Here is a 60,948-nt window from a genome sequence, read left to right as displayed (position 1 = left end):
AACACTTTTTTTTTCCAATAAAAACACTTTTTCGGAGATGTATTTCCGAAACAGGGAGTATTTTGGTAAATTCACCAGAGATGACCAAGAAGGTGATGAGATGGGTAAAGAAATTCTCAAGCTAAATACTCCAACCCATGACATATGATTTTCAAATTCACATTTCTTATTGAAAATAAAGTAGATGTGTATGATAATAAACAATTTAACTTAATATGGCAGCCTTGCATAATTCATCATATAGAATTTAAATTTTTATTATCGATTAAGGAAAATTTCACGAGTATGAGAGTTGAGACAACTAATTTGATTCACGCAAAAATTGTAATCATAAATATTACTTTCAATGATGAAAATCAATATGATTGAAAAATCATTCAATTTTATTGTCAAAATAATTTGCTCATATTTTTGTATTTGTTGTCAGTCATTTGGCTGGTGGATAATTTTCACTGTAAATTTTCTTGTATGATTTGATATTTGAAAATATTTTAATGGAATGTCTGTCGAATAAGGAAATTTTATTTACTTCTTTACACTTTAAACTCAACTTTGATGAAAATAAAAGATGTACATACAGGTATGTGAGAGATGGGACCCATGGAAAGGCAATAAGGAAGTGGCACGTATGGAGTAATGAGAAACACACGAATTGAAGTTGAACAAAACCTCATCTCTTGTCATCTCCACTCGTCCTTTCAAACTTGAAACCCAGTTTTCTTTTCTCTCTTTTCTTCAGCGATGTCTTATACTAAATCTTGTATTTCTTATTCTGCTTTACCCTTCTTCCAACGGAGGGGTCTACCACCTTCTTCTAATCACACAGGTCCGTTCATTTTATTTCCTCATTCTTCACTGCTAGTATTATCTTCTTATTCTAATTCATTTCAGGAACAGGAACATTCATCCCCCAATGTTCAAATGGAAACACCAGTTTTACTTTTACAAGAAAAAGATTAAGTTCCAAGTTTTCAAAGAATCACAGTTTCTCTATTCCTAGGAGTACCACTTCTTCTTCAAACTCTACTGATGATGACACTTCTAATCAGACTAAGGCATGTAGTTTTATACCTTATTATGTTTTATCTTCATATGTATGTTGTATTACTTACTGCCCAATGTCTTTCTTGCTGCTACAGAAAACACCATTTGGATATTCAAGGAAAGATGTTATATTAATTGGACTTGCTGTTACTTTTCTTGGCATTGGCTTAAAAGCCGGATTAGAGGTACATTTTTGGCCCAACTGCGAAAACAAATAAATATCGTGTCTAATGTTTTCGATTTTCTCTTTTTATATTTGTTGTTGTTCTAGGATGGAATGGATAGGCACATGTGTTATATGTAATGTAATACAAGTGAGATTAACCGTGCAACTATTGTTGGATATAATGTGCAGTATGTTGGAGTTGATCCACTACAAGCTGGAAATGTGGTTCAACTTGTCTTGGTTTTGGGCCTCACAATTGGATGGATCTCAACATATATCTTCAGAGTTTCTAACAAGGAAATGACATATGCGCAGCAGCTTCGCGACTACGAAAGCAAAGTCATGGAGGTAAAATTCTTGCCTTTCTCTTGTTTTAAGCATAAGAATGGCAACTACATGTATGAGTTGTTGTTATTGGTCAAATTTGGTCTTATTTTTCCCTCTTGAAATTGGGCGGTAAAAACAAACACGAGAATGAACTAAGTGTAACAAAAATGAGGATGTTGCTTTGTATTTGCGGCAAGATTAGAAACGACAATATTAGAGACTCATATCCGTAACTAATTAAAAATGGTTCAAACTGGAAGCATCTAAGACTATCTTAAAAGAAATGCTTTAGACAGACATATTTGAAGCTTGAAACTTGGGTCTGCAGCATGATGTGTGTCTAAAATTGTTTACAGTAACATGTTTTGGCGCCGTAACTCAGATATTAAAAAATCAAAATCAATTGCTCTGTGCCTTGTCATTTCTCACAGAGCATTTTATGAAGAATGTTGCCTTTTATTTTATTGGTACTAGTTGCATTTTGATATGAACTCTTGATACTACTAAAACTTTCCAGTTTTTATCATTCGTTTGAAGCTTGAAACTTGGGTCTGCAGCATAATGTGTGTTTCTCAATATATAATTTTGCGCGTGCAGAAACGGTTAGAGTCCCTGACAGAAGCAGAGCTAGAAGTACTGCTTCAAGAAGTTGAGGAAGAGAAGAGTCGTTAGCTATAGCTAGTGATTGATGAAGAGGTGAATTGAAGTGGTTTGTTTGTATATAAACAATGAAGTTTTACAGCAGTAATTAAACAGAAATGATAATCTCTATAAGGACTAGTTTAGAAAGGTTTCTGCTATGTTTGCTACAGTTCACTCTCTCAGACAAAATATAGAGAATTCCAAAACTTAGCAAAATGTAATATGCAAGATTATTTACAAAACACAAACACATGTTAATTCCATGGAATTCATAAATGAGGAAATTTTCTTTTGAAATGAATGCTATTGATTTATAATTAACATCATTGTACACCAAAGTGACACATCTAATGTGTGTGTGAAGATGTAAATCATATAATTAGGTGTTTCTTAATCATTACACTATGAGAAGATGAAGTTTGCCATAATTATTGGTTATATACCACAACCATTCACATGCAGATGCGTCTCTATATCATATGACAGAACCATTTCACGTGCATGTGCTGGTTTTAAGGGGCATTAGGCTTGATCCTGAAAAAAAAAGAAAAAAAAGGGGACCTTCCAGGTCATTGTTGTTTGCTTCATATGGAAAGGCATACAAAATTAACACTTAGCCTTGTTTGTTTGCTTCTAAAATTTCCAAAATTTTCTGAAACATTTTAGTTGATGGATGAAGCATCATCTTTTTATATGCGCACAAACTTTGTCTTGCAAGTTTGGAAGAAATAGTAACTTTTTGAAGGAGTAAACGGAAAATAATTTGTGCTAATACATTAAGACTAGTTCGTGTTGCTCAACACAACTACAGGGGGTTGATTTTAAGTGTTGTGTGTGAAACTTGCGACTTTTAAATTATAGAATAAATTCATTTTGTTTTAAGTCTGTGGTAGAGATTATAGAAATTCAATTATTAGGTAGAAATTTCTTTCAATTATATCTGATATAAATTCTTTTAAATTTTATATGTTGAGTAAATAATTTCTTATTCTAATTTATCGATTGTTCTCAACTCTTACTTCTAAACACATATAATTTTATTATAATTAGTTTAACTAAGTCAAACCTAACAATTTAACTGTTATATATTATTTTTATCTCATTGCACCTTACTAATATTAAACATGCACTATGCGGTGGACGAAATCTATATTATACGATATAATTTTTTACGTGTGCTAAAATTTGAAAAAGAGTTACCTTTGTCATTTTTCTCTGCGAGCTTTCTCTTTCCAGCATTTGAACGAGTTCATACGATGTGTTTGATGGTAATTGTTGTGCATGCTTGATTGATCCATCTTTTAAGGTAAATTTAACTTTTCTCGTATGCTTATGTTCTCTTTTCTAAGGTTTTCGGAACTGTCAATCACTTAATCTCTTTGTTTTCCCCCTGAGAGATTTTCTTATGTTGTTGGCATTTTCTATTATAAGTGCTAGTTTCAAAACCTACTTGCTTGGTACATCTTGTTTGTGTTTGACTTTTCGTTGTAGCATTATTAATCATGGAGATTGCATCAAATTTAAATAGGAAGGCAAGTAAGGACATTTCGGGCGACCGGGTGGACCCATACATATTGGATATTGTTTTTGCTTTCGTTCGCAAGAGAATTTTTTGCACAAGCTTCGATTGACGTGAGTCTTTCATCTGACTGGGAGTGTTTCCCCAAGATGAAGATAAGAGGATATGCAACCAATATGATGAGTGTGCCATCCCCTTTCATGAGTGTTTATTCTCTATCATAAGTTATCGTCTTATTTTAAATGAGTTTGAAGTTGGTGTTTTGAACCACTTGCTGATTGTCCCTTCGTAGTTGCATTCAGTGAGTTGGGCTTTTGTTAAGGTTTTTTTTAGCATTGGTGCGAGTACATAGGGAGTAAGCCGACCCTAAAGTTGTTCTTCCAGCTCTTCAAAACTTAAAACAGTCCAAACTAAGCACTCAATTTATGCTTGCTTTCTTTGAGGCAGAACACTAGATTCTTCGAAACTTACTGTGACATTGTGAAGAATTTCAAAGATCGCTTCTTCCTAGTTACCCCTCTTATTCCGTAAGTATTGGAGTCAGAGTAATTTCTTGAAGGGGCAGAATCCTATATTTATAGGGAGAAAGACTTGTGTCAGAAAGATTTATCCTAGTATTGCTTATGGTCCCGAGTTCATTTCTCTAGGACATAACTTTCCCCCTGAGGTCGTGCTTGAAGTTTATTAGACATCTCTAGGACTGTGTCTAGCTAAGGGTTAATACCCCTTCCATTCCCCTAAATGAAGACTTGGTTCGAGGTTGATGTATGGCAGACTCACCACAATCTTTGGAGTAGCTAACTACCATGAGAGGGGTGAGTCAATATTTGTCAATTTGTGGGTTGCTTTCTTTGTGTTTGTGCATTGGCATTGTGGTGGGATTTTGATTTCTTTACTCATACGTTTGTGACGTTTGTGAGAGCACCCCGAGTCCTTGTGATGAAGCTTTAATATCTTTGGTCATACCCCATACTCATCTTTACGTTTCATAATCACATGGAACAGAGATAATTTAGTAGAAAATTATTCTTCTTTAATTGAAAAAAATAGTACATTATACTAATGCGTCATTGATTTTACAAAATAACTTAATTAAGATAACTAGATGACATAGTCACTACGTATTTGCCACAAGTAACATGAACGTTGCTTTAATCGGACCAACCACTTGTACTCGTATGATTGAGATGATTTGTCTTACCCGTAGGAGGCCGGATAGCCATGTCTCACAATTTCCTAACTAGAGAGGCTACATTGATCTTCATAGTTTTGTCTTCACCTTTCTTTTGGTCTTTCTGCAAAGCCTTATAGATGTTATTCTCCCCAGAAAGGTGGTGCTTATGTTACCAACTCGTCGTAGATGTTGTGGTACTTTAGCTTAAGGAGAACTAGATATGCCATTCTGTCCAAGTTTGTTGAGAATGACCTCTCTGGGATGCAATTGTAGTCTCTCTTGCAAAGTACTTCCAGAAATTGAGTATTGATTATTCTTATGTCCCGTCCTTATCCCAAAATGACCATTAACTCAATGCATATCCAAGGTTGGGTTACTGTACTATTAAAAGCCTTTAGGTTGAACCCTTCATATGGCTATAACTTCTCATTTTCCAGCTTCATATTCTCAAAAAGATTTGAGTACATGATGTCCTAGAAGCTTTCGCGATCAACAGGCACCTAGGAGACAACAATGTTAGCGATTGTAACCATTATCACTAAACAAAAGATCTCGTTCGAGATCTCCCCAATTTTTTTACTATCACAAAATCAAAAGATTGATCTCTCTAGTTCCTTAGTCAAAGTGTTTCCATCTTTCTTGCTAATTTCCATTAACACAACTATCTTCCTTTTCATTGTCCCTTAGGGCCCCACCAACGATGGAAGTGATATGCAAGTGCTTCCCCTTGTGTCATTCTTCTTCTCTACTAATGGTATTATTTTTTCTTGGCCTCGACAATTTTCTTGGGAGATTGCCCCTCTGATGGGATCACTTTTATTTGGCGAGTATTTTTGGATTCACGTGTCGTCCCTAGTGTACTTGGCCAATGGTCATTTCTAAATCACTCTTTCAATTACGTCCTTTAGTTGGATGCCATCGTTTGTGTTGTGGCAACAATTTTTGTGGAATAAAAAATACTTGGATTTATCTGTCCAGGAAGACTCTCTGACTAGCTAGATATGGGTTTCTAATCCCAACTTCTTTGAATCTGTGTTCGTACATTCTTTTCAAATTTTCTCCCTTCAAGTGTTCAGGGGATTATAAACATCATATATGAAGCGGGGTCCATGCTCACTTTCTTATTTATGATGGTCGGCTGGATCTAGTGTTCTCTAGTCCTCGATTGGTCTTCATGGCCTAAATTTTTTCTTTGTAGTTAACATAGGGTTGCACTCTATTGAACAAGTCTTTCAGGTTATGGGTCTCTTTGCACCCTAGTTTCTCTCATGATATTTAACCCTACCTCAAGCCCATTTAAAAAATCCACCACTTCACACTTTTTTGGAGCCCCCATGGCCACCACCACTTTGGTAAAGCTGTCAATGCATATGCGTAGGATTTATTTTTTACTTTATGTGATCACATTTAGCAAGATCATGGTTATCGCCTATCTATTTTGGACGTTGAAGCGGGCTGTGAAAGCTTCACATAGATTGGTCCAGGAATCTATGCTCCCATTATAAAGGGACTTGAACCAAGCTATCATTAATCCAATCAAAATTAATGCAAAGAGCTTGCACTTTACATCATGTGGGCATGGTAGTAGTCTAGATGATCATCTTCATGCTCGTCTATATCCCTGATCCTGTCATTACTTTGGAGCTTCGACGAATTGTCTAGTGAATTTGGAATCCTACTATCCATGATGTGAATAGGTAGGGGAGTTCTCTTTCACTTTTGGATTATAACGTCTTCTTGACATCTTTTTCTCCTCCAAAGAGGACATACTTTTGGAGGAGTATGACTACCTCTCCCCCCTTCAAGATCAGAAGAAGGGGTTTTATGCTTATGGTGCCATCATCAACTCAATGACTTATGGATCTCTTCTTGGTGTGTTTCCGTCAGATTGGTACCAGTTCAAGGATGTCGACTTAGTTCTTTCGTGAGGCCGCCTCTTGCACGATTTTGTTCATCGTATTGGCGTGTTGCAAGCTCTCTTTAATCATGAATATTCTTTCTGCTAAAGTGTGAGAGTTTTGCTGATACACTAGGTCATAAATATTGTTCAAAAGATCATTGGCTCCATATACGCCAAGATTATCCTGCAGCAGTTGAAGGTCAATATGCATTTCTTGTCCAAGCACTGCAGGTAGTAACAAAGGTCTAAATGAAAGCTCGCTATGGTGAAATTGTGGTGCGGATCCGAGGAACGAAAAAGGCTGGAATGCTCCATAACTTACCTTAGGTTGGACATGATCTTTTTGTGAAGGAACACATGGAGACATTACCAGAACTCGATCATCTGCTCTTTAAGGAATAAGTGGTGGATCTTTGGTCGCCTCAGCAGCAACAACACCAACTTGTCGTTAAACGATGGAGCGAGTAGCTTTAAAAGTCACTTATGTTAATGAATTAGAAGGAGATCTATATGAGAGGACGTTGAATTTGGAGAAAGCGAATCAGAAACAAAGATTTATACTTCTAACAAAGGAGATCTAAACTTCTTATGGAAGAGATATAAACTTTTAATACAGGAGATCTGATATGGAAATTCATGGATATTAGAAGTCAATTCGTACAGACGACTTCAATGTTCTGTAGTAGAACTAAGGTTGATCGACAAACAATAAAACAAAGCTTACTACGATGACCTTGAATGTCAAATTATAGTCAACCGTCAAATTGATCGAAAAAAAAAAAAGACTTTTGTTCTATACGCAAAAAAAAAAAAAAAAGAAGGCAAAAATGGTCTATTTGTTTGAAGTTTGACTGTTTTATATATAGCCCATAACACAATTCCTCCCATCACCATTGTATATAAGATATTATCAATTATTAAATAAATTTAAATTTCTTTTTTCCTTTTGCTAATATAGCTTATCACTTTGAAATTCCTGTAATATTTTCAATACTATCCTAGGTATTCTGATAGTGGCAGATTTTTTGTCTTTGTTTTTAGAGGAGATTTAATATTAGTTTTGTCTTGCAAATAAGAGAGAATAATCAGAGTTTATAATACCGCTTGTTGGTGCATGGAATGGAATATTGGAAATTTCTTTTTTTTTTGACAAATGAAATATTGGAACTTAAACTTTTCTTAATTTGAACTAATTTGAAGAGACAAAAAAGTGACAGGTTAGTGAAGCGAACAAAATGCAAAGGCACGTGTCTTTTTCATCCTATTATATTCAAACACCAACACCAATCATTCATCACAATTAACTTAACAACTTCTTTTTCCTTTCACACTAATCACCTCTTTAATCAACTAATTAACAAATTAACAATAATTAAAACAAAAAATATAAAAACAATTCACACTCTCTTTCTTCTCTCTGAAAGGCGAAAGCTTCATCCGTACCCATGGCCGTTTCTCTTTCCGTCATCCCCCCCAATTCCAAACCACCTTTCTCCATTTCTTCTCTCTGAATTTCCATTTCCAATTTTCTCTCTCCGCTAAACCATACACGTGTCCTTTTTGCAACTGTTCACACACGCTTTTTTGTTTACATGGACTCGGTCATTATCGCCGGCATCTCTCAAAACCCTAATTCCGCCGTGAAACGCCTTATTCTAATAGATTAATTATGGCGATTGTCACCGGAGATCGCTATCTGGAGAAGCTGGTCAAATTCGTCGAGGAAGAGGCCGGTCCTCTCATCGAAGGAGCCTTGGTCTTGAAGCTAAATCCAGCCGGTCTTCACTATGTTCAATCCAGGCTCGAGGCGCTGCATGAGGTTGAGAGTCTCCTCCTCGGAGCTCCTGTCGACTACCTCCGAGCCTACGTCTCCGACCTCGGCGATCATCGCGCTCTTGAGCAACTCCGGAGGATCCTTCGCCTCCTCACCTCGCTCAAGGTGGTTTCCGTGTTGCCACCTCCTGTTAGGGATCCCACGCCCCTGTCGTTCTTGCCGTTTGGGAGATTGAAGGTTCTCGAGCTCAGAGGTTGTGACTTGTCAACTTCCGCCGCCAAAGGCTTGCTCGAGCTCAGGCATACTCTCGAGAAGATTATTTGTCATAATTCTACTGTTAGTTCAATTTCTTCTCACTTTGAAATCGTTTATTTTCTTTGACTATCTATATTTGGTGATGATTGACCTGATTTTATGTATTGTATAGGATGCTCTGCGCCATGTGTTTGCTAGTAGGATAACAGAGATAAAGGATTCTCCTCAATGGAACCGCTTATCCTTTGTATCTTGTGCATGCAATGGTTTGGTTCTCATGGACGAGTCTTTGCAGCTTCTTCCTGCAGTGGAAACACTTGATCTTAGCAGGAACAAGTTTGCAAAGGTTGATAATTTGCATCACTGTGCCAAATTGAAGCATTTGGACCTTGGTTTTAATCACCTCAGAACATTTGCTCCCTTCTCACAGGTTGGTATACGGTTTAAATATTGCATTGCATACATGTTAGAATATTGCATACAATCACCTTGGCGTGTTTAGGATGACAAAATATTTTGCATCTTGCATTACATGTTAGAAAATTCAAGATGTTGACATAGTTGACTGTATCGGTATCAGTGGCGAACTGGAGTGAGATTATTTTTTTGTGCTTTTCTCCCTTCTAAACATGAAGTAAACTTTTAAACACTGGGCCACAAAATTGTAAAAGTTTTGGATTAGAGGGATTTATTTGTTAATGATATGGCTGATCTAATTGTTGAGAACAAAGCCAACTGCAGTAAAGCCTCACCCAGGTTATTCTAATACTAGTAACTTGAATTTAACACAGTATGACAGTGAGATGTTAGAGACTGCAAATACATCCTTGTATTCTCCCTCTCTGTATTTAGATTTTTCCTATGGCCACCTTGGTTGAGTAATATGTATTTTAGTTACCCTTGAAATTGAAAGGTGTTAAGGACTCCTCATAGCATAAACTATTAGCTAGGTGCAGCTGCAGCATAAGAAATTAAGAATGTTTGGTCTCAAACAGAAAACAAGCTATATTAAACCAATGGGACCCAAGACAGGGCTGGTTTGGTTTAATTTTATAAATTCAAGATGAGCTCTTCATGTAATTAATTTGAGATTGAAAATGTAGTTTTATGCTCCTGCCAATCTCATGATAGGCGATTCATAACTTTTAAAGTAGAAACTATTACAGACTGGGGTCATCTAAGATGTGAAAATCTTTTTAGCCGTCTTTAGATACAAGAGGAGTGCTAGCAACACTCTCTTTTCAACACTCTCTCAAACACCCACTTTCTTATTGGTTGAAACATGTGTGGGTCCCTCACTTTGAAAGTAGGTCCCACATAAAGTGGTAGAACCCACACATGTTTCAACCAATAAGAGAGTGAATGTTTGAGAGAGTGTTGAAAAGAGAGTGTTCTTAGCATTTCTCTTAGATACAATAATAATGAATCTAATGGACTTTTTGATGAATTTATATTCAGAACAGTTTTATGGTTAGTCTGAATGCTCACGGTATGAATGTATGAATTCTTGACTCAGTAGAAGTTGTAAATATATGTCTTGCATGAGTTTCTAATTGCCAATTATTGTGGGAAAAAGAAAATGTCTGACTTTTTATGTGTGTTGTGTTTGTGATTTTCATGTTGATCAAATCATGTACCACTATATAAGGAGTAGATGCAGATTTGCCACACATTCATTCACCTGGATAGATCCCTAGAAATCATTATGTCCCCAACTTCCTGTAATGGACTGTCAATCTATATTTAGTTCATTTTTCATTAATTTCACCAGTCACATAAAGAGCAGCAAGGCCCTCTTAAGTTAATCTGCTTGCAGTCTCGACTTCTGTGATTCATGAAATATGAATTGGCTATTTGGAATTGTTAGTGTGATGATTTTTGCTTGTCACTTCAAATTTATTGTTTGTAGAACTCGATCGGCTATCTAGTTGAAGAGTCTTCTATTTATGCTAGCTACTAGCTAGTTACTTAGAGTATGTAAATGTGGGAAAGAAAATTATTTGAAGGAAAGTTCTTAATACATTTTTTATTTATTATATATCTTTCAGTTAGTCATTTGCTTTGGACCCACTTACCAATTTTGTTCGATCATGCAGGTCTCCTGTCATATTGTTAAACTTGTTTTAAGGAACAATGCTCTAACTACTTTGCGAGGGATTGAGAATTTGAAGTCACTCGAAGGACTCGATGTTTCCTACAATATTATTTCCAATTTTTCAGAGCTTGAGTTCCTTGTGGGCCTTTTGTATCTAAAAAGCTTGTGGTTGGAAGGAAATCCTTTATGTTGTGCCCGATGGTATAGGGCACATGTATTCAGTTTCTTCGCCTACCCAGAAAGGGTAAGTTTATATATTTTGCTCACACTGTAACACACCACACACACATGCAGTCTAAAAATATGTCTCCATCTCTGTCTATCTGTTTGTTTGTTTGTGACCTCAATATGTTTTTGCTTTTCAGCAGTGTGTTTCACTGTAATGGTATTTCGTACTAATTTTTTGTACACATAGATATCATTTTTCTGAAGTTCACATCTTTGTGAATCTTCACCTTTTTTTGTCTTTTTATTTTATTTCATTTTTCCTTTCAAACTTACAGCAGTTCTCCTTTATGTTGTTTAGTTAAAGTTAGATGAGAAGGAAATTAATGCTACAGATTTTTGGACGAGACAAATAATTATTGCCAGTATGCATAAGCAACCTGCCAGCTTTGGGATTTATGTACCTGCCAAGGATGAGGCTATAGTGGAAGGTGGAAATAATAGAAGGGTATGTATTATTGAAATTGTACATGTAGATGTAAAAGTGAAAAGTGATAAATGATTTCTTTTGCGCCTCGATTTTGTTCTAAGTGATCTCATTTCTTAAAATTGAACTTAAGAGGCCAATTTCATCTACATATTTACCTAGCGCATTGTAAAAAACCTAATAGTTTTGTTGGATCTACATAGAGATAAGCATCACATTATTCTTGTTTTCTCAAAGCAGAGAAAGGTCTGTCGTGTTGCCAGCATTGAGAGTGAAGGAGAGATCACTAGTATATGTTCTGATCCAGAGTCTCAGTCATGCGTGAATGAAACTCAAAATGACGAGGATCCTAATTTATTTGACGATGAAGCTGAAATAGCAGATTTGATGAATAAAATTGAACACATGAAGAAAGAGCGTTCTATTCTTTGGTTAAGGGAATTTAGAGACTGGATGAATATTTCTTCTGACAAATCAGCAGAAATTGGGAAAAAGGGAAGAGGTAAATCACACCATCAGAAAGATAATTTCTTCAGAAACAGTGCAAATCAGGAGCAACATGGTGAAGTCTCAAGATATGCATCAGACTCTATTCTAGCTTCAGGTGATGAAAGTAGCTTGAATACTTTAGAATATGATAGTTCTTTTGCAGATATGTCTGCTTGGTTTCATAGACAGCAATACTTTGACTACAGAGGATCTCTTGGTAATACTAGTGTGGCCTCTCCTTCTGACTTAGGGGGAGTGGATTTGGAACGTTTCAAAGCTTTTTTTTCACTTGAGGGAATTAGTACACCCCTCTCACAATCTAAAAATTCTCATTCTGACACCATTGTCACCCAAGGAGCACATTTAAAGACTGAAAATGCCATCTTATCTCCATTGACCACTATTGATGATGTAAATGGGTCTCGGTCGTCATCTATATGTCCCACATCTCCTCCTCACTTTCAAGAAGACCTTCTTCATCGCCGCCATAACTTGGTGGAGGAAATTTTGCAACTGTCGGCTGATTCCTTTTCAGTGGCGTCTTCTGATAGTAACACAAGCTGTAGTGTGGTTGATTGCACCGAATTTGAACCACTAGTTCCTCTAGTTGATAGTCCTCCATGCAAAAATAATGTGAATGGGAGTGTTGATGGACTTATATCTCCAAATCAACACGAGGAATATTTTTGCAGCCCAAGACAAGGAATTATTCACATAGGGAAAAATGACATTTGGTCAGTTGGTTCATCTAGTGACCAAACTTCTAAGCAGTGTTCAATTGATTATGCTGCTGGCGATGGCGATGGCGATGGCGATGGCGATGGCGATGGTGAGAGTGCACTTTCTACTAGCCAACAAACTGATTTGTTTGAGAAAAGGAAAATCAGAAAAAAAGCCAAGAGAATTATTTCAATATTAGAAGATACTGTAGACATCACTGCCTGTGGTCACGAACAAGAGCAGATGCACCAAGGACAGGTTTCTGGAAATTTAAGGCAAGAATCAGGTGTTGATGATTTCACTGAATTTAGTTGGCGTACTTGCTCTACCATAGAGAATGATGATTTTATCATGGCATATTTCAATACAAATATTGCTGATTCTGAAGCCAATGAAGTCTGTAGTCATTGCATCCGTTGTAATTGCATCCTTCAAATAGAGACAAACTATAAAGAAAGGTAATTTTCAGTTGATCCAATTCACGAGCATTTGAGTGGAAAAATCAGATGGACATATCTTCACTTTATTCAGTTCTGTTGATTGGGCATCTTGTTATTCATGTGGAAATATATTTTAGGGATATAAGTCATTTATTATTCATAATCATGATTTACATTTTAACCTTTTGGTGTTCTTTTCCCGTGTTGAGCTTCTCTTCAAAATTAAATTGGGGTATGCTCAAATGGCCATTTCACTGGATTATGAGAATATCAAGTTGGCTATTCCCAGAGTGTTTAACCTTACACAAAATCACGAATGATGTTAACCCATGATAAGTATTTCTCTTCTAATTGATTAGTCTTTACTATAGTTAACTGTCGATTACATTCAGCTCTGCAAGGAGTTGTAAATTATCTGGATGTATCTAGTGGTTTTCCTTCAACCGTTAAGCTAGAAACTTATTTCTCTAATCTACCCCAATAATTGCATATAAGGTGGAAAAAGAGGCAAGTGGCCAAAAGTATAAAAAGTTCAAACCTGTTTTTTTTCTTTCCAAAGTCCATGGTTAGTTAGCTATATAGTTTTTATAGCAAGAATGATAAACTAGCCCAAGATGACTTAAAAACTATATTAAATCTCCCGAACTTAACCCTTTGGTATACCCAAAAACGATACTTGTTTTATAGTTCTTTTTACTTTATTTTAAAAGAAAAGTGATTGATAATGGAAAGTAAGTGTCATGTCTTTAACAATCATGTGAAACTAATAATTTAGAAATGTATAAATAATACTGTTTCTTTTCAGATATTTTTGTTAGATATTTGTATTAGTTTTGTTTTCTTTTATCACCAAACCAGATCATTTAGATAAAAGATATTATGAAAATTTCTGGATCACATTTCATAATTACATATCCTATATTATTGAAGAGTGTTAAGATAACAAAAAGAGTATTATCAATTTCCACTTCACAACATTTTTTCCTGCACCCAAAAGTTTGGCTCAGAACCATTACTGGTATAGGCAATAGAGATGATGTGATACTTCCAAAATAAACACTTGAAATGATTATATCCACATTATTCAGCACTTGTTATATCTTAAAAAAAATTGCACATTTCTGTATGGCATGTATAATTTCTTTATTTATCCATGTAGGGAAGTTGCAGTATTGCTGAGCAACCATAAGAAGCTCTATGTGCTGCTAATCAATGTTGCTTCTGATGGATCAGGTTTGGCCCGTAGCTTTTCTTTTTCGTTGGCACAAGGAGCTTACATTTTTTTTAGTGCATTCATTCATTTGGCTCTATTGTCCCCGCTTACCATATTAATTTTTGTAAGAAATATGAAACCTACTTTTGTGCTTTGGAGGTTAACATGATTCAGTGCCCTTCCATAATATTACTGATAGTACTAGAATATGTGTGTAAGAGATAAATAGTATATACTGAACAGAATAAGTATAAGTGTTAAAATCAACAACACTAAGAGTAACTTATGCAGAGTTGCCAATAAGAACACAGAGAAATACAAACTGCTCTAATTCAAATAAAATAACTACTACTAGTAACTAACTCAACCTCTAGGAATTAGACAGCCAACCTATTGAAAAATAACCCTATCCCTCCTTTGTCCTTAACTCTTTTTTTTTGTTGGCCTTCCTTAACTCATATTTATAATTGCATAAAATTTCATAACTGCTAACTAACTGCTCTCCCATTCAATAATTGCTATATAACCACTGTCTCGCGCCTTCTTGGAGTAATGGTCATTTTCCAAGTATTAGTTCTCACGATGAGAGACCTTCCTTTTTCAAACATTCATCTATGATGGGTAAACTATTTACCAAGTTGCTTGAGGAAGTCCTCGACACAGCCATTCATATATATCTACAAGATTTACATATTAATCGAGGAATGTATATCATAAAAATGGAATCTAAGAATATGAGGAAACTAACATAATTACTCTCCCCAAATAGACGATACTTTCTTCCAACAACGTTCTTCTTGTTTGGCTACTTTATTACTGTAAACAGACTTGCTAGTTAATACTGCATGGGTAAAATAATTTGTGGCTGGCGACTCCAGGAGCTTTGACTTTTCACTGTTCAAACATGATGTGATGATTGACCGCAATAGCCTCATTTATTCATTTCTATATCATATTGCATTATTTCGGTTACTTTCTCTCTTATATGACTTTATCTCAGCCCCAACAAAAAGTTCCCCTATATTAGAGTAATTGTAGTGATTGTAGTTAGCATAGAGCTAATCTTGTAAAACTGCCAGCTGTAGCTTATCTGTTAGTAACTGCCAGCTGTAGGTTATCTGTAAAGTGACCTGCTACTGCAGGTCACACAAGGTGCTACTATAAATGCATCTTGTAAAGCTTTGTAGTAACTAACTTTTCACACAATGAAAAACAGTTACACTGTTATGAAGAGTTCAGTTTCTAGTTTCAGTATGGTATCAGATTAGCTTCGTTCGTTCCATGGCATCTTCGTCTTCATCGGGATCGCCTAACTCTTCCGCTAACGTCGTTTCTCCGTCGTCTTCTCCGGCGGCCATGTCTGCTTCCGACGATCTTCGTCGTTTTCAATTTTCGATCAAAATCGCACACAAATTGGATGAAAAGAACTTTCATCTGTGGCGACAACAGGTAGAACCTTATATCAACGCGCACAACCTCACGGATCTGGTGGTTTGCACACGGATTCCACCGCAATTTCTCACCGACGACGATCGTCGCACCGGTAAGATTAACGCTGCATACTCCTTTTGGCTTCAGAAAGACCAGCTTCTACTTTCCTGGCTTCAATCGACTCTCTCGAGCGAGATCCTCTCTCGTGTCCTTGGATGCACTCACTCGCATCAGCTTTGGGATCGTCTCTTCAATTATTTTCAGCGTCAAACGCGCGCTCGTGCTCGTCAACTTCGTGTTGAATTACGTGCCCTAACGCTTGATAATCAATCTATCTCTGATTATCTTCTTCGTATTCGTACGATTGTGGATGCTTTGGCTTCTATTGGAGATCCTGTGCCAAGCACTCACCACATTGATGTGATTCTTGAAGGTCTTCCCAGTGATTATGCTTCTGTTGTGTCTGTGGTTGAAAGCAAGTTTGGAGACATGGATCTTGATGAAGTTGAGATTCTCCTGCTCGCACATGAACTCCGGCTCAACAAGTTTAAGAAGCAATCACCTCCTGATTTAGTTTCTCTCAATCTGACTCATGCTCCGCAACAGCCTCCTCCTACTGAAGCTGCCACTAGTGATAGCACTGAGTCTTCTCCTGCTACGCATGCTCCTCGGAACACTGAGCCTGATTACTCTACTTTTCGAGGTGGCAGATCCAATAGAGGTCGTGGTGGCAGAGGCAGAGGTGGCAGACACTCTAATTTGCAGTGTCAAGTGTGCTCTAAGGTTGGCCACTCTGCTCTAAATTGCTGGCACAGGTACAATCAACAGTTTCAGCCTTCTGCCTACAGTGGGGCTCCCTATACAGCTACACCTTGGCATCAGCCTCAAGTTGTTTTTCCTCAAGTCCCTGCTCATGTCTGGACTAGGCCTGCTGCTCCACAGTCTAAACCTGCAGTAGCCTATACTCCTCCAGGTGCCTATGTCACCACTGCTCCTCCAAGTGCCTTTGTGACTGTTGCTCCTCAACCTGCCTCTGCATCTTGGTATCCTGACTCAGGAGCTTCCTATCATGTCACTAGTGATGCCACAAATCTTCAGCAAGCTGTTCCTCTTGAAGGTCATGAGCAGATCTATATTGGAAATGGCAAAGGTCTCACTATTAATTCTACTAGTTCTAGTCAGTTTTTATCACAGAAACACACACCTCTTGTGCTCAAAAATCTTTTACATGTGCCTTCCATTACTAAAAACCTCATTAGTGTCAGTCAATTCTGTCGTGATAACAATGTTTATTTTCTATTCACAGCTGATACTTGTTATGTCAAATGTCAGGTGTCTAATGCTGTTCTGCTGGTTGGCAAAGTTGGGTCAGATGGTCTTTATGAGTTTCCTCTGCTTGGTGTCTCCAAAGCTGCTAAGTTTCCTGTTTCTGTGAATAAATCTGTACCTACTGTTAACAATGTCAGTAGTAGTTTTAGTTTACCTACTGTTAACAATGTCACTAGTAGCTCTAGTTTGCCTAATGTTTGGCACCTAAGACTTGGTCATCCCAATATCAATACATTGAAATTGGTTCTTCAAAGTTGTAATGTTCCCTTTAGTAATAAAACTCATGACATTTTTTGCTCAGCTTGCTGTCTTGGTAAATCTCACAGATTACATTCACCTATGTCACATACCACTTATAACACTCCTCTTGAACTTATATTTTGTGATTTGTGGGGTCCTTCACCACATCCCTCCACTCAGGGATTCACCTACTATATATCTTTTGTGGATGCATTCTCTAGGTTCATTTGGTTATACTTGTTGAAGTCCAAGTCTGAGGCTATCCATGTATTCAAACAATTCAAAGCACTTGTTGAACTCCAGTTAGGACAGTCTATCAAAGCTGTTCAGACAAATTGGGGAGGTGAATTCAGGCCATTCAGCAAGTACCTTGCTGAGTTGGGGATTGTCCATAGAATTATTTGCCCTCATACACACCATCAAAATGGAGTTGTTGAGAGGAAACATAGGCATATTGTGGATCTTGGCCTCACTCTTCTGAGCCAAGCCTCTACTCACCTATTGGGACTATGCTTTTTCCACTGCAGTTTACTTGATTAATAGACTTCCCTCCTCTTCTATTAACTTTCAAGTGCCCTATTTTCTGCTTTTTCATCTCATGCCTGATTACAAATTTTTAAAAGTCTTTGGATGTGCTTGTTTTCCTCTATTGAGGCCCTATAATGCTCACAAGCTAGAGCTTAGATCCAGAGAGTGCCTATTTTTGGGATATTCTACATCTCACAAAGGTTATAGATGTCTATCCCCTTGTGGAAGACTCTATATCTAAAAAAGTCCTTTTTCATGAGGCAAGATTCCCTTACATGGAGCTTTTCTCTTCTGCCTCTAAATCTTCTAGTTCTTCAGTTCCTAAGTCTCCTTCCATTACTTCCCTTTCCTCTATTCTACCTCCTCTGCCTACTCCTATTCCTCTCACTGCTGTCCCCTTTTCTCCTGCTGCTACTTCTCCTTCAAGCAGTTCAGTTCCCTTCAATCAATCTAATTCTTCCCCATCTATTTCTCCTGTTTCAGCAGTCTCTGCTGAGTCCTCTCCATCTATTTCCAGTAGTTCTACACAGTCTATCCCTCCTAATGCTGTACCTGTGGTCTCTAAGCCTATTAATGATCATCCTATGACAACCAGGGCCAAGACTGGTTTTGTGCAGCCCAGGTTACAGCCTACTCTCTTGCTCACTCACACTGAACCAAAGTCAGTCAAGCAGGCTCTGACTGACTCTAACTGGAAGCAAGCTATGCAGTCAGAATTTGATGCTCTATGCAAAAATAACACTTGGTCCCTTGTTTCCTTGCCCCCAAACAGGAAATCCATAGGATGTAAGTGGGTTTTTCGTGTGAAAGAAAACCCTGATGGTTCAGTTAACAAATATAAAGCTCGCCTTGTGGCAAAAGGCTTTCATCAGCAACAAGGGCATGATTTCAATGAGACTTTCTCTCCAGTTGTGAAGCCCATCACCATTAGGCTTATTCTGACAGTAGCTCTCACTCACAACTGGTCAATACAGCAGCTTGATGTCAACAATGCCTTTCTAAATGGCTTGCTTCATGAAGAGGTTTATATGGACCAGCCTCAAGGTTTCACTGCCTCTGACCCCTCTCTGGTGTGTAAACTTCACAAGGCTCTTTATGGCCTAAAACCGGCTCCCAGGCAATGGTTTGAGAGGCTTCAGGCAGCCTTGCTTCAACTCAAATTCATTCCAAGCAAGTGTGATCCATCCTTGTTCATTTTCTCTTCTAAGGGTCACACTGTGTATTTGTTGGTGTATGTAGATGACATAATCATCACTGGCAATGATGCATCTCTTCTTAAAATCCTTATTGACAAACTAAATTCTGCTTTCTCTCTTAAGCACCTTGGTGCACTTGATTATTTTCTAGGTATTGAAGTCAAAAGAACTTCTCAAGGATCTATGCTTCTCACTCAAACCAAGTACATTAAAGATCTCCTTCATAGAACTCATATGGCTGACTCCAGTGCAGTAAACTCCCCTATGCAGGCTTCATGCAAACTCACTAAACTTGGTTCTCCTGCTCTACCTAATCCTTTTATGTATAGGTCAGTGGTTGGTGCTCTCCAATATGTCACCATTACTAGGCCTGAAATTGCCTATGCTGTCAATAAGGTCTGCCAGTTTATGTCACATCCCTTGGAGACTCACTGGGTTGCAGTTAAACGGATACTCAGGTACCTCAAAGGCACCCTTCATTTTGGGCTTCATTTATCTCCTTACTCTCCTCAGAAACTTCCTGCACTCCAAGTCTATTGTGATGCTGACTGGGCCTCTGATCCTGATGATAGAAGGAGCACATCAGGGGCTGCAGTCTACTTTGGTGGCAACTTGGTGTCCTGGTGGTCAAAGAAACAGCCTGTAGTTGCCAGATCCAGCACTGAGGCAGAATATAGAAGCTTAGCTCAGGCCACTGCTGATTTACTTTGGCTCCAAACTCTACTGCTTGAGCTCTGCATTCCTACTCAGAAGCCTGTTGTTCTATGTGATAACCAGTCTGCAGTTCTTCTTGCTCACAATCCTATCATGCACTCCAGGACTAAACATATGGAGATTGATCTGTTTTTTGTCAGGGAGAAGGTTTTGGCCAAACAGATTCTGGTTGTGCACATTCCTGGAGTGGCTCAGATTGCAGATGTGCTTACAAAACCTCTGTCCTCTGCAAAGTTTCTTGAGCTGCGACACAAACTCAGGGTTGTTACCTCCCCATGAGTTTGTGGGGGGGGGGGGGGGGGGGAGGGGGGGGGGGTATTAGAGTAATTGTAGTGATTGTAGTTAGCATAGAGCTAATCTTGTAAAACTGCCAGCTGTAGCTTATCTGTTAGTAACTGCCAGCTGTAGCTTATCTGTAAAGTGACCCGCTACTGCAGGTCACACAAGGTGCTACTATAAATGCATCTTGTAAAGCTTTGTAGTAACTAACTTTTCACACAATGAAAAACAGTTACACTGTTATGAAGAGTTCAGTTTCTAGTTTCAGTACCCTAAGCTAATTTTTAAAGTATCATTCTGAAAAACACATTATTTTAAATCCTTTAAGTATTAATTTTTTAAAATCAATTTTACAAATATATCAATTGGTGCTTAAAATGCTCAATTTTTACTTCCTTTAACTTTGAATAAGGATTGTAATGCATGCCAAACTGCCAATACTTTATCCGTTTTACAGCTTGAAAAAGGAACACCACTTTTTAAGTACCTCCTATTAGTATAACAACATAGAGAAAGCCATGCTAATTTTAAAAAAATAGATTAGAAAGTTTTGTTGGCACTCGGTTGCTTTTATTGCTTTTTAAACCCTCTTAAATATGCCATCCAGGGGCACTATTGAGAGTCTTGAGTTGCCACAAAATGGAAGAGGTTCGGGAGGTGCTTGTTGGAATGGGCCTTCAGGTGTTAAGGTTAGTGGACTTGTAAATTTATATTAACTAAAGTTGTAACTTTTAACTGTGATTCTTTTGGTTCATCAGGGTAAATTTTGAGGGTGGAAAAACATATCTTTTTGTAACAAGAAGCATTGAAATGTCAAGAGAGTTACTATCGACCATACACGTGTTTGATTCATATGATGGAAATGCTAAATGCTCATTAAGAAGGTAGTTTCCTTTGCTTTGTAAATTATTAATTTGGGTGGAAATGCCTGTCTATATTTTTATTTTTGAAAAGTTCGATGGAGTTGATATCAGAAATTCCTTTATAGTTATGATTTATGATCAGCTCCTTTCTATTTTCAATTTTTCCTTCTGTAATAGACTCTGGTTTTGGAAATTTAAATGGCAGTTTGGAGCAGGTCCAGGTTGAGTTGTTTAGCCACCAAATATGTGGTGGTTCAAATTTCAGCATATATCAGTATGCAATGGTGCTCATCTGTTGTAAGAATGGCAATGGTAAGCTTCTCTCTAGTAATTTAATGTTACATTTTTTCCTTTATATTCTGTTCTACTAAAAATAACACGTGTCATTTCTTGTTTTGGTCATAAAGTCTTCAAGATTAAATTACTGATCTGAATTCTAAAACATTAAATTTTATTAAATACTTCTCAGAAGTATGGTGTGAATGCTATTTTTTTCTTCATGAGGTTGTTTTCTTAGATGGTTGAAACAATGCACAGCTCGTTTGGTTGAGAACCTTGAGAAGGTTTAAGAATAGGGATGGCAATGGGCAGGGTACTATACCCGCAGTTTAAAAAAATCCCCGTACTCGAGCCCAAACCCGCGTGGGTATCAATATTCATGCCCGTACCCGTACCCTGTGGGTAACTCAATGCCCATATCCGTACCCGTTTACCCGCATTTATAGTAAAATTAAATCGTTTAATTACAAAATATCATATAATTTAAGTCTTTTTAACAATATTAAAAAAATTATGTATGTTATTGTTGAGTTAAGAAACAAGTAAACACTTTTATTAAAATGTATAATGATTTAATAGCGATATGTTTTAAAAAAAAATTAGAATCATGCATTTTTATATAATAATATAAATGACATTATAGAAATATGTAGTGTGGGTATGGGGCGGGTTGGGTAGTAAAGTACCCGTGCCCGCACCCATACCCGCATATTTTAATGGGTAATTACCCGTGCCCGTGCCCATACCCATTTTTATGGGTATTTACCCTACCCGATATGGGGTTTTTTGTGGGTACCCACTGGGGATGGGCCAAATTGCCATCCCTATTTAAGAAACTACACGGCTCTATTAATTTAATTGTACTGGATATGGAAGTCTTTAATTGAAATTTGCAAGGGTATTTATATTCTTTTTTAGTTATCACTTAACAGAGATAAAGCTGTCCTCTGTCTTTTACACTTACAGAAGAATCATGGCTGTCAAGATCGCTGTTTGTGATAGGAGGTTATGTACTTCTATGCATTGAAGATATCAAGCAACTGTATTCATTTTCATCAGATGCCGCGGTGTCTCCATATTACAGAATCGATTCATGTTGCTCCATTGCTGACATTACTGAGATGGTGAGTATTTTCTGAGGCTATGTGATGCAGAAAATACCTGACATTAGAAACAATAAAAAAAGGTCTGAAATGTTACTTTGCAGGTGATTGGGGTTGGTGATAGCTTCTGTGTTACTTTAGATCTGAAATGTTCTTCGACAGACTTTTATCCCTCTACCCGAATGAATCTTGTAACAGTCAGTCATGGAGACACGGCCCCGGGTTCTCTGAAATTAAAGCTTCAGTGGTTCTCGAAAGATAGCCTTTTGCAGTTTGTGTCTTTGATGAAGGCATTCCATGCGGAAAAAACAGGGTCGCCTTTGGTAGTAAGCTGTACATCGTAAATCTGTTTTGCTGTTGGTTCATATTCATTTCATTCATTTGATTTTAATTTTTGTATTCTTTTTTAGTGTGTTGAGTTTATGATAGCTTTCTCTTTTTAATTCTTTGAATTAAATCCACGTAGTGGCTGTTCTTTTCAATGTAAATAGAATTGTACAGTGTTGGTGAGCTTTTGTTTGATAATATAACTTTATTTTGATAATATAACTTTACTATAGTTAAATCGTTGTTACCTAACTAATTGTTGGGTTGATTTTGGCGGTAGTTTGCTCAGTTCACTATAAGTAGCTGTTTTGTAATTGATTAGTTCCACTAATTTATTATTTTTTTGAAATAAAAGACATGATTTTATTGAATTTCCAAAAAACAATGATTACAAACCGATTCAAAGGGATCTCGGTATCTTAGTGAAACATAAATCAAACTAAAATTTTCTATGTAAGCCAGCCACATTTTCTATTATTCTATATTTCAGTGGGGGTCCAACATGTTTTGGGAAAACAACGTGTTATTTCTCCCCTTCCCCTTCCACACTTTTTAAATCGCCGTTATAGTCATTTTTAAAACTTTCCTTTTCCATTCTTTTCCATTTTTATTTCTTTGTTTCAATGATGAGCCAAATGCTTTCTTCCTTCCATCTCATTGGATTCCTACTTATATTAAGCTAAGTCAACACATCCTTTCAAATTTTTTTTGTTGCATTACACACACCTATTATCAATTTTTTTTTGTTGCATTACACACACCTATTATCAGTAATGATACCAAATGTACATAACCTATCTTTTGTAGGCAACCTACCTTTTAGAGTCATCCAAAACGCGAAGGTAGTTTAGTAATGATACCAAATCTACATAACCTATTCTTTAGACAACCTACCTCTTAGAATCATCCAAAGCGCGAAGGTAGTTTTTGGCCTTGCAGAGTTATTAACAATCAGCTTCTTACACTCTACCCGAGTAAAGTCTTCCAACAATGCATTACCATTCAGCTCCACTTGTCCCCAGTATCTATGCTATTATCTCACTTTTACATTATCTACTTTCCTATCTTTTATCTTAATTTATATGCTATTATCTCACTTTTACATTATCTACTTTCCTATCTTTTATCTTAATTTATATGGTTTAAAGATAACATAAATAATTTCACAAAAAATTTTCCATGTTCATTAGTATATGTCTTCTGTGTCATTAAAATTCTTTGCCAAGTACCATTCATACTTTTATTTACATTATTATTTTCATAAAAACAAAACATAAAAAAAAAAAAAAAAAAAATCAAAATCGAGAAATTTTTCCAAATGCAAGTGTCTCATCATACAAGCCATCAATAACAGAACTTCACATTATTAGTTACAAAATTATTTTTAGAACAATACAGAACATCATGCCACCAGAGAAAAAATGGCAGTCACAATTTGATTTGCAATTATTCGTGATTATTTATAAATTTCAATTTATGTCAAAGCAAAATATTTATTCAGCTAATAAAATTGCACTGGCAACACCGAAAACATTAATAACAAATGCATAATTAACTTTCAGATACCAGCAGCTTCAACTTCAATACCCTTCAGTCTTCCTTTTCCACCACTCCAGAAACTTAGCCTCAGAAGCCAATGTGTCCATACTATAAAGTTGAAGGGAAGGATTTACAATTTCGTGCCCAAATGTCCATCCAAATACACCTCCAGCTAATAAGGACAGACCAGCACCTGTTCAATAGTTAAGCTTAAGCATAATATTTGGTAAAACATTATGGCAAAAGTTGATCCATGTAATCAATGATAATCACGTTTAGGCATAGTAAAAGGTTTCAATAGAATAAAAGCAATCTTACGAGGTTTCAAATTGGTTTCTGGTTTACGAATTAATCTCAATAAAAGTCAAATTTTTGGCATAAACCTGAAAGCTAAATTGATTTAAATGTGTCCAACATAATTGACTTAGTACCTGAATTTGAGAGTGAAGACATCCATGTAGAGGCTACAACAGTGTAACTAAAATGACGAAGAGAAGCTCCCACTGTTGCATATTGCTGCCATGGAATCCTGTGGCAGCTTCTTAAGTATTTGCTGCCATGGAATCCATGTTCAATTCTACACTATTATAAGATCTTCTGTCACAAAACACCAATTTATACTAACTTACAAGTATTTCATCCTTAGCTTTAGAGTCTAAAACTATCCCGTAGAACTTGTAAATAGGATCCTCAAATGAATCATCTTCACCTGCTTGTTTTTCGGGATCATAAAATATTCTAAATAGTAACTGCACCATCAATTATATAGACCGAAACAATAGAACCGTAGTATCTATTTTCATCTTTACTAAGTAGCAATATTCTCCAGCAGTTTTATATTTTACCTTCATTAGAGGTATCAAGCTTTGATACGGTGGTGGATTTACAAATAGGCTCATCACAAGACAAAGGCCAACACCAATGAATGCATATGGTAGAGATATGGTCTTTTGCCATGATCAAGACATTATCAATGCAGTAACTTGACACAGTCATCAAATTAAATGTCAAAAGAGATATCATAACACCATAGTCGTAATTCTTGCTTATAAAAGGAATGAATCTCCTACAAAACCAACAGTGAAACAATGAATCTCCAGCCAATTGTTACAATTGATCAGACTAAAAACCTCAATAAATAGATACTTTTCTTTACAACTGTATTATTGATAAACTGCAGCTCGAAAAATAAGACCAGGTGCAAGATACTCAATAAGAAATGCCAACAATCCTGTAAATAGCGTCCCTAATCCTCTCTTTAGTCCTTTGCATAAGGTTCCCCTCTAATCATAATCAATACCTATGAAGCTATAATCGTAACACATAATAATAATGATCTTATTGAAAAATGAGAATTGCTTACCGACATTAAACTACATCACAACCACCACAATCGATCATGACAGCCACCAAAACATTTTTTCCTATCCCTTTGTACAACAAAGAAACCAAAGTCAGATAACTTTCAAAGAATGAACCACTTTTCAAATTTCCAAATTTTTGTCCTCACTAAACCTGAAAATCTTTTCACTTTATCACCAAAGCTGTAAAATGATTTCCAATGACTTGAGCTTAGCTTTACAGTGTTGGTTTCTTTATTATACTTGTTTGTTGTTAATTAAATTAGCTACACTAAAGTGGAATTTTATGTAATTTTGTAACTATGATGACCTAATCTATTTGTTGAATTATATAAAACAGTACTGAATGGATTAATTATTATTGTTATTCTGTTTTTTTTTTTCAACATTTAGGTTGACACAAGAAAACTAAACATTGTGAATAATAGAATAAAGATTACCAGAAATTTATAATCTATGGTGGAAGATTTGATGATTGTTTACTGTATAAAATGTAATGAGCAGTGACAAAACCAACCGGTCTAACTAACAAATAAATGAAAAATAACATACTAATTTTTCAAATGGCATATTCCATACACCATAAATTAATCAAAAGTAAAGTCACTACTAATCAATCAGCCTAAGCATAAAATAAAATTAAGAAAACATGAAAATCAGTTGAGCTCTAAATGAGGTCACGTAGCACAACATCTAAAAAGGTGATATCAAACTCTCTACGTAGACTTCAGGCATAGTAATAGGATGAATCTTGTTTTGAAATTCAGGAAAATTAAAAGTATTGTTTATGGAATCATAAACAACCAACATATATTTAAATTTCCTACACATGAAAATCTCCAACAACACTTGGTCATCCTCTGAAATATATAACATCTTGGTATAGCGAAAAAAACCCCATTCTTGCATGTAAGGAATACTTAACAATTTAGTCCAAGAGTTTTCTTTACCAAATTCTTTCATAATCCAAAAATCAGAAAAAGTGTCCCTCATGGGAATAAGAAGGGACAAACAACCCTTCCACGTCCCTAAGGTATCAAAACAAGAAGATCTGAATCCAACATTAGAGACGGGTAATGAGACTGGTAATGAAAGGTTTTGATATGACTCTTTCTTCAAATGAAGAGAAACAATGAAGTGTGATGTCAACCAATTAACAGAGTCATTGACAAATATTCCCGTGGATGAAGCCAATAACTGGTCATGAGTTGGAAAGTCTTGAATCCTTGTCCAATAATTTGTACCCAAAGTAAGAACGTAGACTTCATTGTGATAAAGAACAATAACTTTATAATTATTAATGAAACGATCATACACTAATGTATAAAAGGCATTTATTTTGTGTTTCAAAGGAGGCAATAGTATGAATTTTCTAATAGAAGGGTTAAACAAAATAGCTGAACAAGTATCAATCTTATAACATAGGATGCCGTCACAAGTGGAGACATATCCTCCACCATCCCGATCAGATTCTCCTTTTTTAAGAATCTGTCTTAGAGAGTACCTGGACATTGTAGGGTCTGTGGAGGTGAAGAAAGTGGAGACTGGTGACTGAAAATTAACAAACTGACAACATTTTAGGAAGAGATGGTGGCGGGATTGGTTTGAGGTTGACAGTCGGAGGTGTTTGTTGGCGAAATTAGAATTTTGAGAGATAAGAGAATTCCATGACTTACAGACGCAACGGAGTTGAATGAGTTGTTTCACGGAAACTCTACAAAGGATTTCTTCCACCAAATCGAACGGAAAATCATCCGGCACTGATATTACTACCGATGATGTTAGGGTTGCAGGTTCAGGTTGTTTCCGCCGTCCACGCGCTGGTGGTTTACGGTGTTTCTTCCGACTTTTTGCCATTGCTTCCAGCCGTCTTATCAAAATCCTAACCACAATGTTACCTTTTTATAAATTTATCAAGTTGGACCATATTTTCTTTAATAAGAGAAAGAAATTAGGTTTTATTTTATTTTTTTAAAAAATACACATACAAATATTTCACCAAAACCAACAAAAACGTTTAGTTTTAAATCAACTATATACTATATTTCAAGTACAGATGAATTTCCATTGTATTATTTTTAAAATATTTATTTTTTCTTATTTTTTTTAACTTTCCAATAATTTTAATATTTATTAATGTTTTCATTAAATCCTAAATTAATATTGTCATAAAGAATCATTGTTACAATGAAATTATAAGTATTAAAACAAATTATCAAATGTTTATTGAAAAAATAATAACTTTTATATTGAGAAGATGTGGTTCAATTTCTACACGAGGATTCTTTTAGTATGTGATTCATAAATAATTTTATAAGAGTTCAAAACAATATTTTAATAGATTGATTAGATGATTAAAATTAACTAAGCATTATAAAAATATGTAGAGTATTTTAAATACTTTTTGTGAAAAAATATATTTAAACATCATTTCGGGAGAAAATAAAAATTTATCGCAAAACTGACATTCTGCAAACATTGATATCCTGATTCCTACGTCACTGCCTTAGAATTGATAGTTGATATCTAATTTACACACTCTCTCCTTCTAGATTGAGTAAGATTATCACAATAAAGAAATTATTATAAAATTATAATTGTCGCACTAAATATTAAAACTCAATGATTGTAAAATTTAGATATAATTTTTTATTGAAATCAAAATATATTTAAAAAAAATTAATCTAATTATAATTCAATAAATAAATATTTTTTAGTTATAGTTATGTAATTCTATTTAATAATAATTCATATTAAAACTAAAGTGTTTTTTAAAATGACAGTGTTTAATGACTAAAATTGTAAATTATACAAAAATATTTAATTTTTTTTTTGTCAATTCGATAAAGTTCAATACAATTGAATTATAAGTTATAGTTATTTATAAAATTATTATAAGTTATTTATCATATTATCAGTATTTGATGAACTAAAATTTTAAATTATACAAAAATAATTAATATAATATTTTTTTCAACTCCATAATGTTCAATACAATTGAATTATAACATAGGATGACTCTGCATTATTTTCATGGATAATTGTAACACCTTTCTAAACTCCGCAAAAAATATATCATAAACCATAGTAAGATATCGTGCATATTAATTCAAGGATGTCACGCATAATTCAAAAACCATAGACACCTACCATGCTCAATACCACTTTAAATATAATTCATGTTTCCATAACTCCGACACATGCACTTTCGCAACGGATTCACTTTCAGTCAGACAAAAATCACTATTGTCTCTTGATAATTTTACTTCTTTAAAAACGTAGGCATAATGGCCAAACATCACATAATTTTATTAAAATAACATAATAGAAAAGAATACAAGGTATCCTTCAAAACACGACTCAAAACCCAAAAATAATAAACAAATAAATAAAGGAATAACTCCCCTACTAATCCTTGGAAGCAAGCACCTCTACTTCTCAGTACCTGAACGATGTCGTCAAAACATCATTTCTACAAAAGAGTTATAATTCATATTATTACGGACATATATAATTATGAGCAATGTATAATAAACATTCACCAAAATTCATCACACTTCACATATTCATGTATTCAACATATATCAATATATTTCATATATTCACACATACACCATTACTTCACAATTCAAGATATCAAAGATAATCATTCACAATTACCACAAAGTAACAATTAAATCAATTATCACATATTTCGCACCAACACATGACATTCACATCGACATATGCGACTATAATGCAACTCAATCTAATATGCAAGTGGTACAAATCGTGAACACTAGGTTCATATCGTTCCAGATCCCTATCATAGGATCAGAACCACCAATTATGAACTTATAGTTCACCGATCCAGATCCCCACCATAGGATCAGAACCACCAATCGGGCATCAGCCTCCCATGAATGCATGTGCAAAACAATCAATATATGCAACTAAGACCATCATTAAATCTTAATTATACAAGCATATATCTCACCAATTCATCACATATGAATTCACTACCAATTCGCACAAACATACACAATTTCATGTTATCAAATACACATGAAAACATCTCCACAACACTCATTAAACCAACACATCACCAAATAACAAGTAGCAAAATATAGCTCAACAATGATATTCTCAAGTAATTACAATTCACAACACACATAATCACTAAATTCAAGTATTATGTTCATACAAAGAATTTCCTCAAAAGACATCCAAACATCAATTTTCAACATGTGTGTGTGTGTGTGTGTATATATATATATATATATATATATATATATATATATATATATATATATATATATATATATATATATATATATATATATATATATATATATATATATATATATATTCTTTTCAATCTAATGGTTAAAAATAATTAGTAATAATTTTTTTTCTCCACATTTAATTACTTATTATTTTTAACAATTAGATTAAAAATAATAAATGGTCAAGATGTGAAGTAAGTTATAATAACTTACTCTTGGAGTAAATATATCACGTGTTTATAATTTCTCTCACGCTTCCACCTTTGGCATTTAGGAGCAAAAGATGGTGATATAACTTTATCATGTCATTATGTATGATCTTTTTAAGTCTGTTTCATCTCGTCTTATATTATAGGGTTATATACACACACACACATACATGTCATTTTACACAATCACACAATACTTAAATCATCTACGGCGACAAAGCTATTTTTATGGAAAAGAAAATTGCGCTAGCTCTCTAACGCTTCGAACGGTAATCAAAACGGATTCACGGTTTGAAAGTTTTGTTTTTGTAAAGTATAAGAATGTAAACACCGACATCATAGACTGACAACTCTAAACATATACGAATAATTTTTATGAATTTAATTGGCTAACGGTCTGACTCAATTAATAATAAAGTAACTCACTTTTACAGTTTATCAGATTTAACTAAACAACTTGAAAGCAACTCTGACAACTCTAATAGAATTGAACATAATTTAAATTAGTCAAATAACTCAATTATTTAATAGTTCACACGTTATCATTCTCTAATGATAAACATCATATCAAATAATCAATAAAAAATCTAGTATGTATGTTTTATACCGTAGAAAACAATTCAGTGACTTATGGAATCATTAGTTCTTGTAGGATGCACCAACTTCATAGAAGTTCAATACAAAATATAAATCAATTACATGTCACATATTAATTTTTATGCTTATAGATACATATTGGAATATTCCCATCACTCACTATACATAGCACACCAAATATGGGAAATTTCTTAGGTACGGACATAAGAAATTTTCTTAGGCACATCCAATCACAAAATTTTAATTAGATAAAAAACAAATACAACATCTTTTCTCTCCTTCATAATTACAACCACCCCATGAATCCAAATAAAAATGAAATTAAAAATTAAATAAATTAAATTTTTTTCTCACTTCTTATTGATTGTTCCTAAGAATCTGAATTTATGGTTGTTTCCATACAAGAATTTTTCCCAAATATGACGCTTACGAGGTGACGAGATAACCAAAGGATACTAGTGAAACATAAAATTTAAACAATAAAAGAAAAATAAATGAATGTCACACTAATTGAGTTCTCACATTATCACACAAATAAATTTAATAAGACAAACACAACACGAAACTTAGATTATAACATCAACCGAATTGCATTCAATCACTCATACAAACAGATCCAAACATCAGGTGATCATATAAACCGATTCAAACTTAAAATGACAGAATAATAGGGACTCCTCTACTCTATACCTCATACATATCATAATCAACCCCAATTACCTATCACATATCAAGAATTATCATCAAAATCTAACAATTACAAAACCGTGGAAATTTAGGGGTTTCACCCTAAACATGTCAAAACCTAGAAATTGAAGAACAAAATCCTTAAATCATGTAGCTACATATTACATATATCATATACTCCCATAATCAAATTAGAACCCATCCATAACTTAAGATTTGAACTTCTAGGGTTGCCTCCCCTTCTCTTTTTCTCTTCTTTTCTCCTTTTCTCTCTTTTCTTGTTTGACTACCTTTCTCTTTTCTCTCTTATTTGTGAAAACCCCTCTAACTCGTATTTAAAATGGGCTTACCAATTAACACCTCAACTATTTCTCATGCTAACACACTATTAGGCTCAAATGATTATTTTCCCATTTCCACACATACTAACACAAAACACATATATCACAAATTAATTCGAATAATTTATATAATCACAAAATCACACAATTTAATTAATTACTATATCATATAATAATTAAATAAATAAAAAACGAAGAAAATAATTAATAAATGAAATACTGGATTTATACCGTCGATAGTATAAACGCGATATTGGCAGTGGAAGCAACTGCGTCAGTTGAATTTGCAACGATTGTTTCTTCCCTAGTTGTATTAGTTGGTTGTTATTCATTGTTATTATTTCTAGGATTCACCATCTTAATATACTTTATTTTTTTTCTCTATTAGGATAATCTTTTAAAATTCTACCACTCCTTAATCTCATGCACACTAAGACTTAGAAATTGAGAACAAAACTTTACATGAAACTATAAAATGAATAACTATAACACGGGTCCCATCGGGCGTACCAATATACTTACCCTCGATTTTGGTAAACAACCTCTAGTCTCTTTATTAAAGGCTACTTGCATGATCGAATTATAATCCTAGGACATAGTGCCGAAGTTTTGTTGATTTTTGTGTAATGTGTTTATGGTACTTAAAATGGTTACCAAAACCTGACTTCTAAGAATGATAAAAAAATAAACTGGAAATGTAAAGTAAAAAAGTAAAATGCTGGCAAATATAAAGAAGAAAGAAAAAGCTTTAAATTTGGAGTAAAAATATAAAGTGCTTGAAATTTAACAATATGGAACGCATACATACATTGCTAAAGTGACACTATTTTCTCTTTGTAACGTGGATAGTTTGAGTTTCTTAAGAAATGTAGTAAAACACGGACCCCTAAAAACTAAAAACAAATCTATTTATAGAGATCCTAAAATAAGTGTCGACAACTATAGGGTAAGCACATTCTACCATGTTCTTGGGTTCATGCAATAATTTGTCTCAGAAGCCTCCATGTGTCTTTAAAAAACCATTTGTTTTTATCCATCAAAGCTTGCCTCGAATATGCCTCAAAATAGTGATAGAACCCGTAAACAATTTAAGCCCCGGGACCTGCATGACCTTGTCTCCCTAGTGAAAAAATTCGAATGAAACAAAGCCATTATTTCAACGAGTCCAATCAATCGCAACATCTTCCAGGTCAACCAAGATTGCTCTGGTCGGAATCAAACATTCATTCCTCTTATTTTCATGATACTAACCTTTATGGCTTATAAAATACTCGTATCGAAAATGACAAGGTAAAATTTTGGTTGTAGTCCTTTGTTAATTAGTATTACATATTCTCACCCATATTTGTGAGAGATCATAGTAAGTTTTCTCTCTTTTTTAGATGAATAAGTGAAATGATAAGATTCAAACCCCAAGTACCGCTCATTCGCAATACATGCAATCTCTTGGGTAACACGAGAAGCGGTAAAGAAGTTACATGCAAAAAGGAGGTGAAAGATACATGAGACAACTTCAACGTAATCGTCATCTCACCAAATAAAAGATGAAATAAGGGTGTCTCCTTATGTAATCGCTTCAAGAAATGCGAACAACTGTGGAACGTCGAACATGGTCAGCAAATATTCCACCAAAGAATATTGATTGACATCAGCAACAATCTCTTTGATCTCCTTAGCATCTGGATATTAGGAAATTTCTAAACTTCCCCTTATGGGTGGGACACCTTCAATGGCAGGCGGTCCTATAATAATTAAAGTATAAACCATTATTTATTTTCAATTTATCAGTAACAAACAAATAAAAAACTTAAAATAAAATATTGATACCTTTCCTTCCCATAAACTAAAGGCCACTTGATCGACATACGTGCTGAGAAAGTTACAATCATTAGGCCCTTAAAGGAATGCCCCATTCTTTGTGTACAGACGACTTCGTATTAGCCTGAGTCGTCACCTCCGTCTCAGCCTCAACTATCAGATATATGTCAATATGAGCGTCTACATCTATGTCATCTTGAGCCTCAACCTGAGTCTCTGTATCCTCTTAAGTTGATGCCTCTACATCATCAACAACATCAGCATCGGCCTCTGCATTAAAATCTTTATTTCGTCCCACTCTATATCCTTTATGCTAGAAAGTACATGATGTGTGTTAGTGCTTAACTAAAAAAATAAGATTTTTGTAAAGAATCTGTAAGTAAACATGACTTTACCAAGATTTTTGAAAAATCCAAAAATAAACATGACTTTATTGGAATTTTGAAAAATTCGGTTACCAACAATCTTATATCATAATTTTTGAAATATTCGATAAACATGTATGCAATTTTATCGGACATTTCAAAAATGTCAATAAAAATGCACATGGTTTAATTAAATTTTTTAAAACTCCAATAAAATCGTATGTAAATTATAAGTTTTTACCGGACATTTTAGAAATATCAATAAAAATGCATGGTTTTCGTAAAAAAAAAAAAATGAAACATCTTAAATATCTAGAAAAATTCAAAGTATTTAAATTTTTAACATAAGAAAGGAACTTACTTGAAAAATTTGGTAAATCATACAGGTTTTCTCAAATTTATGAAAATTAACAAATGATGTGTGGTTTATGTTTATCGCACATGTATGCATTTTTCATTTTTATGTAATGCTAACAAATCCCTAGAGCACATGTTATATTGATAGAAAGTTTATCTTGAGCACATGTTAAAAAATATATTGATAGAAAGTTTATCTTGAGCACATGTTAAAAAATATATTGATAGAAAGTTTATCTTGAGCACATGTTAAAAAATATATTGATAGAAAGTTTATCTTGAGAATATTAATTATAAATTTATAATGAAAATTATGCACAATTTTTAATAATTTTATTTTTTTACATTTAATTCTTAACCTTTGTTTTTAGGACTCGTGTTAACATTATCGTTTGTTTGTTTTTTGTGAAAGGATTTCGAAAAATATTGAGGGGGTGCTGGATAAAATTTAGGAAGCGCCAGGACAAAATCATGGAAAACACACATGGAATAGGCCCAAGATGGAAAGAACGGCCCAAATTTGACCTAGCTAGGGTTTCCCCGTCCTCCAACTCTGTATATATATATATTCTAGTAAACTGACCTACGATCTACAAATGGGTTCACAAATCTGGCAGTACACTCATTCCCAAAGAATATCTATTTCTCTATTGGCTTACTGATTTATTATTATTTTTTTGTTTTTTCTGATTTTCCTTGAATTGGATGTTTTAAATCAAGTATGCTTAAGGCAATGATCTATGATGACTGATGCGCTTTGTAGCGTATTGGGTCCTTTTCGTTGCCGAAAATAACGTTTGAGTATCAATGCTTGCAATCACCGTTCTTTTCCCATACGGTTCTTGCATTCGTATGCTCCTACACTTTCTATAATATTTCTAAATTGGCCCATATTTCAACTAGTTATTTCTAATAGAGTCATTTCCGCACCAAAGCAACTAGATAAAAAAGAGGAATTGGATTAGACAGTGAGATCATGTAAAATCAATCAAATTTAAACATTGTATCAGATCAAATTGAAAACTATCCAAACTTTTTTTTAGCTGTCTTATCTAAAACCAAATAGAATCGCAAGAAAACTGAATAGTATCTAATTAATTGATTAAGTTTTCGACATTGCTTATTTTTTTACTTGATAATGAAATAAATCTGGTAATAAAAATTGCAGAGCAACAAGTACGGTTACATTGGCCGTGTATCCACAGCTCAAGATTTGTCATTAATTGGAAACGTTGAATAACGTCACCCTGATCGACAATTTCAAATCAAGTTCTTCCTTTTCCTTTTGGAAGAATACCACTCATCTCAGGACTCATGTAGCTCCACAATTTTTGCAGAGATGTACAAGAGTTTGTGTTTAAGAGCCTAACTTGATTTTTCTAGCCTCAAGGTCGCAAAACTTTTCAATAACATTGTCAAAAATTTCAACACCATGTTGTCTAAGCCTATGATGTTCAAATTGAACTTCAAGCGTCATGTTGAAAACTCTGTTGTCCGTACTCAGTGCAAAAGCAGCTCCATCTTATCAACGACTAGATTTATAGGGAAAATCAACTAGAGATTTTTTTGTTCTACTCCACCATGCCTATGAACACCTAACTTGAGAAAGACACAATGGGTGCAAATATTATTCGAAGATGAAGATCTTTATCGTACCTACTCCAACGTTTCTCTCTTGAAAATCGCTTCTTCAACAAAGATACTTGTGCAACCAAGCTTCTAATGTCTCTTTTGTTCCCTCTATACAAGGAGCCGAAGATTCAAAAGAAGCAACATCAAAATACAACAAGATTGAACAATAACGGTTTCGCTCTCTAAGCTTCTGTACAAAAGTTGTTGTATTGCACATAGACTTGAGATTTTTTACACTTGTATATCTTTTAAATATCAAGTAACAAAGTCTTTGTTTAGGCTTGATTGTTTGTACATCTGATAGAATATCATGTACTTCTTGGTGTAATCCTACACAATTTATTTAGAATTTGTAAAAGTCTCAAACTGGGTGTTTGAGCAAGAAATCCTCAGACTGGGAGTTTGAGCAAGGAAGTCTCTTTCAAGTGTGATTGGGCAAAAAGTATCTTTCAAGTTTGATTGAGCAAGGAAGTCTTGAACGATAGGTTTAGGCAAAGAAGTCTCTTTCTGGTTAGATTGAGCAAGAAAGTCCCGAACGAATGTGTATAGGGAAGAAGTCTCTTTCTGGTGAGATTAGCAAGAAGTCTTGGACTGGTGTGTCTAAGAAAATTGTAATGAGGATTTGATTATAGTGAAAATCTCGTGTGTGATAAAGGTACTGGACTACTTTCGTTATAGAGGAACCAAGATAATTTATGTGTGTGATTTACTTATTGCTACTACACTCTAAACTATTTTATTGTTGCATACTTTAACTTTAGAATCTGAACTTGATTAGATTCATAAGTTGTTAGTCTTAAAAGTAAAAGTTACCGGTGAGGATGTGCTTAACTTTTAATAGTGGTACCGAAAAATATCTTGAAGAGAAAACTATACTAAGATGGGTGATACCTGTGATAATGATGTAATTGGCACTAGTATACCACGTGATTATAGTGCTCATGAAAAGATTCATTATTCTGCTAAGTCACCTGCATTCAGTGGTGATTCTACTCACTTTGAATGGTGGAAGAGCAAAATATACGCATACATCATTGGGCTTGATGATGAGTTATGTGACATCTTTGAAGATGCTATTGATATTCAAGTGAATGGCGTGGGAATAGTTGGTGATAGAAAATTTCGCACACCAGCTTAAAAGAAAGTGTACAGAAAACCCTATAGAGTAAGAGGTATCATTTTGATGCTTTAGCTCACTCTAAGTACATAAAAATCGTAGAGAACTCAACTACAAAGACTATTTTTGACTCATTATGTGCTACCAATGAAGGTAACTAGCTGGTGAAAGAAGTTAAGATCAATCTTTTGGTTCACCAGTATGAACTTATTGAAATTAGTATGAAGGATCATGAAGACATTGAAACCGTGTTATCTAGGTTTCAAGTTCTTGTATTAGGCCTTCAAGTTTTAAACAAGATTTATACTTCTACAGATCATGTGAAGAAGATTCTAAGGAGTCTTTCTGTGAGATTCATACCTAAAGTTACAGCTATTCAGAGGGTTAAAGACCTAAACACTCTAAGTCTTGAAAGTCTAATAGGCAACCTTTTGAGCCATTAAATGCAACTTAATGGAGATGAGCCTGTGAAGATGTCCAAATCATTTGCTTTAAAGTCTGCTGCTGAGAAATCTAGTGATAAAGCTCCCAAATCCTCAAGATTCAGCAAATCAGAAGAAACTTCATATGAAGACTGAAGGGGTTTTTTATGATAACTTTGATGATGAGAAAATGACATTTATCATCAAAAGATTTTAACAACTGGCCAAAAGGAACAAGAGATTCTCTGGTGGAAGCAGTGGCTTTAGAGGCTCTAGTTCTAAAGACAAATAAGATGACCAAAACACATGCTACAACTGCAACAAACCTGGTCACTTTAGATCTAATTGTTTTGATATACAGAAGGATAAGTCAAATAAAGGAAGCCTCCAAAAGGACAACTTCATTAAAAAAATCAACAAAAGTCTCATGGCAACATGGAATGAACTTAATAATGAAGAAAGTTCTAACAAAGATGAAGGAGAAGCAAATCTGACGTTGATAACTCTCACATCATCTGATGCAGGATATGAATCTCGCTCTGGTTCAAAATCAGGCGAAGAAGATGCAATATTTTCTAAATTATCTCGTTATGATCTTATTTCCTTCATTCAAGACCTTATGAGTCGTTGAAAATACAAATCAAGACATACTTGAAACTCTTGAAAAAGATCAAGAGGCACTCTTAGATAAAGCATTTTGATAAATCTACAAATGAGCATGAGTTGGCTCTCCAAAGCTTTTTATTGTTAAAATCTCGATTTAAAACCTAAACTCTATAGATTTCACGTTTCTAGGTCAGCATTTCGTGTTAAATCGCAGGTAAAAACCTTTTTATGTAAAATCGTATTCTGGAACGATTTTACGTGATTTAAATCTTTCTAAAATCGGTGAAATCGTGTAAAATCATGTAAAATCGTTGGATTTTACTCTTTGACCCGATTTTACTTTTTTTTGTCGAAGTTAAAAGTCACATGTTATATTCTGGCCCATAAATTTTCTCTATGAACTTTTAATTTTATTCACATTCATATCTTGGTTATAATACTAAAAAAAATTTAACATTTGAAGATGAATTTAATCAAGTCGAATATGAATGTATTAATTAATGAAGATAATGTTGTAGAAGGATTGAACTTTTGATTAAGTTGAAGAAGAAGAAGATGAAAATATTTGTTTTTTTGAACTTGAAAAACTTATAAAACTATTATTTTTTTATAATCTTTTGGATGTTACATTTTATGATTTGGTGGACATTTTATGTAGTTTGATACATGTTTGTGAATATTACACTTTATTATGATGATATAGTATATTTTTGTTTTATAATTAAGTTAAAATTTTAAATAATTAATGCATTTAAAATATTGTATTAGTATATATATATGTCGAATATATAAATTTAATATAATTTTAATATGAGGTAAACTCTACGATTTTACGTTTCGATTTTACGTTTCGATTTTACCTAGATAAAACGAGTTAAGGTAAAAACTCGATTTTGACAACCTTCCTGTTACTTATGGTACAAGATACTTGATTTCTTCTTAGTAACATTTGAAAAAAAATAAGAATTATGGAAAAGGGAAAGGATTGCAAAATGTTGCACTTGGATACAAGTTGACTTGTGGTCAACAAGTCAACCATGGAAGGTTGACTTTTGTTGACCAAAATTATGGACTATACTGCATCATTCTAAGTGTTCTCCAAAGCATGAGTACTTGGCCCTTATATATTTTAATTAAAAGAAGAATTTAAGTTTGAATTTGAATTGAAGAAAGGGAGAGAAATTGATTTTTCATTCATATTATCATGACCACTAGAAATTTCAATACAAGTGAAGGTTCAAGTTCAATTGCAAGAGACTGTTACAAAAAGGAAATGGAAAAATTATAACAGTTGACCATTGACCCTAGACATTGGACCATGACTTCTATTGACTTTCATAAATCTATCTCACTTCCATCTTCAATTCAGTTCTCATTGCACTTGCTTCAAATACTTCAATCATCTTCATTGTGTGCTTTCACTTTGCCTTCAAAATTGCCTCTATGGGCAAAACCACCACTGTATCCATACCCAACCTGCTATAGACTAGTCAACAAACCTGCAATATCACACGCAATACCAGTGCATCAGGTCCAAGTACATACATATGGCGCATACATGCTTACATACAGCTAAAGCAACATTGAAGTGCATACATGCAGTGCGAACATAAGCCATTACACTAATGCACATTCTTGTTACGAAATACAAATAAGCATAAAAACCTATTTATATACATAGAATTGCCTACATAAATGCATATATACAAGTCAACACATACAAAAAGGTCCATGGCAGTCAAGCATTCAAAACAGGATCCAAAAAGCAAAGCAAAATGCAATAACACTTGGTCATGTTCAGCTCAAGGCTATGATATCAGTACATCAAACACAAACCAAATGATATGAATTATACAAAAAACAATACATTCCTGAAGCAAGCTATTGTAAATATTTCATACATACATTTCAAATATTTTAAATAATTAATACATATAAAATTTCGGTCTACTTTCTTTCTTTCTTCAAGGCATCATCGGGTATCGTATCTTCTCTTGAATTTATTTTTAATGCTTTTTTTTGGATTGAGAAAAGCTTTGTGGATCAATTGGGATACTATTTGTTTGAAAAAAGAAAATGAAGATTTGAGGGTTAGGAGGTTGAAGGATTTTAACTTAGCATTACTTGGTAAATGATGTTGAAGGATTCTAAATGAGACAGGAAGTATGTGGTATAGGGTTCTGAGTACTATTTATGGTGAGGAAGGGGCGATTATGTTTTGGAGGGCAGTGGTGGATTTGTTTGGTGGAGGAATTTGAAAAACATAAGGGAGGGTGTCGGTTTTGTTGATGGATGGTGGTTGCATGATACATTGATCAAAGAATAGCATATGGATATTCTACTCTGTTTTGGATAGATCCTTGGCTAGATGGTGTGCCTTTGAAGGAGAGATTTAGTAGGTTGTTTGATTTAGCAGAAAATAAAAAGTCGATTATAGCATAAATGATATATTTGGGGGTAAGGAAGAATGAAAATGCGTGAAAGTGGCGTATGAGGTTGCTTGCTTGGGAGGAGGAGTTAGGGAAAGAGTGTATTGAGTGGTTAACCTCTATTATTTTGCAGGTGGAATTAGAAGATCATTGGGTGTGGAGTTTACATACACCTTCTTGTCACACGGTTAGCCGTGCTTATAAATATCTGTCTGAATTTGATGTCATCAACAATCAGGCTAATACTCAATTTTTATGATTGAAGACTGTGTCGCTTAAGGGATTTTTCTTTGTCTCGCGAATGTTATTAAATCGTATTTTGAAGAAGGACAATCTAGTTAGATCGGATTCTTGTTATAGATAATCATAGATGTGTGACAAATTGTGGTGCGACTGAAGACAGGGATCATTTGTTTGTAACATATGATTTTTTCGGTGGGTTGTGGACTATTATTCATAAGTGGTTAGGATTCTCAACGGCATTTCAAAAAAAGGTTTTGGACCATTGTTTGCAGTTTGGTGGTCTTGGTGGGTTCTCGAAAAATAATCGATTGACTTTTAATACTATTTCGTTCAGTGTGGTTTGAATTATTTGGAAAGAGCGAATTAGGCGTATTTCCACAATAAAACAGAGCAGTTGCAGGCGTTATGTGAAAGGGTAAAATTTCGTTCGTTTTGGTGGTTCCTCTAGTACTAGAGTGGCTCGTTTTGGTCAATAATATATATATATATATATATATATATATATATATATATATATATATATATATATATATATATATATATATATATATATATATATATATATATAGGATAGGATCAAATGACACTAAGGTGTCAAAGTTTAATTTGACATCATATCTCAACTGTTAAAATAATTGATCAAACGGTAATACTAAATAGCCTATTTTTTAGGAGAAAATATGCTATATATATAAATATGCTATATATATATATATATATATATATATATATATATATATATATATATATATATATATATATATATATATATATATATATATATATATATATATATATATATATATATTAACCACATATTTAATATATTAAATTACCAAAACTAAATAATTAATTACATAATAAAATAAATGGCGGCGGGTTCGGAAGTTTAGAGTGGTTGCTACTGTCTCCATTATTCAACTCGTCCTCATATTTTTTAATCTGAGAAAATCTAAATCCAATCTCAAACTCAAACTCAATCAAAACGAATTTTCCGCTTCATATTTGTGCTTCGAATGTATATTTGCGGATATGGATATGTTCCCATGTCTAAAAAACAGATAACTTGAGGAGTGAGAAGATCCATGTAGAATTAAATTGGGAAATGTTACTTTGACACATAGTTTTACACATACACCGTATAAAATACTATAGACACATATTCATCTTTTTTTTATTAGTTTTTTTTCACACTTTGAAATTTGTGCATCACTAAATTATTTTCATACATACGGTGTAAATAGTATACAGTGTCGATTGCAGATGTAAGCATAGCATGACTCAATTAAATTTAAAGGCAGCCTTGAAATTCTAAGTAACTTATTTAGAGTTTAGAGACAAATACATGCAGAAGGTGACAAACATGATTGGTAGCTGCCATGCCAGCTCTATATGTTACAGTTGAAGTGAAACAAAACTATCGTCATTCTTCGGTAGAACCAAAGCAAATTTAACGACAAACCCAAAGGAAACAAAATAGTATTTCACCAAGATTGCCGCCTGATGGTTTCTTTCTCTTTCAAAAGTATATACTATATTATTATTATCCTCCATGAGTTCATGCTATTCAAATATCTTCATTTTAACCATCACTTTTTTGTCTCTTTTTTAGTGCTTTAAAGCCCCTTAAATCACCAATCAAACAAGTGCCAAAAGTGATTGATACTGTAATGGCGAGGCTAGAGAGGGATGGCACAAACAAAAGTCTAGAGAGTTTAATGGACTCGCAGAAACCAAGAACCGCAACAAATGTTAACCAGCTGAGTTCCCAGAAGTCCATTCCTGGTTATGGACTCGAATTCACTAACCTCTCATACAGTATCATAAAGAAGCAGAAAAAGGATGGAGTTTGGATCAACAAAGAAACATTTCTTCTTCATGATATCTCTGGCCAGGCAGTTAAAGGTGAAATTTTGGCAATCATGGGGCCTAGTGGTGCTGGAAAATCTACCTTTCTCGATGCTTTGGCCGGGCGAATTGCTAAAGGAAGTCTAGAAGGATCGGTTAAAGTTGATGGAAAGCCGGTAAAAATTAACTCATCCTGTTTCATTGTTTTGCTGCACTCAATTCTGATATAGATTTTTGTTTACTTTTCGTTTGATATAAACTCTAATTATGCAGGTAACAACAAGCTACATGAAAAGGGTGTCATCCTATGTGATGCAAGATGACCAGCTCTTCCCTATGTTAACAGTTTTCGAAACATTTATGTTTGCTGCAGAAGTAAGGCTTCCTCCTTCTATTTCCAGGGACGAAAAAAAGAAAAGGGTGCATGAGCTTCTTGATAAACTAGGCTTACAGGTATATTCTCTCTCACTTACCTACAGACATAAAATGACAGACTAATGAGTTCATGACCTTTTAGAGTGCTACACATACCTATATTGGTGATGAAGGAAGGAGAGGAGTGTCCGGAGGAGAACGTAGAAGGGTATCTATTGGCATAGAGATCATTCATAAGCCATCGCTTTTGTTTCTGGATGAACCTACCTCGGGTCTGGATTCTACAAGTGCTTACAGTGTAGTTGAAAAGATTAAAGACATTGCTCATGGAGGAAGTATTGTCTTAATGACCATACATCAGCCTTCATTTAGAATTCAAATGCTCCTCGACAAGATCACTGTCCTCGCAAGGTGAAATTTTCAAAACCTGTATTCTTAAAGCTGATAAAGCCTGATATAATGTTATTTTACTTTCGGTAGAGCCCAAAATGAAGAGATATATAAAGTTATGCCATAACGGAACCCAATAAGTATTTACTGAATACAGTTATAACATGATAGTTAGAAACTAATACTATATGCTAGAAATATAGGGAAAAAATCACACTGAGACTTTTAGCTCGCTGTTAAGATTATAAGTTGAATGGATATCAGTTTACTTAAAAATGAAAAATATATATTTGACCATATTAGCTTCTGTATTTATAGGGGAAGATTGATATACATGGGAAGGCCCGATGCACTTCCGACTCACCTGTCTGGATTTGGAAGGCCTGTACCTGATGGAGAAAACAGTATTGAGTATCTTCTAGATGTTATAACTGAATATGATCAGGCAACTGTTGGACTTGACCCTCTTGTCCAATACCAAAATGATGGCCATAAGCCTGACCTAGCAGCCATGACCCCTGTTCCGAAACCTCCACATTACAGAAGGAACACCCCAGCATCTAAACACATGATTAGCCTGCGCAGCCAAGGATTTACTGCTGGCACACCACAACCTGAATCATCACAGTTCGGTCTTGATGATGAGGACGACGATGATGACGAGAATTTTGATAACTCCCTGGAAAGGAGAAGTGTTAAAACATCAAGGAACATAACGACCAGTGGTGTTTATCCACGTTTAGCTTCTCAGTTCTACCAAGATTTCTCAGCCAAAGATTTCTCTGTCTGGATTTACAATGGCGTAGTAGGAACCCCGCGTCGCCCACCATCATGGACTCCAGCTAGAACTCCGGGATGGACACCTGGGAAAACACCCTTATCAGGACCAAGAAGTTTTGTTTCCAACCAACATTCTGTATCTTATCAGGAACCTTATTATCACCAAAAAGCGCAGACAGATGTTAGCCAGTCTATGGAGTATTCTGCAACATCATATGCACCTTCATATGAAGAGTTTGAGATTGAGGAAGTGCTTGATGAGCCGGACCTTGGACCCAAGTATGCAAACCCATGGTTGCGTGAGGTTGCAGTGCTCTCATGGCGAACGCTACTCAATGTAATTCGAACTCCAGAACTCTTTGCCTCCCGTGAGATCGTGCTGACTGTTATGGCACTTGTCTTATCCACCATTTTCAATAACCTGGGTGATACTACTTTCAAAGACATCAACAGGCTTCTCAATTTCTACATCTTTGCAGTATGCCTTGTTTTCTTTTCTTCCAATGATGCAGTACCATCTTTTATCAATGAAAGGTTCATATTCATCAGGGAAACATCCCACAATGCTTACCGTGCTTCTTCATATGTAATGTCTTCCCTCATTGTTTACCTTCCATTTTTTGCTGCTCAAGGCCTCACATTTGCTGTCATAACCAAATTAATGCTCCACTTGAAAAGCAGTCTCTTCAATTTCTGGATGATACTTTTTGCCTCCCTCATTACTACCAATGCGTATGTAATGCTTGTTAGCGCACTTGTGCCTAGTTACATCACAGGTTATGCAGTAGTCATTGCGACAACAGCGCTCTTCTTTTTGACCTGTGGTTTCTTCCTCAAGCGAACTCAGATACCCGGATACTGGTCGTGGCTCCACTATATTTCTGCAATCAAATACCCATTTGAGGGATTGCTGATAAATGAATTCAAGAACGATCGTGGCTGCTATACAGGAAACAAAGCAGATTTATCCCCAGGACCATTAGGAGACGTGAAGCTCAGTAGAAGCCATAATGCCAGTCTTCCCCTGAACTGCTTATTAGGAGAAGATGTTTTGTCCACAATGGATATTACAATGGAAAACCTATGGTATGACATCTTAATCCTACTAGCTTGGGGTGTTCTTTACAGGTTCTTCTTCTACTTGGTTTTGAGATTCTACTCCAAAAATGAAAGAAAATGAATCATTTACCGTCCCAATTTATTTGGATAACCTATTACTTAGAAGACTGAGGTCATAGTGTTCACATTGTTTCTTGTATTATTACTATCATATTCATGCTGTCACATAATATTCTGTTGAAGGTCACGAGTTTGCTGCCCTTAAAAAGCGAATGGCAGTTCTTATGCTTATGGAAATTTCTCTTGCAACAAAGAAAACATTAGCTTAAATTGTTACTGAAAACTGGATTTAAACCCCAGCACTCGTGATTAGATGAAACACTACTAAAAAAAACCACTTTTTTTATCACCAATTTCACATTATCAAGTCACATTCGACAATGAAACTTCTCAAGAACACGGCGCTCGCTTAAAAAAAGACCAAATAACAAAAAAAAAAAAATCAAATAAAATTAAACCTTCTATTTCAACAACTCGCCAAATAACCATCTAATGCGTTATATATATTTTTCCATTATCATAGTTACTAAACCAGTATCGAAAAAGAAATATCAAACATATTGAAACTCTCAATTTCGTAAGACGCTATGGGCGTGTAAACAGAAGAAACATCACGGAAATGACATAGTAGCATCATAATTGTACTAAGGTAAGAATTTAAAGAGAGCCAGCATGTTGAGCAATCTTCCTTTCAAGTGTATTTTTGTCAGCCCCCACCACACTGTCGACTTCTTTGCCATTTTTTACAAAGAAAAATGTTGGAACGCTGCTAATATTCCAGCGTGCAGCAACGTCCACTGCTTCATCTATATCAACTTTAAAAAAAACCACTCTCCGATACTTCTCAGCCAAGCTAGTATAAACTGGTGAAATGTGGCGACAAGGACCACACCATGTTGCAGTGAAGTACAGGATTGCCAAGCGAGATGTCTTTGACGCAGCGCTCAACTTTGTTTCCAGTTCACCAACAGAGTGAATACCAATCACTTTTCCTTTTAAATGTCACCAAAGCATTAGGTCAATTAATTGATATAAATCATCCAAGCTCAATTTGAATATCAAGTAATGGCTACACACAGAAATATAATCTCAAAGATACCTTTGAACTTAATATATCAACTTGTCAACAAAAAAAGAAAAATAGTTCAAGGGAAGAAAAATAATGTGGCAAAAAGGAATAATAATCTTAACAAAAGACAAATAGACGGTATTTATTTTTTGAAGAATATAAGTAAAATGTCACAATCAACATGCTGAAAAATTACTCTCGACTCGAGGGTTCAGTTTTTGGTATTTGTTATGATTATTTGTTACATGAGCTTACAGCTAATTTGGCAATACATTTCCAGACAATATAATATAGTGTCTTTCCTCCCTATATCCTATCGCCAAACTTGCAACCTACTCAACAAATCAACAACCAAGTATGGTTTGCACTTTATCAAAATTATGTATGCATTACCATAACGCAGCAAACAAAGGAAAAAACCCTTAATTTTATCAGACCTTTGACCTTTCAAGTCCATGACAATATATTGCCAATAAATGTTGAATTATATGCGTGGAGCAAGGCTGTCATTTTTCTTTAGAAATAACTTATAAACATTTGATGGTCTAAGTTAATGTATGCCCAAATATCCAACCAGAAGATCCAATCCAACACTAGTCATTATCTATTCTTGCAAATTTGAGATACCCCTAAATGCAAAAAAGACAACGGCAAACACATAACTAAACAAGGTCAATGTAGTCATTGTTCATATGAATTTTTTAGGCTGAGGCAGGTGAGAATTATAACGACATATATTCAGACTAAATCTCTATTCTACGCCAGCTTTTTAGTGTCATGAACAGCAACAATGCAGTAATAAGATCAGAGGTACACTATGGAGTACTTTTCTAATTTTCACATTAACCGGATATAGGCAATTCAACAAAAAGATTTTGGAAATTTCTATCCCATAAGGTAGAGGGAAATAAAAGGACATACCCTCTTTTAAAGCAGACAATGCGTCTTTATCCTGCAAAAAGGTCATGATTGAGGAATTTCAGAAATAAAATATCATTGATAGCCTTGTTTTTTAAGTGCATATATAGAGGAAGCCAACAACTTCCCATTGTCATCACTTTTATGACATCTGATTAATATAATCGAGTAACTACAATAGAAGAATGAATTGCAGTAGTAGCATTAATAATAGCAGACTAGAGAAATCTACTTTAAGAAAACTAGAACATGACTAGAATGCCCAATTAAATTGAAGCTATCAGCTTCTATTGAAATACCATTTCGCAAAAGCGAGAAACTCCAACTAAAACCTAAAATGTTGCGCAGAAAATAGTTATGAGTAATGGACAGGGGTAGAACTCCAATATTTTTGTAATTATTGAGAGTTTCTGTTTGGAATTGATAGAGCTGTGTATTATACTTACTTGAGCTTCATCTTGTGGTTGCTTCTTTGGTTTAGTTCTTTTCTGCTCCTTCTGCTTCCGCAGGCGTTCATATTTTTTTCTATGCTCCTCAATTTTGTGGACATTAGGCTCAATCTGTGTTGTAAAAATATAATATAATTAGAAACAAAAGAACAGACAACGATTCGTTTAATTTGCAGGCTTCCTCTGAACAAAGTAAGGAAATAACCTTTTTAAGCGCCACCCCAATCTCTTCGTCGTAGTCTATCCCTGAAGCCACGCGAAGATCGCTGAGTGATTCTCTCCAGAGTCCCAACATAGCCCTTGACAATCCCCGTATTTTATATCCTTTCGCTGAGTCTGGATTAATCTGGAATAAATAATACACCTCTGAGTAAAGTAAAGACATCCATGTCACAAGGAAATTTCTCCAATATCGAGTTTTGTTGTCGCAACAAACGAACCTTCAAGGCAGTGTCAGCATCACGAATAGCAGCATTTGGTTTCTTCATCTTGATAAACACGCTAGCTGAAAATAACAAATTGAGGCTCCAAGGATTGATGCAGTAGGTAAAAGTAAAAGAGGCATGTGAGTCTGGAAGATTGATAAGACAGTACCTCTGGTGGCATAAAGTATGGCTGAATGCGGATTCAACAAAATGGCTTCTGTGAGTAAATCTAGAGCTTGATCGAAATAACCTAATAAAAAAAAATCAAGTGAATAGGCAGAAAATAGAAAAATACAAGTTAGTAAGTAAAAATAAAAAAGAGAGTGAAAAAGCATTATTGCCTTGTGATAAAGCATCAAGTGCTTTTGATTTTGCTAGTTGAGCAGCATCTCTCTGGTCTTCCGTTACTTGAGCAGAAGGATCTCCCATCTGTAAATTAAAAGAATAAATTAAACAGTCATTTCGAATTTGAAATCAAGACAGAAATATGATAGACAGATACCTTTTGAGGAGGGTCATTATCAGGTTTAACAACATCAGTGTTATCCAACTCAATATCAGATTCTATAATGTCATGATCATCATCAACAACAGGTTCCTGCATGCAATAGAAGTGTCGTGTAACTAACTGTTTGCAGTAAATAAGTGAAAATGGGTAATTAATTATAAAGGGAAGATGTACCGTTTTGGGTTGTGGAGGGATGTTGGCACCCAAGCTGAGAAGATAAGATTTGAAGAATGAAAGGGAAGGAGTGTGAAGAAGAGAAGGATTTGACTTGCATGCTTCTATGAATTCTTTGAGCTCACCTACTTTCCCAATATCCATTTTTCTGATTATACTCTTTAGGGTTCGTGTTTCTGCAACTCTCTTCTTCCAGTATTCACTGTCTTGTTCTCGGTTGGTAATGATCGGATATGCGTACAAATTAATTTCAAATTATTTAATTCAATGCATTGCCGTTGGTCTTTTTCTTTTTTTTTTTTTTTTACATTGTGTTATTTAATTCTTTTATAAACATTTCATGTAAAAAAAACAAATTGGCATTCATATTATCCAAGTGAAAATTCATGTTTCATTCATCTCAAGTAATTCATGTTTTATTAATTATTAATATATTATTATTATAATATTTTTTAAAATTAAACTTCAACATTAAGAATTCGTTTAATGCGTAGGATAGGATATAATAGAAACACGATTGAATATAAAGCAAAATAAAAATAAGATATGATAGATAAGATTTATCTTATCATGTGTTTGATTCAAATATGATATCAAATATAATAATATTATATATAACAAATTTATCTTTGTAAATAACTATATTTTTTTTAAAATTATTTTGTAAAATATTTTAAAATTTAATAATTGTTAAAAAAAATTATTAATTAAAATATTTTTAAAAAAAAAATTATTAACACGACTCAGTAAACAATTTCAGTTTTTCTTGAAAAAATTATGAATTCTATTATATATGTAATGATTGATAATCAAAATAAATATATATATATATATATATATATATATATATATATATATATATATATATATATATATATATATATATATATAAAATATGTAAATGACAAGACTATCCTTGCAAAAAAAATATTTAGTTTGATAAAAAAATAAAATTAGTATTCATATTTTTAAAATTTTAATAATTAGCTTATTTTAATATATTTCAATCGATTAAATTTTAAGTGTTTTATATTATATAAAGTTACAAAATTAATCTTTTGACAAAATTATACATATTTTTAAAAAATTATTTATTAATACTTTTTAAATTAGAGAAATGATAACCAGTGCCTTCAAGGCAATGGTTAAAACTTTAAAATAGTAAATTTATTTCGGTAATATGCGTATTTAATGTCTTGAAAATTGAAATATTAAATTTTTTATAAAATATATTTTTTTTTTAGAATGCTTAACCATTGCTCTGAGGGCACTGGTTAGCAAGACACTTTAAATTAATATCAAATTAATATTTATTTTAAATTATATTTTATAGTGGTAAATTAGTAAATTAATTTTTTATCTTATCCTGTCAGATGTTAACTCAGCTCATATTTAGGTTAACAATTTGAACTAGGCATGGCAACAAAACTCATATCCGTGGGAACCCACTTCAACCTGTCCCAACTTGACGGGGAAAATCCACTTTGACTGGATTTGGGTTTGAGGGAGGTAAAATCGTCTATGCCCCGCCCTATTGTCATGTCTAATTTGAACTAGTGAAGAATGATAGATTAAGTTTGAAGATTAACTTATCATATCATATTGTGTCATTAATCACTGAATTGAGATATGATATAATAGAAATATCATATTCTCTTACTTATCTCATTTCAAAACTGAGGTTAAATGTTACAAATTTTATTGCACTTTATTTTATGAGGTGTGCCATGTTTACACCTTTTGCATATACCATGTACCATTACACCGTACATAATACCAAGATATTATACTTTTGCACAGAAATCAAAAAATTAAATTATTAAAAAAACAAAATTACTAAATATTATGTATAATATTACGGTGTGGGTGTAGAAACTGGTGTATGAATATCTTTTCCCTTATTTTATTAGACCCATAATTATATGCGGTAAGTCTAGCCAACAAGTGGACTATAGATAGTTAAATTATTATTAAAAAATTGAATTAAAGTAAATGATTATGTTATCTCTAATGGCAGTGTATTTTTTATTTATATATAATATAAATAAGTTGTTGATATTAAAAATTAATACTTTTAAAGAATGATTTTTTTAATTATTTTTTATTTAATATTTGTTATGAGTAGGAATGACAATGAATACTCATAGGCACGAGTATTAGTTTCTCGTTATCCGTCCCGTTTAGTAAATATATATATATATATATATATATATATATATATATATATATATATATATATATATATATATATATATATATATATATATATATATATATATATATATATATATATATATATATATATATCCACGCCATACCTATGTGGATAATCGTCGGATGAATATCCGTGTATTTTAAAATACTCACAAATACTTATAGATATCCATAAATACTATTATTTAAAAATATTATTTAAATAAGATAATTAATTAAATATTTTATCCCTTTTAAAGACAACAAATAATTTCAAATTTAACACATAATAATAATAATAATAATAACAAAAATAAATTACATTCATTTTATTTTTTCTTTTACTAAATAATTTTATTAGATTTAACAAAATAATAATAGTTTCATATTCAACAAAATAATAATAATTATTATTATTATTATTGTTTTTATTATTATTTGTATTATTTTAGATTAAACAAATTAATATTTGAGTAATTTTGTTAATTATTAACAAATACAAATACTCGCAAGTACGGGTACCGTCAAATATGTATCATTGTCGGTAAGAAAATAGGTAACTAAATACCTATTTATTTTACACGTGGATATTCATTAACCTATCATATATGTGCCCATGACGGGTTTTACCTGCGGATATCCACGGGTATGGGTATTTTTGTCATCCCTAATTATGAGCTATCAAATATGTGTGGCGAATTGTAGCGTAAATGAAGACAGAGATCATTTATTTGTAAAATATGATTTCTCGATATATTGTTAGGTTATATGGTTTTTTTAAAAAATGTTCAGATTACTCTTAACACTATTTGGTTCTATGTGATTTGAGTTATTTGAAAAAAGCAAAATAGACTTATTGTTCAGAATAAAGAAGAGCATTTGCAGGCGTTATCTAAGAGGATAAAGTTCCAATCGTTTTGGTGGTTAAAGTCGAAATATGTTACTTTCGACTATGAATATCAGTTCTGAAGCTTAAATATGTTACTTACATTGTCTTGGATATATGTTGTGCTGGAATGACTTATTTTGGTAGTTAATATATATATATATATATATATATATATATATATATATATATATATATATATATATATATATATATATAAATTATTTTGGTCTTTTCAAAATAATATTTGATTTGATTATTTACTTTTTTAGTTTATTTTAGTCTTTTATTTTTTAAATATTAAAATTATTTATTTTATATATTCGAAATTCCTGTATATTATCTAATTTTTGAAAATTTTGCACATTCATTTATAACTATATGGTTTTGGCTACTAAATTATATAAAAAAAGACTATAGTACAAAAATGGAAAACGGCTTAGAGAGGTAAATAACTTAAAAATTTAATGAACAAATTTATTTGATAGTGACATTAAATTTTTTTTATTTAACCTAAAGTTATTTTAAATACTTTGGTTTACCAATTTTCAAAAAAATATTAAAATATGTATTCTTGTCTAAGAACACTAATATTACTTTGATAACTATTTAGGTCTCCTTACACAAATGGACAGATAAAAAAGAAATAGAAAATGAGTTTAACTTCATCCAAGATAAAATTAGGAATAAGTTAAATGGTTGGAAGAAAAAGAAACTATCTTATGCAGAAAAATTTGTTCTCGTAAAAGTTATAGCCCAAGTTATACCTATTTATGCTATCAGTGTTATCAAGTTTCCGAAAAACCATTACAATAATATAGACAAAATTATTTGCAACTACTTGTAGGGAACAAAATAACAAGAGAAAAAATATTGGAATAGTTGGAACAAGATCTGTCAAATAAAGGATAAGGGTGGATTACGTTTCAGAAAGATGAGCATCTTTAATGATGTTCTCTTAATGAAGCACATTTGGAGAATCCTTATCAATAACAATATTATCATTCACAAGTTCCTTAAAGCCAAGTATTTTCATAATACCACTTTCTACAAAGCTAAATAAAAAGCCTAGAAATAGCTACACGTGGAAAATCATAATTCAGACTAAAAATAATTTACTCAAGGGATGTTGTTGGATGATAGAAAATGACAAGTCTATTAATGTGTGGAAATATTCATGCTATCCTACTAAAGTTGGTTTAAAGTCCTAAATTTGAGGTCTTTGGATACTTATGTGCTTTGTATTAGGGATCTAATTGACCAGAAAAACAATGGAACAATCCTTTTATTAATAAGACATTTATTACATATGATAGCAACAAAATAACTCAAATCCCTATTAGTAATCAGGAGGAAGAAAATATTGTCATGTGAATGGATAACAAAAATGGAAATTATACTATAAAATTAGGATATGATTGGTTCACAATCAAAGTCTTATCAACAACCTTGAGACATCTAACTACAATGATACAAATGGATTCATAAGAAGTTTTGGAGCATTAAGAGTCATCCTAGAATAAAAGCTCTTTGCGCATCATAAACAAAGTTATTTCAGTTAGAAATGATTTTTAAAAAGAGAGATAAATTATCCACTATTTTTGTCCCAGATGTCTTTGTCCCAGTCTTAAGTCTGAGGATACTATGGATTACAACTTTATGAGATGTGATTGGACCAGAAAATTTTGGTTTAGATCTAGACTAAGCATAAACTTTTTTAATGGTCATAAGGATCAAATGATTTATTAGTTATAGGATATAATAAAGACAAAGAAGCTATAAAGAGTTTCATGGTCATTTTTTACAGCATTTGATAGGCTAGAAACAAAGAAGTATTTAGAAAGATATCAATCCCCATTGAAGAGACTATAAAGTATTCTGAGAATATTAGAAATCAAGATACTCAAAAACGGAATAGCAAGAAGAATATGAGTATAAACATTAAGAGGGAGGAAAGATGCATACACCATCATCATGTTATCACAACTTATATCATTCTAGATCAACATCAAAGTACTACCAACATAAAAAATAAGCCTCACAACATGGTAAGTCAAAACAATTTGATAAATCAAGAGAAAAATCAAATGACAAACAACATCGGAGCCAAGGAAAATATAATTGATCAAATGAAAGAGAAGATTTGAGGTATAAGCACACCTAAAGAAAAGGTGCACAGTACAAAGCATCTAACCACCACCAAGAATTGCATCAACCAACAAGAAAACAAAGACAACAACAAGATAAATAAAGGGTGAGATGACAACCAGTACAAGGAGAACAAGAACAAAAACAAAAGGAAAACCAACTTGGAGGAGAAATAGAATCTTGGGGAAAAAACACTGGCAATAAATATCAAAAAAACATGAATCAAAACAGTGATAAAAATGAGATTAACTTGCATGAAGTCACGAAGATAGTATACCTAGATACATGTATCAAGGTGTGGAATGGAACAAAGCTACCACTGAAACTAATAAGAGAGAAAACAATAATAAGAATCAAAAGAGGAAGAACAAACAATTTGAAAGAAAGAAAAACAAAAACAAGAAGAAGATTGACGGAAATACTAGTTTCCCTGACATATGAGTGACTAGTTTATTTACATTCTTTTCTTTAATTTTGTCGTGAATCCCCTACATATGAGTGGCTAGCTTCTCTAGATTAAGCCATTTTAGATGATTTCCCCAATTTGAGTGAATCATGTAATCCATTTAAATATGTTCATTATAATGATAAATCCCTTATGTTCTCAATAGTTTTTCGTGTTTAATGTTTTTTTTCTAGTTTGAGTAAATTGATTTGGATCATGTTCAGACATGGATTAACCATACAAAGAGTGGTGACAAAGGATTCAAAATGGGTCTTAGTCGTTTATCTCATTGGAATTTTATACACGTTAGTTTATTTTATGCAATTTTACACTTATATGCACACCAATCCAATTTCCCTAGGTGTGCCCCCATATTTACTTCATGTCATTCACTTTTCTACTAAAAATTATAATTCTCTTAGTCTTGTAGGAACTAAAACATTGCCCATGGAGAAGACATAAAAAGACTTTATCTTCTCCCACAAAGTTTTTGCATGTGTCATTAACAATATGATTATAAACATTATCTTCTACATATTGTAGAATAAAACCACATACATGTTGATGTTCAAACTTCCATTCTTCATCATACACAAAATTCAGCTTTGCGGAACTAAAAATCGGTAAATGCAATTTCTTCACAAATAGTAAATATTTTGTCTACCCTTCCATAAATGGTAATTAGAACCATTCAACAATAGCATCTTCATCTTTGTATGACTCCATCATTCAGACAAGTAAAATAGCCCTTAACCAAGAGCTCTGATGTCACTCTGATGGGAAATTAAGACACAATAACATACCAATACACGTCGGATATAAAATTCCCCATAGTTGTAGGAACCTTGAGGATCAACAACAAATATAAGACGACAAATCAAACAAATAAACGCACAAAAGAACAATATTTTTAACGTAGAAAATCCCTCAATATGAAAGTAAAAACCACGAGTCGTGCAAACCAAAGAAATAACTCTACTATAGTTAATTGAGTGTACAAGAGAGTCTTAAAATGATTTGCAATTAAGTGCTAACAACCGCAAATCACAAAGCAAAACTAACTTACAAATAAGAATAAAAAAGTTGAAAAATAACTCAAATCTGCTACTCCAATGCGAGACACATATCTCTCAGCTCAAACCTTGTTTTCAAATTTTGAGCAATCAAAAGTTTAATACATGATTTGCAAATATGCCCTCAAAATTTCAACTCGATCCAACGGCGAATGAATCAGAGACTGTCGATTTAGTGAGACTGATGCAGAAAAAATGGAATTAGATTTCTCTCGTTTTTTTTCCTCTTTTGAATCCTTATTTTCTTTTAATCTCTCTTAACTTTAAATTGACACTCTCCACTTAAATAAGTGAGACAAATGAACTATTTTTATTTAAACCTTTCTCCACCTAAAAAGCGAACCCTAACCCAACATTATGTAGTGTAATTAATTTGGCCATTTATCAAATACAAATTTGACCTTTGATGTGTAATTAGTTGGAAAGGCCATTTATTAAATACAAATTTGACCTTTTGATGTGTAATTAGTTGGAAAGGGAAGAACAATATAGATAGTGTAGAATCTTTATCTTAGTTATATAGCTGATTCTTATTTTGTTTTTAATTCTTCAAACAGTAATATTAAAATTTCTTGTAGAAAAGATGATATATTGACAAATTCTCATTTGTAAATACTGTAACATCATATGCAAGTTATGCCATGCTATTCTGTCCTCTAGATTTATCATATTGACAATTATCCTTAGTGTACCTACTTAATATTTTATGTAAAGGCACAGCATTATTCTTTCCTCTGTGATGTGAGTGCCCTACCCTACTAAATAAATAAATCTGAAACCAACTGCCACGATCAATCAAGGTTGGTTCCACAGTATAAATCATTCATCCAACTACATCAAAGCGGTGACTAACCAACTTTTTTGGCAACAATTAAAGAAAGACATAGCAACCAACCAATGACAGCAACTTTAATATCTCAACAATTGGAATACAGGTTTTCAACAAAAAGCAAAAGCCATGTTAAAGCAAAAGTAATAATTACATCAACCATAATCCAACAACAATAACTAATAATGGAATGGAACAGCTCCATCCACTTCCCCCAAAGTATTAATTGAAAAAAGAAAAAGAGGGAGATGGCAGAGAAAGGATATTTGAGAAGAAAAATGAAGAGGAAATTCAAAGAGAAAACAAATTTGATGCTCAAGATATAAAATACAAACATAAGCACAAGATTTAAATCTTTAAAAATTTAAAAAATTGGAATGTGATGTGACTCTTGATGCAGCAAAGTCCACCATGTAGATGGAGGAGACAAGCGGAATGAGAAGATAGTGATGTACCACCATCTAACTTACTACAATTCTATATCATTGTTGTCATGTTGGATTTGGTCTTGCTCATCTTTCAAGCTAGATCGACGTAATTCTTCTATGCTTCGTACAACATCAGACATGGATGGTCGCTTGTCAGGGTATTGTGCTGCACAATCAACAGCAAGTTGAAGCAACTGAACCATCTCCTCTTCAACATTCTGATACCTTAGGAGCTCGAGATCAAACACCTCAGAAGTCCACTCTTCTCTAACCACAGATTGAACCCATCTTGGAAGGTCAACCCCTTCTTCATTTAGAAGAGCGTGTGTAGGTGCCTTCCCGGTTAGAAGTTCTAAGAGCAATACGCCAAAACTGTACACATCTGCCTTTTGAGATACTTTGCGAGGATCTGTCACTTCAGGTGCACGGTATCCAGCAACACGGTTTGGGGTAGAGGATGGGCCGACAAGCTGTGCAAGCCCAAAATCAGACACTTTTGCCTCATATGATTTGGTTAAGAGAATATTAGATGACTTTATGTTTCCATGAGAAACATTAGGCCCTTGTGAATGAAGGAACTCAATGCCTTGGGCTGCTCCTAGTGCAATGCTTGATCTCATTTCCCAATTCAATGGTGTCCTACCTGCTCCTTTGTTTCCTGCAACAACAAATATAACAAATTTCATTATACCAATACCAGGCTTTTGATCATTTCATATGTCGCACAATTCAAATAAGGAATATTTCTGTATACAGCTCAAACATTGGAATTGGCCATTTAATCTGTTAGTATTCTTAATCTAAGATTATCAATCTAAAGAAGAAAACTAACATAATTGAGTCAATTAACCATTAATCGAACCCTTGAACGGGTATTTAAGAGGCAAACATCATAACTCAGACTCTAATTCCTAAATTACTCTACATTCTAATGTAATGGCATTCATCATAGTATCATGCATTCCCAAAAGGCATAAATAAACACAAAAGGTAAATTGGTTGTGGAAGAAACTGACCATGCAAAAGTGCAGAGAGGCTTCCCATTGACATGTAATCATAAACAAGAAGTTTCTCATCTCTGCTAAAATAGTAAGCTCTTAAAGGCACCAAACTCTGATGATCCACTGCTCCAACTGCTTCAATTTTCTCTCTGAACTCCTTCTCATTTATCGTCACATCCTTCAACCTTTTCACCGCCACCACCGGCCCTGACTCCAAAACCGCCTTATATGCTGTCCCGAATGTCCCTTTACCCAACACCTCGGCCGAAGCCCTCAACAGATCCTCTAGATCAAAAGCCCTCGGTGCATTCCCAAAAAATATCAACTTCTTAGCTCCACCAGCAGCGTTTCCATTTCCATTAGCTTCAACCTTGTTGACTGCAACCACTGCCGCGGCAGCAGCGGCAGTAGATGAAGCGAATCCGTTCCCGTTCTCCATGTCCGGAATAGACTTGTCACGAGGAACATCAGATTCAGAATGCTTCACGGTAGCAACATCAACAGCACTGGTTGTCTTGCTGCTCTTTTTCCTACATAAGAAGATGAAAAGGAAAACGAGCAAAAGAAGAAACACGATAGATCCAATGACAATTCCCGCAATGGCTCCTCCAGACAAGTTTTTCTTCTTCTTACTGGCATTACCTCCGTCGGCAGTGAAAGGAGAGGAATCATCAGTCTCCCCGGGGCAAAGAGAAAGAGGTCTACCGCATAGAGAATTTCCCAAAAAGGAATCTTGAGGGAAAGTCCGAAGCTTAACGGGAACAGAGCCGTTTAAGATATTGTTAGAGACATTGAACTGATCGAGGCTCAAACGAGTGAGTTCCGGTATAGAGCCTGAAAGGTGGTTGTTTTCAAGGTAGAGGGTTTTGAGTCTGGTGAAGTTGTTGAATGAGGTTGAAATGGGACCTGAGAAGTTGTTAAACCCCATGTTGAGTCGAACCAAATCGGGTAAGTTAAAGAGAAAGAGAGGGATTTCGCCGGAGAGAAGGTTTCGTTGGAGATAAAGGTTCCTGAGGTTGACACAGGAAGCGAGATCTGAAGGGAGTGAACCAGTGAGAGCATTGAAACGAAGACTGAGAGTACGGAGGTGAGTTAGGTTGGAGAATATGCCGGTAGGTATTTGACCGGAGAGAGCGACGCCGGGGAGATGAAGCTCGACGACACGGTTGTCGTCGCATTGGACACCGGCCCAGTTGCATGGAGTTTGGTTGGTAGCGTTCCAGAAAAGGGTTCGGCCGCCGACGGAGGAACGGAGAGCTAGTAATGCAGCTCGTTCGGAATCGAGATCTGCTAGAGATAGTGATGGAGCAGTGAGTAGAATTAGTAAGAGAATGAAGATTGGATCCATGGATCTGTGCTTTAGTTTTTCCATGACTCTGTCAGATATACATAGATAGAAGAGATGAAATGTGTTAGTTGTGTGAAAGGGGTAACCGTCAAAAGAAGAAGAAGAAGATGAAATAAAGAAAGAAGGTTCCGAGTTTGATAGTTGTTGTTGGGTTAGAGAAGATAAAGAAAGAATAAAAAAATGGAAGTATGAGTTGGAGATCCAGGCTGGGGTGTGAGATAATTCAAGACAACATAACATAACATAACGCATCAATCAATACTAGTAGTAGATGTGTATCTATACTACTGTGTACAGTAAAGCAAGTAGTCAACTGTTCTTTTTTCTTTTTTCCTTTTTTTATTTTCTTTTTTTTAATGAATATTAATCATTTTCATTTGGTTTATTGTTTACCCGCCGCAATTAACAAATAATACTGCTTCTACTTTGATTTTTTTTCTTTAATGATTATTCTCACATTATAAAGTTAACCAAAAATTGATTTTTTAAAGTCACCGACTTTCCCTAAAATATAAAAAGGAAATTCACATGATTGGTTTTCTTTGAATTAGTTTTGTCCCTCTAAAATTATAGACTCCTTATCTTATATTTCTTCTTCTATTTAATATAAAAATATTGTTTTTTAAATTTATTAAATAGTTAATATATTTCATCTATATAATAAATTGAATATATATTATTAAATACATTTAAAAATTATTTTTTTAATATTAAAAACCATAAGAAAGTATTATCTTTGTCTAAAATTATTTGCATAAGTTATTTTCAGAGAAAGAAACGTATCTTTAAATATAGTATCTCATTTTAAAATATTATATATGTTAAATAAAAACAAAAGATCTATAAAATAGATGGGAGTCATATTGTAAATGAATAATTAAAATGGAAGACTATTAATAGTCAGTAGCCTCATTCGTTAAACATAATTATAGGAATAGACATCCACTAAGTTCTTTTGGATGTTCGTGAAAAACGTCTCTCAATACTTTTATAAGACATTATCAGACTACAAATAGGAGTTGGTGTGTCCGGGATAATTTGGGAAGATTTATCACTGCAGGTGTAGCATGGGATACTGGCCTTATGTCTCCGTTAGAAGCCGAAGCTTTAGCCTTGAAAGAAGGTATTCATAACGCTATTGCTATGAATCTGAACAAAGTGATCTTCGAAAGCGACTCTCAAGTGGTGGTTCATGGAATCAATTCTTCGGTTACCGGTAATTCTGAGTTTAATACCATCATTATGTCTATCCAAAGATTGTTGAGTTCTGTTACAAACTTTGAGGTGAAGTTTATTAAGCGTCAAGCGAATATGATTGCCGACTCGTTAGTCAAGGTGGCCAATTCTTGGTCTAGACGTAGTATTGTTAATGTTATTCCTCCTTGTATTGATACTCTTTTGATTAATGATATGAATTAAGTTTCTTCTTGTCAAAAAAATACTTTTATGAGAAATAACTCAATAGAAAAATATTTTAATAAAAGAAAGAGTAACTTCTTTTAATGGAAATAATTCATTAAACATTGAATCAGAAAAATTCAATTGAAAAGAAATTTATGGTGAAGGAAAATAGTGCAAAATATATTTTATTTTTTCTCATTAGAGAAACAATTATTATGAGACATCGAATACCAATCTATTGTTAAAAAATTTGATTTGTGAAAAGATTTGCAGTACATGAGATGTCATCTTTATAGAATGTTTTAAAAAATGTATTTAGAGAAAAAATCATGTCTCTTGTTTGTATGTATTCAATCACAAACTTTAATTGAAATATATTTATTTATAGCTTGTTTCTCGATGATTGAGACTTTTTGATAATCAAATGAAATTTTTATTAGAGGGTTGCTATGTG

General features: G+C 33.9%; 7 protein-coding genes across 13 annotated transcripts; 3 read left to right on the top strand and 4 right to left on the bottom strand.

Annotated features, from left to right (window-relative positions):
- The first annotated feature begins 641 nt into the window (after positions 1-641).
- Positions 642-2,480, top strand: LOC131603944 (uncharacterized). Of its 2 annotated transcripts, none has more exons than XM_058876421.1 (5): positions 642-826; positions 898-1,055; positions 1,140-1,229; positions 1,400-1,558; positions 2,135-2,480. In XM_058876421.1, the coding sequence occupies exons 1-5, from the start codon at positions 742-744 to the stop codon at positions 2,207-2,209; spliced, it is 567 nt and encodes a 188-aa protein (XP_058732404.1). In that variant the 5' UTR covers positions 642-741; the 3' UTR covers positions 2,210-2,480. The 2 variants fall into 2 exon arrangements, with proteins under 2 accessions (XP_058732404.1, XP_058732403.1); XM_058876420.1 differs by having other exon boundaries at positions 643-826; positions 892-1,055.
- A 5,641-nt stretch (positions 2,481-8,121) lies between these two features.
- LOC131603941 (uncharacterized) lies at positions 8,122-22,921 on the top strand. 2 transcript variants are annotated; one of them, XR_009284552.1, is made up of 11 exons: positions 8,122-8,882; positions 8,974-9,231; positions 10,898-11,140; positions 11,423-11,569; positions 11,789-13,215; positions 14,357-14,430; positions 20,735-20,816; positions 20,886-21,011; positions 21,206-21,302; positions 22,236-22,393; positions 22,477-22,613. XR_009284552.1 is itself a non-coding variant. In XM_058876416.1 (11 exons), exons 1-11 carry the CDS (start codon positions 8,442-8,444, stop codon positions 22,714-22,716), a joined length of 3,303 nt encoding a protein of 1,100 aa, XP_058732399.1. In that variant the 5' UTR covers positions 8,125-8,441; the 3' UTR covers positions 22,717-22,921. The 2 variants fall into 2 exon arrangements, 1 of the variants encoding a protein (XP_058732399.1); XM_058876416.1 differs by having other exon boundaries at positions 8,125-8,882; positions 21,196-21,302; positions 22,477-22,921.
- A 365-nt stretch (positions 22,922-23,286) lies between these two features.
- On the bottom strand, positions 23,287-27,521 carry LOC131603942 (F-box/kelch-repeat protein At3g23880-like). Of its 3 annotated transcripts, none has more exons than XM_058876418.1 (3): positions 25,602-27,521; positions 24,670-25,519; positions 23,287-24,431 (listed from the first exon to the last, which is right to left on the bottom strand). In XM_058876418.1, exon 1 carries the CDS (start codon positions 27,454-27,456, stop codon positions 26,293-26,295), a length of 1,164 nt encoding a protein of 387 aa, XP_058732401.1. In that variant the 5' UTR covers positions 27,457-27,521; the 3' UTR covers positions 23,287-24,431; positions 24,670-25,519; positions 25,602-26,292. The 3 variants fall into 3 exon arrangements, with proteins under 3 accessions (XP_058732401.1, XP_058732402.1, XP_058732400.1); XM_058876419.1 differs by having other exon boundaries at positions 24,670-25,304; XM_058876417.1 differs by having other exon boundaries at positions 24,670-27,521.
- Positions 24,280-25,195, bottom strand: LOC131606024 (succinate dehydrogenase subunit 6, mitochondrial-like). The gene is made up of 4 exons (XM_058878311.1): positions 25,084-25,195; positions 24,868-24,947; positions 24,670-24,754; positions 24,280-24,431 (listed from the first exon to the last, which is right to left on the bottom strand). The coding sequence occupies exons 1-4, from the start codon at positions 25,193-25,195 to the stop codon at positions 24,280-24,282; spliced, it is 429 nt and encodes a 142-aa protein (XP_058734294.1).
- A 14,508-nt stretch (positions 27,522-42,029) lies between the features above and the next one.
- LOC131603939 (ABC transporter G family member STR) lies at positions 42,030-45,513 on the top strand. Of its 2 annotated transcripts, XM_058876411.1 has the most exons (5): positions 42,030-42,212; positions 42,300-42,711; positions 42,809-42,988; positions 43,053-43,321; positions 43,619-45,513. In XM_058876411.1, exons 2-5 carry the CDS (start codon positions 42,358-42,360, stop codon positions 45,258-45,260), a joined length of 2,445 nt encoding a protein of 814 aa, XP_058732394.1. In that variant the 5' UTR covers positions 42,030-42,212; positions 42,300-42,357; the 3' UTR covers positions 45,261-45,513. The 2 variants fall into 2 exon arrangements, with proteins under 2 accessions (XP_058732394.1, XP_058732395.1); XM_058876412.1 differs by having other exon boundaries at positions 42,030-42,711.
- A 128-nt stretch (positions 45,514-45,641) lies between these two features.
- LOC131603940 (TPR repeat-containing thioredoxin TDX) lies at positions 45,642-48,987 on the bottom strand. 2 transcript variants are annotated; one of them, XM_058876415.1, is made up of 9 exons: positions 48,743-48,986; positions 48,563-48,658; positions 48,402-48,489; positions 48,230-48,310; positions 48,076-48,140; positions 47,841-47,981; positions 47,633-47,746; positions 47,190-47,220; positions 45,642-46,191 (listed from the first exon to the last, which is right to left on the bottom strand). In XM_058876415.1, exons 1-9 carry the CDS (start codon positions 48,884-48,886, stop codon positions 45,857-45,859), a joined length of 1,095 nt encoding a protein of 364 aa, XP_058732398.1. In that variant the 5' UTR covers positions 48,887-48,986; the 3' UTR covers positions 45,642-45,856. The 2 variants fall into 2 exon arrangements, with proteins under 2 accessions (XP_058732398.1, XP_058732397.1); XM_058876414.1 differs by having other exon boundaries at positions 48,563-48,987.
- A 7,384-nt stretch (positions 48,988-56,371) lies between these two features.
- LOC131603938 (probable inactive receptor kinase At1g48480) lies at positions 56,372-59,312 on the bottom strand. The gene is made up of 2 exons (XM_058876410.1): positions 57,761-59,312; positions 56,372-57,402 (listed from the first exon to the last, which is right to left on the bottom strand). Exons 1-2 carry the CDS (start codon positions 59,115-59,117, stop codon positions 56,786-56,788), a joined length of 1,974 nt encoding a protein of 657 aa, XP_058732393.1. The 5' UTR covers positions 59,118-59,312; the 3' UTR covers positions 56,372-56,785.
- Positions 59,313-60,948: the final 1,636 nt, after the last annotated feature.

Source organism: Vicia villosa, linkage group LG5 (assembly GCF_029867415.1).
Source record: "Vicia villosa cultivar HV-30 ecotype Madison, WI linkage group LG5, Vvil1.0, whole genome shotgun sequence".
NCBI lineage: Eukaryota > Viridiplantae > Streptophyta > Magnoliopsida > Fabales > Fabaceae > Vicia > Vicia villosa.
The sequence above is the reverse complement of the archived record's forward strand: the minus strand, read 5'-3'. Positions and strand labels throughout refer to the sequence as shown.

Coding starts and splice junctions, on each gene's coding strand:
- LOC131603941 (XM_058876416.1), top strand. CDS start 8,442: ATGGCGATTGTCACCGGAGATCGCTATCTGGAGAAGCTGGTCAAATTC. Junction 11,141..11,422: donor TCTTCGCCTACCCAGAAAGG/GTAAGTTTATAT, acceptor TATGTTGTTTAG/TTAAAGTTAGATGAGAAGGA. Junction 20,817..20,885: donor ATGGGCCTTCAGGTGTTAAG/GTTAGTGGACTT, acceptor TTGGTTCATCAG/GGTAAATTTTGAGGGTGGAA.
- LOC131606024 (XM_058878311.1), bottom strand. CDS start 25,195: ATGGCAAAAGACCATATCTCTACCATATGCATTCATTGGTGTTGGCCT. Junction 24,948..25,083: donor GCTTGATACCTCTAATGAAG/GTAAAATATAAA, acceptor AAAAACAAGCAG/GTGAAGATGATTCATTTGAG. Junction 24,755..24,867: donor AAGCTAAGGATGAAATACTT/GTAAGTTAGTAT, acceptor ATTCCATGGCAG/CAATATGCAACAGTGGGAGC.
- LOC131603942 (XM_058876417.1), bottom strand. CDS start 27,456: ATGGCAAAAAGTCGGAAGAAACACCGTAAACCACCAGCGCGTGGACGG.
- LOC131603938 (XM_058876410.1), bottom strand. CDS start 59,117: ATGGAAAAACTAAAGCACAGATCCATGGATCCAATCTTCATTCTCTTA. Junction 57,403..57,760: donor CCTCTCTGCACTTTTGCATG/GTCAGTTTCTTC, acceptor TTGTTGTTGCAG/GAAACAAAGGAGCAGGTAGG.
- LOC131603944 (XM_058876420.1), top strand. CDS start 742: ATGTCTTATACTAAATCTTGTATTTCTTATTCTGCTTTACCCTTCTTC. Junction 1,230..1,399: donor GCTTAAAAGCCGGATTAGAG/GTACATTTTTGG, acceptor TATAATGTGCAG/TATGTTGGAGTTGATCCACT. Junction 1,559..2,134: donor ACGAAAGCAAAGTCATGGAG/GTAAAATTCTTG, acceptor TTGCGCGTGCAG/AAACGGTTAGAGTCCCTGAC.
- LOC131603940 (XM_058876414.1), bottom strand. CDS start 48,886: ATGGATATTGGGAAAGTAGGTGAGCTCAAAGAATTCATAGAAGCATGC. Junction 47,982..48,075: donor ATGCTGACACTGCCTTGAAG/GTTCGTTTGTTG, acceptor TATTTATTCCAG/ATTAATCCAGACTCAGCGAA. Junction 47,747..47,840: donor TTGGGGTGGCGCTTAAAAAG/GTTATTTCCTTA, acceptor TTTACAACACAG/ATTGAGCCTAATGTCCACAA.
- LOC131603939 (XM_058876411.1), top strand. CDS start 42,358: ATGGCGAGGCTAGAGAGGGATGGCACAAACAAAAGTCTAGAGAGTTTA. Junction 42,712..42,808: donor TTAAAGTTGATGGAAAGCCG/GTAAAAATTAAC, acceptor CTAATTATGCAG/GTAACAACAAGCTACATGAA. Junction 42,989..43,052: donor TTGATAAACTAGGCTTACAG/GTATATTCTCTC, acceptor ATGACCTTTTAG/AGTGCTACACATACCTATAT.